Source organism: Arvicanthis niloticus, chromosome 15 (genome assembly GCF_011762505.2).
Source record: "Arvicanthis niloticus isolate mArvNil1 chromosome 15, mArvNil1.pat.X, whole genome shotgun sequence".
In the NCBI taxonomy this organism is placed as follows: Eukaryota; Metazoa; Chordata; class Mammalia; order Rodentia; family Muridae; genus Arvicanthis; species Arvicanthis niloticus.
In genome coordinates, this window is record NC_047672.1 from 47,538,864 (window position 1) to 47,610,952 (window position 72,089).

The 72,089-nt window shown below is 37.9% G+C and overlaps 2 protein-coding genes across 6 annotated transcripts; both read left to right on the forward strand.

Moving 5' to 3' along the window:
• Nucleotides 1–28,167: 28,167 nt before the first annotated feature.
• On the forward strand, nt 28,168–30,033 carry Smim30 (small integral membrane protein 30). Its single transcript, XM_034518769.2, has 3 exons — nt 28,168–28,261; nt 28,558–28,663; nt 29,093–30,033. The coding sequence occupies exon 3, from the start codon at nt 29,122–29,124 to the stop codon at nt 29,299–29,301; it is 180 nt and encodes a 59-aa protein (XP_034374660.1). The 5' UTR covers nt 28,168–28,261; nt 28,558–28,663; nt 29,093–29,121; the 3' UTR covers nt 29,302–30,033.
• Nucleotides 30,034–49,653: 19,620 nt separating this feature from the next.
• Nucleotides 49,654–57,639, forward strand: Gpr85 (G protein-coupled receptor 85). Of its 5 annotated transcripts, none has more exons than XM_034519688.2 (4): nt 49,654–49,953; nt 50,393–51,005; nt 51,461–51,584; nt 52,534–57,639. In XM_034519688.2, the coding sequence occupies exon 4, from the start codon at nt 52,704–52,706 to the stop codon at nt 53,814–53,816; it is 1,113 nt and encodes a 370-aa protein (XP_034375579.1). In that variant the 5' UTR covers nt 49,654–49,953; nt 50,393–51,005; nt 51,461–51,584; nt 52,534–52,703; the 3' UTR covers nt 53,817–57,639. The 5 variants fall into 5 exon arrangements, with proteins under 5 accessions (XP_034375579.1, XP_076769803.1, XP_076769804.1 ...); XM_076913688.1 differs by having other exon boundaries at nt 49,689–49,982; XM_076913689.1 differs by lacking the exon at nt 51,461–51,584 and having other exon boundaries at nt 49,689–49,953.
• The last annotated feature ends 14,450 nt before the right edge of the window (nt 57,640–72,089 follow it).

Genomic DNA, 72,089 nt, shown 5'->3' on the forward strand with positions numbered 1-72,089 from the left:
AGTGCCTGAAGAACAAAACACGTTCTTTCACATTTAGTGATAGCTCCTGATTGACCCTTCTATCTGCCAACCCTAGTCTCTTCCTTAAATGGCTGCATTAATAATCTTCGAGTGTGCCTTAATCTATCAGATTTTGTCTTAATAAGAAAAGGTTATTTATAAAGCTTCAGCTAACATAGAACTCTTCCAGTTTGGGGGGTCATATTTGAAACTTACATCTCCATTTCCATATGCCCTGGTCATCCTAACATATGGGAAAATATTACCCAGATCTCTTTGCCCTTCCTTGCAATTGTCACCTCGGTAGGTAAGGTCTCCCGGTTCACAAAGACATTGAAGGGTCAGGAAGATTGCTCAGAGAGTAAAGGTATTTTCTTCCAAGTCTGACAATTAAAGTTTGATCTTCATGATACACGTGATGTGGAAAGAGAACTGACACCCACAAGCTATCCTCTGACTTCCACATACATGGAATGGCATAGTAGCCCATGAACACATGCATTTGTGCACATGAACACACATACACACACACACACACGCACACACACACGCATGTGCATTTTAACTTCTACACCACTGAATTCCTTGTTAAATGGCATCCTAATATTATCTTTGAAGTTTCCTATAGAGTTTAGATACAGTATTGCTTTCATATGGAAAGATGATAGGAATTTTGCTGTTTAATGTTCAGAGTTTCAGTTTCATAAAATGAAGAAGGGTCAAGCCTCTGCTAGGAAACAATATGAATGTTGAAAGTACTTGTGAGCATTGAATTGAGTCAAAGTGGTTAAGATAAATAGTTTATGTTTTGTGTTTTCTGCCTAAATAAAACCCAGTGTTTTATTTCAAGAGTGAAAGTCACCACAGGCATGCGCATGGATAAACATACAGAGCATGTGCTTTGCTTATCACAACGGCTGACACATCATAGGCCTTCAAACATCTATGCAGTTCTGTTTTTGTCACACGTGTGTTTTGCATCAATTTCCCCACCTCAAGCTTACTTGTGAGAATTTCTAGTGCCTCTTCCTCGGAACACAGTGGGTACTTAATCATATTCTGTCCATTTCTGCTCCTTGGCAGTTCTGCGTGGGTGTGCTTATCTTGCCAAATAGATTGTCAGTGCCTGTTGAGAAGGAGCCAAATCTTGTATTTCTTTTTGTTCCCCTTCATGCTTAGTGCAATTTTGTCATTGCCTGCTGCTGGGATTCTACATCAAATGAGATGGGTCCTCTCGAAACCAGCGCATTCCAGTTGCTATTGTCTGCTCTTGGGTACTGGCTGCTATCAACCAACACTGTGTATTAATCTCTTCCTTCATCTAGGAGGGTATATTTGGAAGAAAAACAATGGATGGGAAAGATAAACAAAAAGCAAAAGGATAAATAATACATGATTATTCTCAAAGTGTATATGATTGTACAGACAAGGCAGGCACAAAGAAGTTGATAAAACTATAAGGAAAAATGGTGCTATGTTCCGTGTGTGTTACAGACAAAATATGATTTTAGGAATCCATAGGTAATATAATAAAAATTTAACAGGAGATTAACTTTAGAAAAACAGAAGTACTGTAGGATATTTTCTTTAGAGTTAATTTTTTTTTCACAAGGAAAATGGTGCTTGTTTATTAATGCTTAAGGTTTATTAAATAATATGTAGTTTTCAAGATAATAATAACCATATCTCAAGCACTGCAATCAATTCTAGATCAAAGGGGAAATAGTTCTATTTATGGGTACATAAATAGCCTCAGAGAAATTAATTGCCTGTGAATATAAAATTAGCAAACATTCAATCTAAATGTACCTTTCTTTTTACAAAGCATAGATCCTTCCCACTATGTCAGTTATTGATTCTTCAGAGATGTATTGAATATACTATGAGAAGTGTTGTGAAGGAGATATAAAAGTAAATACAGCATCATTTTTCCTTCATGGGACTCTTATTCCCTTGAAAAGGCAGTTCGACACTGTAATGGCTATTCCTGGTTGTCAACTTGACTATATCTGTAATGAACTATAATCCAGAATTGGAGGGCTTACCTGTGATCCAGTTCTTGAGGCTGGAAGACACAAGTTTTTGACCTGGATCTAGGCATGGAGATCTTGAGGCTTAGTGACCATGAAAAGTTTATGCCCAGGCAAGGTAGTACATGCTTTTAATCCCAGGAGACTGAGGCAAGGAGATCTCTGAGTTCAAGGTCAGCCCAGGACAAAACAAAACCCAGATCCAAGTGTGGTGGTACACACCTTTATTCTGGGCAACCTCTCCTGCTGGAGGCTTACATAAGGACATTAGAAGAGCTTGACTCTTCTTTGCCTGCTTGCACTTACAGCCAGCACTTCTGTTAGAATCCACTTCTACAGAAGACCAGCTGAAATAACTAGCCTCCTGGGACTGAGGAACTACTAGATTCTTGGATTTCCCATTCATAGCTGACCATTGTTGGGGTAGTTGGACTACAGATTGTAAGTTATCACAATAAATTCCCTCAATGTAGACATTCCATAATTTCTGTGACTCTTATAGAACCTTGACTAATACATACACAAATATAAATTCTACAAAATGCAGTGAACCTAAGAATCAAGTCTGCAATAAAAATAATGAAACATGTAATAAGGAAACTTTACTGACCTGAAAAAAAAATCTGACAAGTATCTTTATAAAATCTTAAAGAATAAAATAATCAATAGCACTTTCTATATGCATAATTTCTAGGCAGATATGCTGTGCATAGCCTTGTGAACATAGAGGCCAAACTTATACAGTTTGTAAGTGGGAGAGCACAGCTATGAACATGTTTTCCCTCCATGGTATGCTGCATAGGTGTAGAAACTCACCATGAAATGAGACAATTTTGCCATTGGACCATTCAGAGCAAGGCACAAAATGAGAAATTACTCCACACGAGACTGTACAAGCCAAGCACTCCTGGAGCAGGAAATAGTAGATAATAAAATGGGACAATTGGGAACCATATTATTAAAATTCCACACCATGCTAAGGACCTTGGAATTTATCCTTCATAGACTAGGTAGGAGCATTTTTATTTGCATCCTAACAGATAATTACATGAGCTATCTGGAGGGGAAGGGATTTCATCTGAAGAGCTGTGACAAACTTCACAGAGAGCTATGGAGAGGTTGGGAATAACAGGTATCTAGATGAAAAAGTAGGTAGAACTCTGTGATAAATTGAATCTGACTACCTCTGCCCATCAAGATTTCCTGTTTCAAATAACTTGTTCAGGAAAAAAAAGCGAAAGCATAAATATGATAAATATGTGAACTTGTCATTTTGGAAGTGACTGGGCATGATGCCAGGCAGAGGGGCATTAAAGATAAATAAATCAGGCACTAGAAAGATGGCTCAGCAGTTAAAAGCACTTGTTGCTCTTTTCAGTACGGAAGCCCAATTCCCAGTACCCACATAGAGTGGCTCACAAACACCTCTTACTCCTTCTTCAAGGGATTTAATGTCCTCTTCTGTTCTAGGGCACCCACATATGCATGTTCATATACACAGAGATCCATACATAAATGATTAAATAAAAATGGAATTAAAACCTTTGAAAAGAATATGTTTTAAAGGGCAGTGGGTGTGACTCAGTTAAGAGAGTGCCTGCCTAGCATGCACAAAGTCCTGAGTTCAACACCCAGCATCACACAAACCAGGGATGGTGACACCTACTTGTAATCTCCAGCACTGGAAAGGTGAAAGTAGAAGGATCAGAAATCCAAGTCCGTTCTGGAATACATAAGACCCTGTCCTAGTTAGCTTGACCCATTCAAGTCATCTGAAAGAAAAATCTCAATTAAGGGACTGTACAGATTAAAATGGCCTTGTAGACAGATATGTAAAAAAAAAATCTCTTCAACCCTAATTGATGTGTCTTCACCTGGCCCACTGTGCGTGGCATCGTTTCCTGGAAGGGTAATGATGGGCTACATAAGTAGCAAGCTAACTGAGCATGCGCCCATGAGGAAGTCAGAGTCTAAAAGCAACATTTCTCCATAGACTTTCTGCTTGAGCTCCTGTCCTGGCTTCCCAAAATGATAAACTGTAACCTGTAAAATGAAATAAACCACTTATTCTGAAGACCCCCAAACTCGGGAGACCCTTCCTCAAGTCTCAGGAAATCACGACCACCCAAAGATCACAAGAAACCATACCTGGATGCAATCAGCCGAGGTTTATTGGGGAGTTGGCTAACCAAGGTCAAAACTGCTTGTCCACGCAGGAATTTTGACAAAAGGACAGCAAGCTGAGGGGTTTCTTTTATAGGGAAAGGGAGGAATTTTCACGAGGTTACACATGATTGGTTGTATTTTTGTGTGGTTACATATGATTGGTTGCTTTACAAAGTTTGAACACCAACAGGTTGTAACACTGGAAAGGCCAAGGTGTGTGTGTGGGGGGGGGGGGTGGGTGGTAACCCAGAACAGTGGAACATTTCAGAGGAACCTACCCTAAACGATCATTACCAACTATTTCAGGTAAACTATTTTTCACTTCTTCCGGATATAGCCCCACCTAGATGGCTTGCATCTTTCTCTGTGGTCAGGAGTATCTTTCTGCTTTGGGCTTTTCCCACCCACAGGTGGGCCTATTGCCTGAGGCTTGAGGAATGTAATCCAGCAAGTATCCTCTGATTCAGGGATAATGTCCTCTACCCGGAATGTGCCCCAGGGCAGTGAAGGTTCTGGAACCTGCACTTTTTCTGCTCAGGTCTAAGGCAAAAAAGATCTACACATATTTCATAAAATGGTCTTTATAATTTTTCACTCTACAATTCCTCTAAGTTGCTTTTGGCCATAAGATTTGTCAGAGCAACAGAGAATGACACTAAAACAGCCTGTCTCAAAAAAATTTTTTTTAATAAATAAAACTCAGTTTCTATTCTAGAAGGTTCTCCAGTCCGGATTGATCTTGGCAAGTAGAACAAGAGACTCTGTGATTACAAAAGATCCAGATAAGCAAGGACCAGAAGTCCAAGTCCAGTTTTCACTAACCAAGGAGACCATAGGTAAGTTTAAGAGGGAGAGCTTCCATGCTAACCGTGAAGACAAAAGCAGGCCATCTCCGGAGGATCCTCCATTACTTGGTCTGAGGGTCAATGCAGACTGGCAGGGATAAAGCAAAACAGATAGCTTTGATGTGTTATACAGTGTAGGAGGAGGATCAAAAAATATATGGGGTATTTGTTAAATGCTAGTTTCCCTACTAAAGTCCCTAGTCAATGAGGAAAATTTAGGTCAGAGAAGTATGACAATGTGAGGTAAGATTGTGATCTACAACCAAACTACCAACCAAGCTACAGATTAACATGCTGTGTGGCCATGGCTTCTTATGTCATCTACCCCTACTCAGGGCACAGAGTTGGTGTTCAGTATGCCTGTAGAAGCAAACAACCCTATTTGCTCCACCCCCAAGTTCCAGAGTATTTCTTAAAATTGTAGGATGTCACCCTAAGACCAACAGTTAGGGTCTGTTCATCAGCAGTTTCTACTGCCTTGCTAAGGACTTTTAAATTACCTTACAGTGCTTACGCTTAGAGGAGGCCTGCATCAGTCACAAATACTGGTCTTTGTGAATAAAAATTGCCATTATTATAAATGTTTATGGAGGTATTTTTTTCTAATATCAATTTCTGGTTGGTAAAACCAACGCCAAAAGTGCAATATTGCTTAAGTATGAAGCCTCATTCCTAATAAAATAACCCCATTGTTTAGCCATTTAAAAAAAAAAAATTGAGATTTTTATGTACCAGTACTATTTTTACATAATTGCCATGCTTTCCTCTCTTCCCATGACCTCCCCGTTCTCTCAAGTCTATGACCATTTCTCCTGCTCACAGTTGCCTGTAGTTCTTCGTGTAGGGTTGGGGCCTTGTGGGCTTTTTTTCTCACGTTTAGGTGGGTATGTCTACTGGTATCATCCTCACTTAGCTCACATTTAGGCACATTAGAGACTTTATTAATTGCATAAGCTTATAAAATAATGTTACCCTATAATTTTCCAAACATTCTTGGTGTCATTTATCTCCTCTTCCTCCTCTCTCTCTGCATTAACCTCTATCATCCTTTCCCAGATAAAGTCTTACCCATTTTCCCATCCCCCTTCATAGCACCTGTGTCTAACTAGTCTCCTCTCTAGAGTTCCCTCACCCCCACCACAGGTGCTTTCTACTTTCCTGACCCCGGCTACAGTTACTTCAAACCCAAAAATTTAGAATTGGGATCCACAAATTGTCTTTCTAGTCTGAAGTACATAACGAATATTGTATTTTCCAGTTTCATTTGTTCATCTGCAAATTAAATGATTTTATTTTTTCTTTACAGCTGAATAGAATTCCAGTGTGTAAACAAACTCCATTTTCTATAGCTGCCAGCAGCTATGGGTAACAGGGTTCACCTGAGAGGAAGGCTGGGAATGAAAGGGGACTGGAGGGCGAGAGAAGCATGGGGCCAAGACAACGTATTCTGATCATGGCCCGAAGTATAATATTTTGCTTTCACATATAAAGGGGAAGCCCCACCCCCCAGAGTCTCTTCGTTTCAATCCAGTGGCTGGGTGAGGGGATAGCAGCCCGAAGGTGTCAAGGCAAGCTCAGCAGGCGGTCCATTCTTCTTAGCTCCTGTAGCAGACACCAAGCAGGGCACCAAGGCTGGCAATGCAATGCCTCCTAGGTCCTATTGTTGTTTGGTCTATTGTGGTAAACAGATTGCAGGCCTGCTCAAGGCTGTGGGGGAAGGGCACAATTTTCATTATCTGTTCATTAGTTGAAGATTATCCAGGTTGCTGCCATTTCCTAACTACTATATATAGATCTGCAGTAAACATGGCCGAACAAGTGTCTCTAATAAGAGTGCAAGTCCTGACAATTACAAAGGAGTGGTGTAGCTGGTCATATGGTAGATTTTCTTTTAACTTTTTGAGATATATAGCACCTAGACAATTTCCAAATCCCAAGCATCTTCCTGGAAATGGTTCTTCTGCTTCTCAATTCAAATTTATTCCGTTATATCAAACAACCAAATTTAAAAAGTGGAAATATGTCACAGAAATAGATAAAAGTATACTACATTGTTGGGTGATTGATTCTATCATCCATAACAGCAATACAAAATATGCAACCAGATATTTTATTTTGAATAATTTCAATATTCTTTATAAAATAGCTTAACGCATTTTCTACTATGCATTCAAATTCTCAAGTAAAATAAAATTAAGTAACACTTCAGAAAAAATTACTTTACTTAAAGGGAAAATATTTAGAAATTTTCCCAAATTGTACTATGTTTTAATAGGCTGACAATAAACGACCTGGCATTCAACTCCCCAAAGTCTAGTCTAGGTTGATGAAGTCTATCTGAACCAAGGTTTTATTTTCGTCCCTTCAAGGACCACTGTATGGATACCTGCATGGTATCCTCAACACCCACAGCACTTGCCTGGACGCAGCAGCTTTCCTTAGCCAATGGGAGAAGAGCCACTCTTTTGTATATTGTAAGGACTTGTTTTCCTGATTTCCTTGACTCTAAGGCTAGAACTACTTGGGTGAAGCTGCCTAACTGGGCTGCTTGCTGGCCTGGAATTGGGCCCTCTGGTTCATTTCCATTTGCATCACCTTCCCATTGTTGATAGTTTCCTTCACTACTTAAACTTCTTTTATTCCCTTTTACAAGTTAGAACTTTAGCTGGGTGGGGTCTTACCCTGAGGTTACCACTCCCTTTATTCCATTTAGTGCCAAGATTTTCTTTATACTTTAATCTTCTAGAAGCACTAGACTTAGCTTCACTGCACTTTCTAGTGCTTTCTTTTCTCCTCAGTCTATACATTTGGTATTTCTTTGTGTCCAGCTTTCTCTTTTCCATTACTGACCCAAATAAGAGTGATTACTAATAAACTCATGATACAATCAATTCTAAGCTGTCTCCAAATCTCCTTTACCATCGTTATTCATCAAAAACTCAGGCAGGTTTTCAGGGCAAAGGGAAAAGCAGCCACATTCTTTGCCAAAATATGTCAATAACGGCCGTTAGGTTACTTTGTATTATTCCTCCCCCTGAAAATTTCTATGATTGTCCTGAAGACCCCCATACTCGGGAGACCCTTCCTCAAGCCTCCGGAATGGCGACCACCCAAAAATCACAAGAAACCATACCTGGATGCAATCAGCAGAGGTTTATTAGGGGAGGAGCCGGCGGTCAAAAACGACAAGCTCTTTAGCTCCAAGAGCAGGGTTTTTGGCCACGTGTGGTGGGATAAAGGGTCTTTTATAGCATGGGGTGGGGGGAGGAAGGCATTTTCGCGCGCTTACACATGATTGGTTGTTTTACAAATTTTGAACATAGCACTGGGAAGACCAAGGGAGGGGTAACCAAGAACAGTGGAACATTTCAGAGAATCTAGCCCAAACGATCTAGAGTCACTTTTTCCTTCCGGCTATAGGGCTATGGCCCCACCTAGGTGATAACATCTTTATCTGTAGTCAGGAATGCCTTCCTGCCTTGGGTGAGGCTCGGGGAATGTAATCCAGCAAGTGTCCTTCACCTGGAATGTGAAGGCCTGAAATCTTATTTTCAGTTCTGAGTTCTGTAAGGCGGAAAAATCTACACATATTTCATAAAATGGCCTTTATAATTTTTCACTCTACATCCCCACCTCTTCCAATTTGGTTATGTTTTTAATCATAAAAACTCAATTATTAATAAGTCTATTCTCACCCCACTTTTTCCGATTAGGATCTTTAGAAAAGTTTAAACTCCAGTGTCATCATAATTACCATTTTCTTGACCCAAAGTCTTATATTGGTGGCACAACACAAAAAGCTGAACAGCATTTATCCTTTCTCTAACAAAAGTTACTAATCTATTTTAAATGTAGGGGCCTATGGTTAAGAGCAAAAGTAAAATCACAAGGGGTCCAGCAAGGGAGGATTGAACCAACTCTCGAATCAAAGTTGCTGTGCATCTCTATCTTGTCTCTGGTCTAACTTTTTTTTCTGAATTTACTCTCTGGTCACTCTTGAATGGTCTACATAATAGTAACATTTTTTCTTAGAGCAGCACACAGACTTTCTCCTTTAAGAAACAGCAAGTCTAGTAACAACTTAACTTTGTTACTGACTGTTCTAGGGCTCTCAAATCCACATCAGTGGCAGCTCTCAGCTGATGAAAATAATGAGGTGTCTGTATCAATGTAGTTACACCTGTCTCTATACCTATGGCCACTCCTAGTCACAATGTAACAGCTAGAGTCAAGGAAAATAGGCTCTCTGCAGAATCATCTAGGGTGTATCTCAAACTCAGTTCAAGAGTACCTGCGGGATCTAGCTGGACAAGTACACAATAATCTTTGTTTTCATCAAAGATAGCAGTGGAAACACATGGTGTTAACCCGGAGCTGTAAGTCTACCATTTATCAATTTTAGGCAATAGGTATCTGTTAGCAGGGGTTCTTGGGCTCTATTCTATTGACTAGGGGTTTCAAAACATTTTCTTTTCTTTGTAGCACACTTTCAAAGTTGTCTTCTGACTTTTCCACATTTTGTGGCACATAGCTGTCTACATATACATAAAATCACATATATAATAAAGAGAAATTGTAAAAGGAACAAATCTATATAACTCTAGATTCACATTTCAACTTCAATCTTGTAATCACAAGCTGTCATTTAACCTTGGGTGTACGCACACTAAGTCCCACCCTCCAAGGCAGCATTTTCCCTGTGCCTCTGGGGTGGTCTCAGGAGTCAAAGCCTGCTGCTTCTTTAGCCTTGTAGAATAGCAGAAGACCTGGAGCCAAAGAGTAGGGGGTTGTTCAGGCATCTGGATCTTCTCCAGTTGGCATTAGTCACAGGTGGTGATGGTGAACTTCAAGGAGGTCGGATGGTCCATAGCACCAGGAACAGTCTTTTAGTAGCCTGAAAAATCATTTCTCACACAAAATGGGCATTCTGGGTATGGAGCAAGAACAAGGGACACTCTAGCCAGCGCCAGTTCCCAAGGGTAGTTTAATTTTAGGGTCCTGTATATTCATTCTCTCTACCTGTCCTGAGCTTCGGAGACAATGTAAACAGTGGATCTTCAATTCCTGACTTACCTTAAAACTGCTCTCTGATCTAATTACCTAGGACACTTGAAACCTCGGGAAGGTCCCTATTCTAGGCTGTTTTCTCCTAGGTATTTCTTATCTACTCTAAGTCTTATTATTTCTCTGGCTTAGAACCTAAGGTCCCTTATACGCTTTAAGTCTCTTAGCTGCTTGGTTGCACTCATATCTTAAGAGTCCATCTGTGTATTTAGCCTGGTAAATCTTTTGCTTTCTGGGGAGTATAGTTCTCCCTTCTTGTGTGCGCCATTTTCTCTTTTTCTCTAGATAGTATCTGGCAGGATGGCTAGCAATCTGAGTTCTTTCTCTTAGTCTGTGCTTTAAGTGAGGCCATCTCTTAGGCCCACAACTGGAACAGGCTGCTGTATCAAGACACTTGATCTGTCCGGTTATTGCCTCAGGCCACTGAGTCTCCTCCCTTTTGGTGTCCTGGGCAACGAGTACTCACAGTTGCTGGCTTCATCAGGGTTTCCTCTCTTGGTATGTCGTTCTGCGGACATGGGCTGTGGCAAAAGCATACCTGTTGTCCATGCAGATGTTGGTCTTCTTGTCAGCCCCAAGTTCCAAGGTTGTTCTCTGCACCGATGATCTCAGGGGTAGGGAGTCAGTCCAGATGACATTTGTCCACCACAGTAGTGCTGGCTTGCCTCTGACCAGCATGGAGAAAACTGCTCCCGTCTGTACCTCGGCTCCCGGCTGGAGTCAGTAGGAGGAGCCTTTCCTCTACCTGTGAGTTCTTGTCAGTTAGTTGCAGCCTGTCTGGGCCCCAATCCTGGGGAGTAAGTCTCAACCCGACAGAGGGTAGGAACAGTCTAGGATGACCATAAATGAATGGGATACCCAGCCCATCTCTTAGTCCACCATTTTCGGGTAGTCCATGAATACCTTTTGACCCATTGGCCTGGAGGAAGCCCCTGTGTCTATCAAAAGTTGGGTGGCTCCAAGCTGCCCCATCTATCTCAATAGCCGTCTTCACACAGAGCTGTTATCTTCGACACTTGGGGTGTTTTTCGAGGCCTGGGATTTTCTGGCCCTGGCTCCTATTTGTTAGGGCCCTCTTGGACCCTGAAGCTGGCTCCTTTACTTGCAATGCGCACACTGGTCTTTTTCAAAGAGTTTTATCTCTCTTTGATTGGAATCCCTTTTTTCTGCTTTCTGTAAATTCTTTCCTGTCACCTTTCTCTTTCTTCACCTCTCTCTAGTCTCCTCTATTCCTCTCTATTCCTCTGGACTCACAGCAACTGGTCTCTATTCTTCTTCTCTACTCTTTTCTTCTAGACTTACACTAAACCTTCTCTATTCCTCTTCTCTATTTCTTTCTTTTAAATCTTCTCTCACTTGCTATTACCATCAATCATTTTAATATGTAGTATACTTTCTAAATCTTTCAATGACTTATCTTGTAGTCTCTGTAGCCTCTGGAGCCTTGTCTACACTGACAGAATGTCTCTATGAGCTAGTCTAGAAAGGCTGTGGGTAACTTATCTGATCTCTGCTTAACCTCATGTGTCCCGATCAAACTTAGTGGGGTCTCATATAACCCTCTCTCTCAAGATCTATCAGCGGAATCTGGCGTGGGCCTTTGGGTGTCCCTTATCTTCTGTCACATGGAGGTCTCAGTCACATCTGCTGACCACGGCCTGATCAATTGATGGGGTCTCCAATCTGAAGACCAGAACCTGCAAAGGTCTTGTGAAAGCAAGGCTTTTACCTTATTTATTGCTTTGAACTCTGTGTAGACTGATGCATTTGTGAGGCTGCATGACTGCTGTTCACATCACACTAGAGACCATAACCTAATTCAGTCTGTAAACAGTACCTTGTCCACAGGTGTAATGTGAGCTCACCTCTGAAGCTCTAAGAAAGAAATCAAATCAGAATGAATAGCCTTATCTATAGCATTTCACAGCAAGGATTATTATAATGTTAAAGGTTTACACAGTATTAACAATTTTTAAAAGGCAACTTGAGTTACATTTGACACTTATTTGAATTTAACTTTTAACAAAATAGAAACTTTGGTAGAAGTGATATACAACAAGAACAACAAAGTAGCACAAGTCTCTACCACTTCTTTAATTTTATCTTGTCAGAACTCTCATCTTTGAACCAAATCTTAATGAAAATCTCATATAAATAATGAAATTGACTCAAACAGTAATGGCTAGAAAATTTATCAAAACTGAAGGATATATATATATATATATTTCTGACTCATATATATATATTTCTGACTCAGGGCAGCCTATAACTTTTAAGCTGTAATTTTAGAAAAAAGCACTCCTTTACGTATTAAACTGGAAAAATCATTATCAACTTCCTTATTACAGAAGCTAAAAAACTGCTGGCCCCCCCCCCACCTTTTTTTTTTTCTGCTTTCTGCTGGTGCCTTTCTCCTAGCCACAGAGCAGGGCAAATTATCAGTTTTTCTTGTGTAAATCAAGACTGCCTCACAAGTAAGTTTTAAACTAAATTAAGTAACTCTCAGGTGAACAATCTTGCTGCGGCTGTTTTCTTTTTTATCACCTGGGTTCTCATCTATCTTCATAGGCGGCAGGTGGAAAACCGCCATTTGTTGCACTAGTGACCTCAAGGTACCCAATACAGCCAGGAATACCAAACTAGGTAGCCGTTACACGCTGTTGCTGTGCGGGGTAACCACGAGTTGTCGCCCGCCAAGTGCGGGGCTGGGTGAGCGGGCTGGGTGAGGGCACCCTCCATGTGCTGTTACCTGAAGCATACCCTACATGAGGTAGGCGGGCTGTAGGAACAGGAACCGCGAGCACGAACCGAGGTAGCTGCCCCTTATTAAAGGACCTGCCCGCCTTTCTGCAGTTGTATTCTTGTACCGGCGGCTTCATTTCTCTCTCTGCCGGCAATCATGTTACCTATTTTTAACTCAAGATGTTTAAGAAAGTAGATTAACAGCTAACACACAGATGATTTGCCAAGAAAAGACACACACATATAAAAAAAACAACACAAATAGCTCACCCCTCTCACAGGTGGTACATAAAACACAGATAGCTCACCCCTGCCACGGGTGGCACAAATAACACTTAACCACATTTGGTTACGACCCCAGGTGGAGAAGGATTCCGCGTCTTCTCCCCAAGTAGGAGCGCTCAGGCTCTTGAAACCTGACGGTCAGATTCCCTGACCCTCTGGAAGGCCTCTCGCCTTCCAAGTAAGACTCCAATAACCAGACAACGCGGTCAGTCTTCACAGATTCAGATTTAACAGATTCAGACAGCTTGGTCAGCCTATGCTGGACCAAGTCTACCAGATTTCTAACACGCCAGCAATGAACAAACCAAAAATAGACACACTGCCATGAGAGCATAACAACCATGGTGGCCATTTCTGACCATTTCTCTCTAGTTTCATTGTTAACACACAAAAAGACTAACAAAAAACCCGTCCCAATCGCCAGTGCCAGTCAAGAGGGATTCCACGTCCTCTCCGGCACCTAGATGCAAACCTGTGCCAGCCAAGAGGGATTCCACGTCCTCTCCGGCACCTAGATGAACCCCCAAACGTCTCTGGGGGTGCAGCAGCTAGTGACTCTCCAGCACGTCTGCTAATCACTCATTTGTCCCCTCTCGAAACGAATGGTTTACTGCCCCTCACGAGACAGAAACAGCTGCCAGTCCAAACCGAAGTGCACTTTTCAGAAACCAAATAATTCAGATAGACGGGCACAAACAACTTAGAAACCAAATAACTTAAACAAACCTAGACAAAACAGCACACGATTTAGGCAACCCTAGCACACGAGAAATCAGACGATTTAGACAAAAGGTCACACAACAACTAGACAGAAAAAACCGCGGTGTCCCTTTACCTCCCAGCGTGGTTCTTGGATTAAGGTGGTCGCATATCCCGGACGAGCCCCCAAATGAAGACCCCCATACTCGGGAGACCCTTCCTCAAGCCTCCGGAATGGCGACCACCCAAAAATCACAAGAAACCATACCTGGATGCAATCAGCAGAGGTTTATTAGGGGAGGAGCCGGCGGTCAAAAACGACAAGCTCTTTAGCTCCAAGAGCAGGGTTTTTGGCCACGTGTGGTGGGATAAAGGGTCTTTTATAGCATGGGGTGGGGGGAGGAAGGCATTTTCGCGCGCTTACACATGATTGGTTGTTTTACAAATTTTGAACATAGCACTGGGAAGACCAAGGGAGGGGTAACCAAGAACAGTGGAACATTTCAGAGAATCTAGCCCAAACGATCTAGAGTCACTTTTTCCTTCCGGCTATAGGGCTATGGCCCCACCTAGGTGATAACATCTTTATCTGTAGTCAGGAATGCCTTCCTGCCTTGGGTGAGGCTCGGGGAATGTAATCCAGCAAGTGTCCTTCACCTGGAATGTGAAGGCCTGAAATCTTATTTTCAGTTCTGAGTTCTGTAAGGCGGAAAAATCTACACATATTTCATAAAATGGCCTTTATAATTTTTCACTCTACAGTCCATTTGTCCCACTTGTCCACATTGTCTCAATATCAGTGTCCTTGATCCTCCTAGAATAGCCCATAAAGCCCCCACTTAAATCTTTCAGCCATTTTTTCTAGTCCAAAGTCCACATTCCATCAATATACAGCATGGTTGGTCATGCCTGTCACAGCAATACTCCAGTTCCTGGTATCAACTTCTGTCTTCATCACTATTTTATTGCTGTGAAGAGACACCATAGCCAAAGCAATTCTTATTTAAAAAAAAAAAAAAAAAAAAAAAAAAGCATATAATTGGTGGATTGTTTACAACTTCAGAGGTGAGTCCATTGTCATCAAGATGTGAACATGACAACAGGCACCTGAGCTCATGTAGACTTAGTGCTGGAGAAGTAGCTGAGAGCTACACCCTACTCAGCAGACAGAAACACGAAAACTGCTGTTAGCTTTTTGATACCACTAAGCTCACCTCTGTACCAGGCATAGAGTTCTTTGTGCTCACAGATAACCAGTAGGAGAACCAGAAGGGATGCATAACCTGTTATTCACCCAGAAGATTGAGAGCAGGCATGACCACGATACTGTATAGCCAAGAGCACACCAGACCCTGATCAAGAACCTGTTTTTCTGGTCAATCTATTCTATAAAACCAGCTAATTACTCAGACTGAACAGTAAGGTCTTCTTGCCTCTCATGAATCATTCATTACTCTGCTGGCTGCTGAGGTCACAAAGACCTCCTCTCCCCCTCTGTACACTTGTACACTTCAAGTGACATACTTCCTCCAACAAGGCCACACCTCCCAGTCTTTCTAATCCTTCTCAAATAGAGCCACTCTCCCGTGACTAAGTATTCATATGAGTGACAGTATGAAGTCCACTCTTATTCAGACCACAGAGTTGTGTTGAGAATCATCTTTTCCTTCTGGCCAAACTGCCTTTGCTCATTTCCTTAAATAACAATTATAGAGAGCTTTTCAAAAAAAAAAAAAGAAAGAAATATAAAAATAAATAGATTTTAAAAACCTCTTTTTACAAACGCTTCATCTCAGAGTTCTATTTCTAATCTAAAGCTCACTGTGAGAATTATTATAGTAGTTTTCCTGACCTCCTTAGTACTAATCCCATATAGCTTTCAATCTTACCTCAGAGATATGAAACTATTTAGTGAGGGTAACACAGTATAATCCATCTCTAACTAACTCCAACTCCATTTAGCTGTAACAAATTTTAAGAATTAATACATTAGAATTAAGTTATATTTAATCTCTATAATTCATCCTGATTAACTTTGAATGCTTAGCCAGAAAAAAGAAAAAGAAAAAAATGTTAGATGCATTTTAATCACCCATTATAAGAGGAGTAATTAGAATTTCTAAATAAAATTCTATTTCAAAAAGCATAAAAGTAAAAGGATAATAAAAGCAGTTTGTCTACAATAGGTCACCATGACTCAGAGATATGGGAAATGTATTTTGTTTTACTTGTAAAGATCTAGTAAAGCCTTTTCTGTCAAAAGAAAAGCATGAATACAATAGCATCTGTGTTTCATATTCTTAAACTTTTAAAAAGCTCCTATGAAGGTTATTGAGAGGTTGCCATGGACTTACCACGTTAAGTATACTCTCTTTGTCTTCTAAATTTTGTATACATTTTGATCTTTCCTATCAACTGGTAATGGGTTTTTCCTTTACAAAATAACAAGTATTTTACAAACTTCAACACTTGTCATATAGTCTTCAACTTTGTGCTCCTTCGGATTTTGATTCCTGGAGTACCTAAGCAAGCCCTGGATTGCATGAAAAGCACTACAAGTATTTTTGATACTCCCGTGTTCAAAAGACAAACATACTTTAAGGTAGAAGGAATCTAAATATTTGGAAAATAAATCAAAGTACCTCACTTTCTAGAAACGCACAATGTGAAATTTAGAATACAGAAAAACATGAAAATCAACAATGGCCTATCTATCTAGAAATAACTTCACTATCTAGAAATAACTAGACATACAAGTCTGTTTTAATTATTTTTTTTGTTTGTTGTACACAAAATATAGGTATTTATAAGAAACCCATTTGTAGGGCCTAGAGGTTTGAATCAACACCTAAAAGAACATGTTTTTTTGTGTAGAAAAAAAAAAAAAAACACTTGTGTTAGATTCTCAGCACCCACCTAACAGCTCACAATCATCTGTAACTGCAGTTACTGTATATTAGAAACCTCCTTCTAACTTAAGAGTTCCTTCACAGCAACTGGTACACATATACACACTCAGAACCCACCCACACATACATATATACATAAAATAAATATTTTCTAAAATCAATTCATAGGACTTTCCATATTCCAAAGCATAATCAAGCTTATATTTTGTTCCTTAGATTATAAGATATTCAACAGTCTAAACAAAGCACACAAGATTTATTTATTCACCTATTCATCTTAGTCTCCATGCTAATTTATGAAAGAAATGCAATCATATAGGCTTCTGATAAAATATGAATGGTATTAAAAATATATGCTTACATACATAAAAATATTTTTAAAATTTCTTTTCAAAAACAGAAAAAAATATTTTTTTCCTCATAATTTGAAATAAAGAAAGAACCTGCTGAGGGTGGTTCAGTGGTATAACTAAAGGGTATAGTAAGGGTAAAACTTAGCAAGTTCAAGGCCTTGGGTTCCACCCTCAACTTTAGAGAAATAAATTTTTCCTGCCCTAGCCTCTCCACTTCTGGAATAATAAACATGCATCACCATACCAAACAGAAACAAGTTTTTGTAATAAACATCAGACAACTAACTCAGGAATTGAGGATGGTTGAGAGGATGTGATAAGAGAATTGGGCAACATCTGGTTTAGAGGAATCTGATAGGCTTTTTCTCTCCATTGGTGATGCAGATATAGGCTAGATTAGACCAGATAAAAAGCAGATAAAGTCAGGTTTATTAGGAGGCAGCTCTCAGGTGGGTCCACCAACCTCACAGATGGAGCTCAGTGAAGTCCTGTATCCAGGCTAAAAGCAAAGGGGTTTTCTAGAGCATAGGTGAGGAGTGATGATGTATGTGCCAGCTAGGAGCTGGGATTATATCCATATATGGTCAAACACTGAGCTCCTAGGCCAACACTGTTGGGTGGGCTGAAAAAAAGCACAGAGTCAAGGGGTGATGACATGTTATCCCTGAGTTTTCTCCAAGAGGGAGAGGGAGTTTTCTCTGTATAGGCAGGATTGGGGGAAGGAGGGCAAATGGGGTTTTCCAGTTTGTGCAGGTAATGAACAGCCTAGCAGTCAACAAGAACATGTATTTCAAATATCGTTTTAAGGTCTGAATCTCTTCACATCTCAGCCACATGCTCATCAATCCAAACTTCTGACTGATCAATTCACTGTGACCCATCATGACCAACAAGTCTATCTTAGACTGTTAAAATTATTTCTCTTTATGGGAAATTAAAACACACATATTATTTTTACTAGTGAGTAAAAGTAATCTAAAACAAATCCAATTCTTCTCCTTTGGAATCACTGTTCCTGTGGATAGAGACACAAAAAAATCTCACTGAGTTTTCTTATTTTTTTCTAGTAGTTTTTCCAATAATGCTTGAACTAAGTCTTTGATAAATGTTTGTCTTAACATGGAGAACTCATAAAAGTGCCATACTAGTGGGCATGGTCCAGTCTATGAAGAACAATCCAAATATTCTTTTCTGTTCTATTCTTTCACATCTACTTATAAAGTCACAAATATGCTCACTGCTTAAAGGCTATATTACCCATGTTAATTCAAACTGAGCTTTATAGTGTCTAAAATTTTAATGTCTTAGAACTTAAAATTATTCAACAACTATTTTGTAAGCATGTATGGGCCCAAGCACTTCTTTGTCTGCCACTAGTCATGTGACAAGAACACTTGTTAGAGCTACTTGATTTTCATAATAGGATAACTATCTTACTACTTGCTGATCTCAGTTTCAAAGCATATGGATGGGCCTTCAGCCAGTAGTTTAGAATGCCAACACTCCAGGTTATCCAGATCTTTCCAAAATCCTACTTAGAGGGAAATGTTGACAGAAGCTAGGCCCAAGGCCTTCTAAATTCAGACTTTGGTTAAAACTCTCACAAAAAAGACGTTTATTTGGATGCCACAACATGACACCTCTCAATTACCTCTACGGAGTGGTAGTTAATGCACCCTAATCTAATAATGTTATGAGAAATAACCATACAAAACTTAAAACAATACTGTTACTTTGATTTTATCTTTTTTTTGTGAGACAAGATCTTACTATGTTGCCCAAACTGATCTTAGTTTCCTAAGTGCTAGGTTTATAGCCATGAGCTACCTCATCTAGAAAACCACTGTTATTTCTGACAGCTGAAGATGTTGCCCATTTGTTCAGAGTCCATTTCAGTGTTAAGGTTTTGGTTTCCCTGAAGAATCAGCTGTTGCTACATCTTTAATGATGGGAAAAGCATCAGAATGGCTTCAGACTTTTCAAACGCAAACATTACAGAGAAAGGTGGAATAATAAAAAAAGAATAGGAAAACACCATTTGATACCTATACAAATAGTGTGACACACTTGTATTTACTACTTTATGATTAAAGTCTACTTTGGCCTTATCAAAAATTTATAGTTAATTAAGCTATTCAACATTATTCAGTTGTTTCTAGATATCTACTTCTTAAATAATCTTCCTGGGGTAAATTGGTTTTCTGCAATGATAAAAGTTCAAATATCAAATAAATGTAAAAACTCCTTGGAGAATTTGTGATAAAGTTCTACATCTAGAATAATAATGATGATAATAAGCTCCACTTATAAGTAGGATGCAAATGAACTCAGAACATAGCAATTGTGGATAACATTTGTTATACTTCAATAGACTCTGTTGTCCTTCCGTGTCCATCCTATCTTTATTACATTTATTTGATGTCTGGTAATAAAGACAGAATATCTTACCAACCACCTGAATAAGTAGGTAAAAATGCAAACCATAACAAAACATAAAACCTAGTCCCTGTTCTTACCAAGCACACAACATTCTCTTTACACTCTAATGTCAACAGGTAGAAAGAATCACAAAGGAAGACTGTTAGAGGGAAGGCAACTACTTATTTAATCCCTCCTGAGAAGTTAAAATTCAAAATGCTTTAAAATGAGTCAAAATTACCAACAAATGAAACTGAAGAGTGCTGCACAATGCTGTCACCTCATGAGGATCAGCTGCCATCATTTTTATAGACATTACCTAGTCCACCTTTAAAATATAGAAATTTGAGAGGGTAATTGTCAGTGGTGATGGCACACACTTTAAATCCCAGCATTCTCGGGAGGCAGAGGCAGGCAGATCTCTGAGTTTGAGGCTAGCCTGGTCTACAGAGTGAGTTCCAGTACAGTCAAGGTTACACCAAGAAACCCTGTCACACACCAAAAAAAAAGAAAGAAAAAAAAAGAAAAAAATACCCTAAGAAGAAAAGGAGGAGGAGGAAAAGGAGGAAGAATCAGGTTTTCCAGAAAGTATGACTTTTTAATCGTAACTGTTACTACTCATGAACATTTTAAATTCACATAACCTGACCTTAGCACATCTACAGTTAATTATGATAATGCATTCCATCATATTTAAATTGGGTCCAGATAAAACATCTATCAAGTGAGTAATATGAGATAGATAACCAATGTAATCTTACCCACAAAATGGCCACTCAGAAATTTTACATATCTTGGAAACTATGGAAACGAAGCTAAGACCATTTGGCCATGATTCACTCTCCTGTGCTATCTGCACTTTCTATCTTGTGTGTTTTAATTTTGCAAATTTCATGCTGTCTGTCCCCATGGTAACCAGCCCTTACTGATAATGAGCACCTGGTCTCTACTGAAGAATGAATACTTCTTTATGAACTACATATACTAAATTTCTCACACCCTCCCTATTTTTGCAGATACTGTAGCTCCAGGCCTCCAGTAAATCTTTCCAAAGGGTCTTTATGACTTTATGAATTCTGGGTAATACATAAATGTGGCAAATTTTATGATAGTTAAACATTGGAAACATATCAGAATCAATGCTTTATTGTATGTTTTCATATCCAATTTAGACATATTTGATTTTTTAAGTATTTTAGGCATATTTATTGAATTTTACTCAAAATAAATTAGGTGAATACTAATATTGACTCACTCACCAAACTGGATGTTACTTCAATGAGTCATTTCCTATGATCTAGCTTCCAAAAGACACTTAGAAGATTTTATTTCAAAGAAAGTTAAAATGTTGCTTGATTCTATGAACATTTTTTTCAAGTAGTAGCATGTAGACAATGAATGTATAAAGAAGAGAACATGAGGAGGGGCCACGAAAACTAAGGACTACTTGAGCCGTTGTATGGAAGCCTACTACAATAGACATTTCTTTTAAAAGGTGTGTGTGTGTGTGTGTGTGTGTGTGTGTGTGTGTGTGTGTGTGATTATGTAGAGGAATTTTATTTATACAATTATGTATACACACATACACACACAAATATATATATATATATATATATATATATATATATTTCGTAAAGTCATAAAGACCCTTTGGAAAGAATATATATATATATTCTTTACAAATTATATATATATATATAATATAATATTTATATATATATATAATTTTAATCCAGCAGTATCAGAGTAAGGATAAGCCCAACTCTCACAATAACAGCAGATGTTAAATATCTGGGCTACCCAAAACAGGATTATCTCACAAGCCTGGAAATACTTAGCAGCAATTGGAAGCTAGTTCTTGATTACAATGGCTCAAGGAACTAAAAGACCCAGAAATATGGCAGGGAGATAGCTCAATAAATTGGCTGAAAAAAAGAATAGAAGCGAACCTGGGGTGGCGCAGCAGCTAAGGCGGCCGCCTACAGAGGGCGCAGGCCCTCTTCTTTCTCTCTCTCTCTCTCTCTCTCTCTCTCTCTCTCTCTCTCTCTCTCTCTCTCTCTCTCTCCCTCCCTCCCTCCCTCCCTCCCTCCCTCCCTCCTCTGCGCGTTTGAATCCCGCTCTGTCCCGGGTGGAGTCTCATGGGGAAAAAAAAAGTTTGTTTGGCCGGGCGGTGGTGGCGCACGCCTTTAATCCCAGCACTTGGGCGGCAGAGACAGGCGGATTTCTGAGTTCGAGGCCAGTCTGGTCTACAGAGTGAGTTCCAGGACAGCCAGGACTACACAGAGAAATCCTGTCTTGAAAAACCAAGAAAGAAAGAAAGAAAGAAAGAAAGAAAGAAAGAAAGAAAGAAAGAAAGAAAGAAAGAAAGAAAGAAAGAAAGAAAGAAAGAAAGAAAGAAAGAAAGAAAGTCATCAGACTGGCAGACTGTAAAACCTTGATGCTGAAGTGGACAACTGGTGAAGGGCAGATGATCAGAACAAGCAGTTATGAAGGACCACAGCATCAACAGATCTTCATAAGGACATTCAGACACTTATGTTTGGGACTGATAATTGTTTCTATTATAAAAAGCTATACTGTGTACATTTTCAGCTTAAATGGAAAGAGAAAAGATGTAGAGAAATTTTAATCCATCAATATGGCTGCTCTGGCAAGAGATTATATCCGAAGACATTCTAGGCCCACGTGATCTAGATGAAATACAGACACACCTTTAGTCCCACGATACTGAGGAAAACAGATCTCTGAGTTCAAGGCCAGTCTGATATAGAGAAATTTTTATGTAAAGAAAAGCTCAGCTCCAATCATAGTGTTACACATTAGTCACTGTTTTAAACGTTTCTTAAGGATAAATGTCAAACAATCTTATGGCATGCTACAGTTTAAATATAGTTTATGACTATAAAGGAACTATTTTAAATAGAGAGTTGTGTCTAGATTGTGCTCTTGTGGTGCTTGAACTTTTGGGAGGCAAAAACCTATAAAGATTTTTTTGGGGGGGCGGGGGCGGGGGGGAAGGTCAACGGGGATAAATCTTTGGAAGATGTTTTAGTTAGGGTTACTATTGCTGTGATGAAATTCCATAACCAAAAGAAACGTGAGGAGGGAAGGATTTATTTCACTCACAGTTCTACTATACAGTTCATCGTCAAAAGCAGTGAGGGTAGGTACTCACACAGGAACCGGAAGGCAGGAGCTGATGCAGAAACCATGGAGGAGTGCTCATTAATGGCTTGCTCCCCATGACTTGCTCAGGACTACCCAGCCCAAAGATAGCACCTTCCACAATAAAACACCCTGTAGGCTTGCCTACAGCCAGGTCTTACGGAGGCTTCTTCTCAATTGAGGCTTTCCTCTTTGATGACTTTAGCTTGTATCAAGCTGACATAAATGTATCCAGCACAATGCAAGGAATGTGGGGCTCCAGTCTGTTTCTCTGACTTCCCATTGAGTAATACAAGCTCAGCCACAGCTGTTCTCTTCTGTCATCATCAAGAGAGACGGCCCTCATCAGAACGGAGAAAATTCCAGAAAATGGAGAGAATTCTATGTCCTTAAAGTTTAAGGTTATAAGTTGTAGGATTAACCCTACAAAACTGTGACTCAAACAAACCTTTCTTTTTATAAAGTTACTTGTCTTAAGTATTTCATTATAGCAACTAAAAGCTGATGGACATATCCTATAGAATATGAAGCTATTCTATTAAGAAAACCTCTAATGTTATTATTGTTGTTGATAATAATACTTTATAATTGATTATACTCAGTCGTTTTGTATACCACCTCATTTAAGTTGCATTGGCATTCCCATGAAGACTAGTTATATCCTTGTTATCAATAAGAAAGTTCAATCTTGAAGCAGTTAGTTTTGTATCACTGCTATTGGAATAGTTATCAAGAAGACCATAAAATGAAAATGTTTGTGAGGAAGTCAAAAGGAGAGCTCCTAGCCTCTGTTAATGAAGTGCATTAGTATAGCCATTATAGAAAACAGTATGGAGGCACTTCAAAATTTGAAAATAGATCTACCATGTAACTCAGCAATCCTACTAATGAGTTTATAGTCAAAAAAATGAAAGCACTATCATGCATATATATACATACATACATCATATATACACTACACAAGCATACATACATGCACACATACACTCTAATGTTTATTGCAGTTCTACTCACAACATCTGAGATGTGGAATAAACTAAGTTTCCCATTGATAAAGAACAAAGAAAACGAGGCATTTATATATTATGAAATACTACATCCCCATAAAAAGAGCATCCTATCGTATGTGCTAAATAGATAAGCTAGAAGACATCACATTAGTCAAACAAATTCAGCACAATAAAAACAAATGCCACATGTTTTTGTTCATTTATGGAAGCTAGAAATGTTGATACCATCGAAGTAGAAACAGTGTTTATGAAAAGCTACAAAGTGGGGAAAAGGGGGAGATAAAGAAATACTGGATAGTGGACAGAAATGTACATATATATTCCATGAATATGTTCCAATGTTGTGTTCAACAGTAGGGCAACTGGAGTCTACAACAATTTATTACTGAAAACTGCAAAATATCTCAATAAGAATAATCTGAAATGTCTCAACATACAGAAATTATCAATGTCCAAGAGAGAAAATTAACTATAATTATTTAGTTAGTACTATATATACACATATGTATACATAATGTACCCTCATTAGTTATATATAAATATGTATTGATTAAAAATTCAAATCATAATAAGAAACTAAATAATTTATATTTCTAGATAAGTAACAGAGGCAAATTTAGTGATAAGTAGTAATGGTCTCCAAAATCTATTGGTTCACTATTGTAGATAAAATGCTAGATAATATCTCGCTTCAAGAAAGTGTTTCTCACATAGGCATTCTGAATTAGGAACCCATGAATTTAAATAAAATTTAAGTCTGCCATGGTTGTTGGTAAAGATGCCCCCTCTTCCTTGACAACATAAGGTTATAAATGTACCTATATCCTCCCTTCACTTCCTGTTGCTATGATAAAATACTCAGCATTCTCAAAAGACAACTTGAGATAAAAGGAGTTTATTTCAGCTCACAATTCCAGATTATGGTTCATTGTTGCCTGGAAATCAAGCTAGTAAGAACATTAAGCAGCTAATCAAATTCACATTCAAGAGGAGGGACAGAGCTTGAATGGATGGATGCTTGCCAGTATTAAACTTGCTTTTTCCTTACCATTAACTCCAGAGCCCATACCATGAATTAGTGGCCACACACTGGGCAAGTATTCTCATCTCTTACCCAGTTAAGAATATCTCTCAGAGGCATGCCCATAGACAACCTAATTTATATGACCCCTCACTGAGAATCCCTTGCCAGGAGAATGTTGATTGCATCATGTTGCCAAGTTGATTCTCACCTTACCAAACTTTATTGATGAGATAGGACCACATCCTCCATAAATCTAGATGATACCTGGATCTACATACAAAATGACACTCTTAGGATTTTACTGCTGTGAACAAACACTATGACCAAGGCAACGCTTACAAGGACAACATTAAATTGAGGCTGGGTTACACCTTCAAACATGCAGTCAATTATCATCAAGGCAGGAACATGGCGACATCCAGGCAGGCATAGTGCAGGAGGAGCTGAGAGTTCAACATCAATGACTACTTAGCTTTCATATCCTCTATAATCTAATATTACAAGAAGAATTTAGAGTCAGCAGGTACTGGAGTGTGTTCCTTACATTTTGTTTTGTTTTGACAAACTGCATAGTTTTAGAAAATGTAACATCCTACCTGGTTACTCTAATGAATAATTATTCTAACACAATGTTCTCACTGACAAATATCCATTATTGATGAGAAATACTGACTAGCTCTGGATTAGTCCTTTTTAATTGTTAACGAAGGCATTTCCACTCACTTGGTTTGGCTCAACTGCTAATGAGGAAGTCTGAGTTTTATGAATTCCCTCCCTGACACCCACGATTCACTGCAAAATTCTCATGTAGGCACATTCTGCCTCCACTGATGGGTCCCAGAGGTGCCTTCCCTTCAGGTCCTAATGGTGACTCATTTCTATGGTTATAAAATGAACACAAAACCACTTCTTCTTTCTTCTTTAATATTGTTTCTTAGTAATGGCTGATTGGAAAATTTACTTTCAACTTCTGAGATAAGTTGCTCCCACAGTATTCTTTGTCCCTATCACTGGCTAACAGTGATCGTTATTTTAGTAGAAATGGTATTAACTTGGATTTCTAAACTGAAAGACTAAATTCTGGGTTCTGTCACTCTAAATGTTTAATGTAGTCATCTAGGTGGCCTCAATGAATATATTTTAGAAATGTGGGCAGAGAAAGTAAGTATTGAGCATTATATTTAGTATCTTGCTTAGATTCCATTCCCTCTTATACTCTCCCAGAAGTCTTGTTATTAATAAGGCTATATTGGAAAGATATATGATAATTAACTTGAATGAAGATTCAAAATAACATCATATTAAACATCTTCATAAATGAGTCCAAAAGCAATCTTCTCACTTGTAAGATACTTTCTACTATGAACAGAAAAGATGACTAGCCAGTCATAGCATCCTATATTGTACTGTCCTTGTTTATTCATTCACAAGATACCTCCTTAAGTATCTAGCACACAGGATGTTTTTCTACTAGCTGAAAATCAATCACAAACAAGATGAAAGTATTTCTACCTCTCAATGAATTTTTACTTGAATGTATTCGTTTACCTACCTAACATAAAGGAAGAGTTTGTTTGAGTTTGTGTTTTGTTTTAAGTAAAATACACCGAGATGGAAAGTGAAGCTTGAACAAAGCTCTGATCTCTGGATGATGTTAAGAATAACTATGACAAATCTGTCGGAAAGAATTACTGGCAGAGAAAACAGCAAGGGGCAAAATGTTGATAGAGGAAAGCAAATTAGCTTTTATATAAAACAGTGGAGCATTAAATGTGAATGGAATGGAAAGAGTCCATGAGTGGTAGAATCGCATCAGAAAGGAGTAGAGTAGTTCTGAGATTTGTGTCTTGACAAGTAACTTGAACATTTGTCTAATATGGTGGAACTGGAGATTTTAAGCAAATGAGTAAATTACCAATAAAAGAAAAACAGACTAGTTAAAATAAAAAGAGAAAAAAATAAAATTATACTGGCCTCTAACCTAAAAGTAATGTACTAAATGCATTGCCTTAGATTTCCAGCAAAAAGAGGACCTAATTAGGAAAATGTAAACAATTTCAGTTTAAAATTATATTTGAGCCCAAAATATCCCTACACAAATTTGCACCATGCTTTTACAGACAGACCAAGTCATTGGTTAATTTCTAACTACAATAATTTAAAAATATTGTACATCTTTACCATGAACAGACCCTGCAAAATTAACATTAATCAAGAAACTTTTGTGACTCAGGAACAGAACAAGTGTGGACAAGCACTAACTTTAGTCTGCAGACTTCCATTAGCAGAAACAAAATACATAATGAAAACCAAAACCTCCCCAATGGAAACACTGGGATGTAGGAGGATATTTTGGAAGCCATAAAAGCAAGAGGTCCTATTCCAAAACTAATCGATAGGAAAAATACAGAGCCAAAAGCAGCATAAGACAAACGCAATTAGAATGAATTTGTTAAAATAATCAACTTTAGAAAAACAACAGTCCATCTATCAGACACACCTTGCTTTACTGTGTTTGCTACATCTGGATCTCCTGTAAAATCTTGGCACACTTCATCAAATTATTGTTACTAACTAATGTTGCTAAGGTTCCTGCCAAATGTCCTTTGGGAACCAGAAGTATAAATCTTTGCTGTCAGAGAGATAGGATTGTGTTTAAAAGGAGAATCAACAACACAAGAATACGCGGTGGTTATCGACACCGAACTGAATGTGCCAACAGTATCCGCATGATTTTTATCAGGACAAGTTCAGTCACCTCTAACTCAGCACCTTGAGTAACTTATGAGAAGATGACAAGTTGTCAGTAAGTATGAAAATGCTCAGGCCATAAGGAACATTTAGCATGGATATCCCAGAAAACAAGACCTCAAAAACGTCATAATAAATGCAAGTGAATAATTCTTGTAATGGTTTAGAGTACTAATTTGACATCTTAAAATATTGGGAGGCTGTGGAGAGTGAGCATTCTGAGAAAGAATTTGAATCAAAAAAGATCTGGTTATAGGATTGAAACCATATTTTCTAAACCTGCTTTGTACCACAAATGATTCAATATTTTCCAAACTTTTTGATCAAATGTGCTTATTTTCCCCATTGGTTTTAAAAAATTAGCAAATGTCACTAGACACACTTGGAATATGATAACGGGGATTTTTCTGCTGCAGAAATGTTGGAAAGCCCCAGGTTTGAAACCATCCCAAACAGATGGCTCCACTCAGCTACCCTCTCCTAGTTACTTCCTCATTACAGAGTACTAACAAGACATATTTATGCGTTTAGAAATCCTTTACAGCACAGAAAACATGTGTTGTTGTTTCGTTAGTCCTACCACGAACTCACTAAACCTTTTCTTGGACACACAACCTCTCTTTAACAGTAGAACCAGAGGGCAAACTTGAGAAGCCCTGACAGCTAGCAGCCTGTCTATCCCTTAGGCTGTGATCCGAGAGTGCGCTGTGCATGACGGGAATAGGCGGCGGGAATTATGGGAAATGTAGTCTGGCGACACCGCCCTGCTCTCCATTCCTGTAATGGCCGCTTTCGGTTAGGTAAGGTACAAACTCCGCTCCCCGGGATTCCAGGATTGATTCTCCGGGTGTACTTAGTTGCACAACGCAACAAATTTGCACCCTCCAAGGGCGAAGGAATTCCAGATCTATATGTCAGATCTTGGAATGAATTTGCTTCTCGGCTTGGTTTCGTTTAGCAATCTCTGTGTGAGAACTAACTTTAAATCTAGTAGTCTCTTTTTAAACGAACTGTTAGGGAGTGTTTTCTGTACTCGTTACCAATTTCTGTCCTTGCTGTTCGTTCCTCACTGACTCTAGCTTCCTCTTTAAAATAGGCTGTGTCACGAGTAACCTCTTAGCCTCAGCATCCGGAAGTTCCAAAGAGAATATTTCACGTTGGATAGAATTTGGATAGAATTTTACATATACCATTGTTTCTCGGTAAGCCTTATTTAAATTCCTTACAACTTCACAGAGTCACGTGTTGTGTCGTTTGACTTTTGCCAGATTTACCTGCATTTTCTAGATAGGAGACATGCTAAGAAAATGTAACTTTTACTTGTCAGGGTATTTTGAGTTTGCAAGTATCTTGTGCATTTCCCCCCTCTCTTTTCTAATGATGTACAGCTAGCCAGTTTCAGTTTGGTCAATGCCTATACTGTTGGAATTTCTATTGAAACTGCCGATGCGAGGGTGTTGTCATGAGATTAACCTGAAATGATTGTCTTTAGTTTTGTCATCTTAAACTGACATCTGAAATGATTCTCAAACTCCAGTCTTTAGAAAAGAATGCTGTGTATATATATTGTCATTTTTAAAAGCAAGGCTTTTATTTTTAACAGTTTCTTTTGTTCCGTGTTTCATTTCTAGGCAGGTTCAGCCGTCCAGATCCTAACATCATGAATTCAGTTTCAACACAATTGATCTTAGTCCTCACTTCGCTGCTTTTGATCCTGCCTGTTGTTGAAGCAGTCGAAGCTGGAGATGCAATCGCACTCTTATTAGGTGTGGTTCTCAGTATTACAGGCATCTGTGCTTGCTTGGGGATATACGCAAGAAAGCGAAACGGACAGATATGACTTTGAAGGACTCTTCTGAATTAGACTTCACCCTGACCATTGTGCTGAAAACCATTGTGCTGTTGAGGCCGAACCCAAGATTTGATCTCTCCCCTTCACAGCCAGAGGGTTACAGTTAGCTGAGAGTTAACACCCTCAGTTAAGACGATGCTTTCCTGTTCTGACTTGTTTCTCCTCTGATGGGAGCAGATGTGGGTGAAGGGAGGCTCTTAACAAAGAGTATGCTAGTAATGTGGCCCATAATTTGTATTTGCTGCTTGGGAAGGGGCCAAAGTGAGAGGGCTTAAGTTTGCATAAGTATTATTTCATACTTTCAAATTGTCAAAGCACATGAAATAGGAAGATGGGAGTGTTTGCCCAGAATCTAGTAAATCTACGTTATAATCACTGCCTCTTGCATTCTGGGGGAATATCTCTCTCTCTCTCTCTCTCTCTCTCTCTCTCTCTCTCTCTCTCTCTCTGTTGGTGGGTTGGGTTGGGTTTTGGATTTAGGTTTTTGTTGTTACTGAGTTTTTTTTAATGCTTCTGTTTTTTTTATCTCCTTAGCTGATATTGTACTTAGATGTTAATAGCCAAAAACTTTTATCTCTGAGAAACAAGTTTAATAAAAATGTACTAAACATATCAAAATAGAGGAAATATTTGTTAAAGAAATAACTTTACACTAATTGAGTATTTTCCTCTTTGTGAGATGTATTGTATCAAATACATAGCCATTATGCCATCAGTTCACCTATTGTTTTGGTCTGCTTATATCTACATGTGAACTAATTATTCATAATCTGAGTGAAGAGGGACTGGTTATGTTACCTTAAAGGATCACAATGGGCAAGAAATGGGCATCTGTAAGATAGAAGAGGCCTCTGATAGAAAATCCACGAATAGGAAAGGAAGTATATTTGATGTGTACACCAGTTAAAAAGGCATTCCCTCTTCGCCCTAGTAATTCCAAGAGTCTCAAAACCAATAGATTACAGAGATTTTTAATTCACATTGTTGGGCCCGGGACAAATATTTTGGTTAGAATTTGTATTTTGAATGTTACTAGTTTCAAGAAAAACTACTCAAACAGTTAGTATACAAGAATCACTTCGGGTCCTTATGTTCCAGAAAAAAAACCTTTAATTCCTAAGTTTCTGTTTGTATTGCATAGTAGTAGAGAAAGTGGGACCTGAGGAGTCATGCTTGGCAAGGATTTTCAGACCTTTATATGATTCTGAAGATTTGGCCAGAATGAAATAGTATGGGTAAGTCAAACTCATCTATGTTTTCAATGAAAGTAGATAATCAAATTGTTCCCCAAAATGCATTCTCTAACCTCTCACTCTCCAGATAACCTTAAAAGCCTTGACTTTTGTCAGGAAGCAGGCTATGGCCGATAAAATTCAGTATGTAGACCCTTTTCCCAAGTGAAGTGATGTGGCCTTCCCGAGAGTTCTGGCTAATATTAAAAACTAGTAACAAATGCTTACATTATAAAGCTGTGGAAAGCAAATGGGTTTATTGGTTTTTGAAGGTATTTCATCTTTTCACCAGAGAAGACACTAACAGTCTTTGTTTGGGTAAATTGGCATTTAATAAAACGTGTCCATGCATGCTAAGGAAGGAAGACACAGGTGGCCTGACAGCTGTCATCTTTTGTCCTCCAGCTCGTTGGAGCAGATTTAGAGAGGCTGTCTTCTCTTCCTTGCCAGTCCCAACTTTTCCTCTGGGATGGGAGAAATCTAATGTAAAGCACATTGTAAGTCACAATCACCTCCAGGTACTATTTTCAGAATATTCAAAATAATACTACAGGAAAACAGTCTTTACTGACAGTGTGTTTCCACAAGTGCTCCAAAGAATGTTTTCGAAAACTGCCATTTTAGATCTTATCCGTAAAAGCAGAAGTAGAGAGAGGGATATGCTTTCTAAAAATAGCTTCACTGGGCCAAGGAGATGACTCAGTGGATAAAGATGCTTCCATTCATTGATGACCTACCTGGGCTGGAACCTCAGTGTCCACACCATGGAAGGAAAGAACCAACTCCCACAGCCGAAAACACCATGACCACCATATGTGTTCCCAACCTCTGACATATACACTAAGTAGTCAGTACTTAATATAATTAAAAGCATCGGGCAGGGGGAGCTTCATTTTTTACTTAGACTATAAGATTTTGCTTAAACACAGAAACATGGGCTGCGGAGATGGCTCCATTGATAACAATGCTTCCTGTACAAGCATGAATATAAAAACCCATATAAAAACCTGGGCAGTAGGACATGGGTAAAATCTCTACCTCAGGGATAAAGACAGGTATGTTCCTGGGACTTCCTGCCCAGCCTTTAGCCACTGCATTGAGCTCCAGACTCAAAGAGAGGCCCTGCTCTCAAAAAAAGAGTCTGACTGAAGAAAAGGTTCAGTGTTCTGTCCTCCATATACACACACTCATATATATATATATATATATATATATATATATATGTCTCATACACACACAAAGTCATGTGGCAGATCTTAACTATCAGCTCCTTTGAGAATCTGATAAGTGTTTTTGATTTTTTTTCCTAACTAAATACACATGCTCACATTTTCAGATTAGTTTCACAAAATTTGCCGAGCTAAAGCCCATCTAGGAATCGACAATTACAATTTTCTGGTTTGCTTGTTCATTTGTTCTCAAGTTCAAATTCTTTCCAATTGCACAGTTCATCCCATTGCTAGGAGAGAGAACACCTCTAGAATTGACAGGTGTCCCTCGGGTGCCTGGCACAGTGTCTGATGTATGATAAATGTTTTGCTAGTTAGAAGAGTTTAGTTTTTAAAAGCAGAAAAAATAAATGAATTTAAGGTCTGTGTCAATATTTTTTTATTTCTGCCTCACAACTTTCAGGGCTTTAATTTTACTCTTCAGAAGGTGGGATGTAACCTGTCTTGGCCTGGCAATCTTAAGCTTATTCTAGATAGGATTTTCTGAGCTTTTAAATTTGGAAGTTTACATTTTCCCCAAAATTTAGGAAACATTTTTCCATTATTTCTTCAAATACTTTCTCAGCCTGACCATTTCTGCTTTTATGTTAGGACTCCAGTGACCGAAAAGTAGATGGTTTGCTGTAAACCTAACAATTAATTAGCCTATTTTTTCTCTTAATCAGATTGTAATTTCTAGTGTTCTAGCCCCAGATTCACTAATTTTACTGTTGTATTTTTTTCACTTAAAAAGTTATCATTCCTTTTTTTTTTTTTTTTTTTTTTTTTTTTTTTTTTTTTTTTTTTTTTTTATCTTCTGTTCAATTGCTAAGAGACAATACATTTGTTTCAAGCATGTCATTGAGTGGTCACTGAAGTACCTTCTTAGTGACTGCTTTGGTATCCATGCCCCATGACACTAACATTTCTGTTATGTGAATAAGTATTTAATGTGCTTAACAGTAACATGACAAATGCTTTAGAAGTAATCACTTAGACCATTTAAGATGAGACATAGAATTTGTTTTGGCCTGGTCAGAACAGTCTAGTTCATGGTCCACCAGGAAAAATGCTTGATTCTCAAATCATTGAAAACCATAAAGACATAAGCAAACTGGGGATGGAGACAGGGTTCACCAACTAAGAGCACTTAACTGTTCTTCAGAGAACCTAGGTTCAAATCCTAGCACCCACATCATGACTCATAGCCATCTGTAATTCTAGTTCCAGGGAGTCCAGTGTCTTCATCCAGCCTCTAAGGTATTATACATGCGTGAGGTACATAGACATTCACACTGGCAAAATACCTGAACACATATTTCTTTTTAAAGAAATATTAAGCAAACTAAAAGTAAATGTCTGTTTCCCATGATGATGAGTAGAATAGAATCTTCTAGTTTGATTGACTACATTTAACATGATTTGCACACCCCAGAGCTCCCAGGAACTAAACCACCAACCAACGAGTACACATGGAGAGACCCATGGCTCCAACTATGTATGTAGCAAAGGATTGCCTTATCTGACATCAATGGGAGGGGAGCCCTTAGTCCTGTGGAGGCTCAATGCCCCAGCATAGGGGAATGCTAGGGCAGTGAGGTGGGAGTTGGGGGGAAGCACCTTCATAGAAACAGGGGGTAGGGGGATGGGATGGGGGGTTCCAGAGGGGAAACCAGAAAGAGGGATAATATTTGAAATGTAAATAAATAAAATAACCAATAAAAATTATACTTTTTTAAAAAAAAATTAAAGATAAATAAAAAAGAAAACAGAATCAAACCTATAAATATTTACAGGATAGTACGTTTAGGTTTTCTAATTTTTAACAATTTCATTTATCTAAATATTTTCTGCAAAAAAAAAAAAGCGTAATTGCTATAAAAATGAGCTACAAATGGCATTCACTTTCTCACTATAAGCTCCAGTGCTCATTTTTGCGGGTATTATTTATGAATGATTGAAAATATTAGTTGGTTCTTCACAATCTGAAAAAGTGTAAAATGTTATAGACAAGAAGGTTAAGCATTTGTAAAGGGCTAATCAGGAAGCACTTTGTTAAACACTGGGATTATAAATACTCTCTTTCACAATGTTAGTCAAGATAATTATGTTCTAGTTAAATGTGCATAAATCATTTAGCAAAAGAACTTAGCATATTCACCAAGAATGGAAACTATATCATACTTTATTTCACGCAATTTCACTCCAGAGCATTTGACACCAATGTCAAACAATTTTATGAGTCTTGGTATAGTATGTGCTCCACTTCTTTGCATAATACTTTAGCAGACACCACTTCTCAAGCCTCAACAGTGAGGTCTTTAGTTTGTTTGTTTGTTTGGTTGGTTGGTTTGGTTTGGTTGGTTGCTTGCCTAAATTACGTCAGAAGTCTCTACAAAGCTTCCTTGTAGCAGGATTTGTGGCTTCATAGTATTTATCTGTAAATACAGTAAGGAATGCTAATGTGCTGGCAGTATTGCAATGACCCATTTTTTGTCAGAAGCAATGAGGATTGGATTCCATCTTCCAACTCCTCATTAACAATAGCAGTTTAGGCTCCATTCTCCCAGGTTCTCACCACCAACTAGGGTGATAAACACTGAAAGATTCTTTATTTCTGAATGTTGCTAGGCCTACGTTAGTTAGTCACTTTGGGGGCTGTTGGCTTTGAGTGGGAGTGTCTGAGCAATGGCTTGTTTTCATTCTTGTCTCTTGAGATAATCCCTAATAAAGTTCATTCAGATCAGAAAAGGAGCTGCCTGACACTACTGAACTGAAGCCAAAAATCTACCAAAGGACTAAACTGCCATTGTGGTATGTGTCAAACTTGGCTAAAACATCTTCCCAGTGGCTAAGACAGACAGTTGATGGGATGAGACACACTTTTGCTCCCTTATTCTAAACACCGTCTATCACTAAATGCTATGCACACACCTTCAAATTTTCCCTAGTATCTGTCCATTTCTATCCCAGTGGTTCTACCCAGTTCAGTTAAGAGCATTATAATGATGTGGATGAGATCAATTGCACCTCCTAGCTGGTCTTCTGACTTCCCATCTTACTCCTCTGCAATGTTGTCCAAGCTCAACTTTAATGAACTTTTCAGAAATGGAGTCTCCATTGCAATGACCATTTGCCAGTGAAGATGTGTGGACAGGGGTATGCCTGTGCTGTGGAACACACTGACACACTACAGCTTCCATGACAAGATGTTTTCTATGCTTTGTTTTGGTTTTTTGTTTTGTTTGGGGCTTTGTTATTGTTTGCTTGTTTGTGTGTGTGTTCTTTTTTTCTTTTGGAGGAGCTTGCAAGGGTGGAGGGTAAATATGAGGGGACTGAGGGATGAGTATAACTGGGGTACATGATGGGAAACTCACAAAGAATCAATCCAGATTAAAAGAAAAAGAAAGAAAAAAAAAAAGACATGGATTCATGGTGTGGGTGCCACACCATGAGATGACAGCAAACACATTCATAGTATTTCTTCCCTCCACAATTAAACCTCACTACAAACATGCCTCACAAACACTCCTATTGATGTTATCTTCTAGATTCTAATCAACAATGAAGATTAGCCATAACACTACATTATGCAATGATTCTTTTGAAACTAATAAATTTATGCTAGTAATATTAAATAACGATATAGTATAACAAAATGGCTGAGACATGGAGATGTACACTTACTATTTCAGAATGTAGGAGACCAAGACAGAAGAATCACAAATTCAAAGCCAAGCTGCCTACCAGGTTGCAAAGTAAATTCTAAGTCATGTGGGGCTAAAGAGGTACCCTCTCTTTAAACACAAACAAAAGAAACCTGTATCTTACCAGCACCCCCGAGAAACAACCATTTTGCACACCAAATTTCATATATATAAGTTAACTAAACCACATTAGAACACACGCATTAGTTTTTCTATGTTTTTTTTTTTTTTTTCACATGAGTCATGGGTAGTTTAACTCAGGCACTATTCCAGGCCATACATTTCCATGCGCCATTGCTTCTTCAAATGCTATTTCTTTAACCATGTTAGTGATTTCTATCATCTTTCTGTCTTGTGTGGGTGTTTCACTAAAACACATATTACTATGTGGCTTACGGTTGGCTCTGCTTAAAACAGAGTAAACTTCTAGTTTATTGTCCATTAAGTCAATTGTGTCTGCCTAGAAGCAGTGACGAGGATATCTAGCTATTGGTTTATGGACATACTCAAGAAAGCCAGTCTGGAATCTCACATATGAGCCTAGCCCTGAACTCTGATGCTCAGCCCTCCACTTCAAGTCAGCAATAGCTTTGAAGGCAGAACGCTCTGTTTACTTCTTCTTTGCAGAGAAGAAAATTAAAAAAAACTTTATTCTCCTTGCTGCCCACATTAGAAGTACTTATTGATTATTTGATATAAGAAATTTGCTTAGTCAATCATTTTTAAATTCCACTTAATATTTTTATTTTATTTTTAATATGTTTTTACTAAAATAAAATTATATACCTTTCCCTCTCCCTTTCTTTTTCCAGGCCTTCCCAAATACTCTCCCTCAAACCCCTCTACTCTCCCTTTCTTCCTTTGATTATTATTACACACATACATACACACACACACATACACACATATAATATGTGTGTGTGTGTTTGTGAGTGTACTAATATATATGCACAATATGCTAAATCCACTGAATACATGATTTCAAGGATGACCTACCTACATAAGACAATCTGTAAATGGGCTCGTCTTCTACACATCTTGGCTGGCATCCTTGTGGTCCCACCCCAGCAATCTGAGCTTTATTCATATCCTTGATGCTTGCTCTGGACAGTTTTCTCCCAAACTGATAGACTGTGGGAGGAGATTAGGTCATGAGGATGTAGATCTTATGAATTTAATTAGTGAACTTATGAGGAGAGGAGATATAGTGTAGCATTCATTTCTTTCCAGTTCCTCTCTATTTCTTCCCTTTTCTTCTCTCCTTACCCTGCCCCCACTTCTCTTCTCTCTGCCATGTAAGAATATACACAAGAAGGCCTCTCCAAACCAGGAAGAGAGTTCTCAAGAGACACCAAATTGGCAGGCATCTTGACCAATTTCTAGTCTAGAGAACTGTAAGAAATAAACTTCTGTTGTTTAAGACAGTCTATAATATTCTGTATAAGCAGCCTAAACTGAATAATATATTTCTATCTCCTATCATTGAGAAGTTCCACCTATCCACCTGTCCTGCCTGCACCATAGCAATACATATAGACCCACGTATACACATGCATACCTTTTTCAATTTGTGTGACAATAACCATACCTAACATTTATTGAGCACTTACCATCTCCAACATTGTATTGCATATTTTATAAATATAATTATCTCTTGCAGTTTCATTATAAACTCATTGCTTACTTACTACTTTACTGCCATAATACCCATATATAAAACTCAAAAAGAGCATCTAATTTTCCCAATACCACATAGCTAGTAAACAGTAGAGAAAAGAGTCAAAGCCAGACTGCTTCCACATCCTATGAATTCTTCTCACAAGATTCAGCCTAAAGAAAGGGAGGAAATCTGTGGTGCTCCCACCACCTAGTTGAGCCTTGTTTTCAAAACTCTTTCCTTGGTCGGGTCCAGACCCACTGTTTACATGCCCACTGCTCAGCCCTCTCTCCTGGGATCTGCTCATTCTGCTGTACATTAATTTAGCTGTTATAGAACTGATGGTAGAAAGACTCTGATTTGAAAAGCATCAAAACTCAAGCTTTCAGGCACTTACTGCATGGAAATTGGCAAAGAAAGCCATACCTAGTACAAAGCATGAGACATTTTATGCCACACAAGGTACTTGAGCACATCTTTGGAAGTATTGATTAGCAAATGATTAACACTGAATAAAATCCAAACAGTTTCTTTCTTTCTCTGTCACAAGGAACAAGCAGCCTAAATGTCGTTCAGATTTCTTTTCTCTAAGTAATGTCTGTATGGGCTTTCTTCTGTAGTTTACTCTGTTGATTACCTTCTTAGAACATTACCTTCCTTTTTCGGCTTTTGACAACTGCATTTACTTTTTATTTATATAACATATCTACTAAGAAACTATGCAGTTTCAGATAACCATACACTTGGGTAAGACTGATGTTATTAAGCAAACAAATATTAGTGCATATTAGTGATGTTAATCAAACATTGTAACTCAGTAGACTGGAGAGATGGCTCAGTGGGTAAGAGAACTGACTGCCCTTCCAAAGATCCTGAGTTCAATTCCCAGCAACCACATAGTGGCTCACAACCATCTATAATGGTATCTGGTGGCTGCTTCTAGGGTGTTTGAAGAGAGCAACAGTGTACTCACATACATAAAATAAATAAACAAATCTTTTTTTTTTAAAAGCATTTTAACTAAAAGAAAGTAATTGATGGTGCTTTACAGAGAAAAGCCAGGGAGGGTATCTGATCAGGGGATACATAAGCAGACATCTAAAGAAAAGAGAAAAATCTGAATTATGTGGCCTACTGAAGGATGGTCACACACAAGCACCTTAATCTCCTCTTCTTACATTGTCTCCCTTGTAGAATTTCTCAATGCTGTCTCGCTGATAGAATGGCCCTAAGGATACACTATGAGCAGACAACATGTAGCCAGCTCTGCCTCACCAAATTTAAATTTTATACTCGCCGCTACTTATAGATGATCCCATGAGAGTGGATGATTGTTAATTCATGCTCAGTTGCTAAAATTAAACTCATCTGTCAACACTGAACGTCTTGTCTGATTTCCTTGTGTGGGTGTGTATGATCATCAATCTCCTAGCTAACCAACCTCAGCTTATTCTAATCCCATATCCAGGCTGATTCTAACCTACACTGGTCCTTTCTCTCTGTAGTTCTTTCCCTTGGTCATTTGTCCTATCATTGTAGTAGTGCTCATGCCTGGACAACTGTTCCCAAGTACAAACATTTTAAAATTATAAAAATCTCTGGCTTTCATCCAGCCAGGACGATAGGGCAGTGCAGGTGGTGGAGGGTGTGTGTGTGTGAATATTGTCATTACATCTTGAATGTGTTATTCTATACCTCAGCTTTATGGATGCCTTCTGAGATGCCAGATCAAACAAAAGAAGATCAACAGAGATGGGTGTCGCCTCCCTCCCCCCCCAGCTCCAGTCCCAATTCCCTCAAAGCAGCTCAGCTCCCCCTCATTTTACATTGGATTTCAGTGTGATCGGTGTAAATGACAAATGTGCCACCACCTCAAAAAAGCTCAGACAGAGACAGAGAGTGAAGCCTGCCAGGTCCTTCTTCTTTGTAAAGTTAAAACCCCGTGAACTCAAGAATATGGCAGTACTACTAGAGAAATTGGCCACTTTAGACTTCTACTTATATGCATCTTTGGTAAATCCTGGAGTTTTGTTACGAATTTGACATAACAATGCAAGAGTTCATTTCCCAGGAGGTAACAGAAATCTGGAAGAGTCCAGGACATCTGTCAGGAAGTCAAATTTTTCTCTAAAACATTACTTCTTCAAGTTATAGGTCTTAGCCTTTTCCTCAAACTAAAGCCAGATGTCAATGAGCCTGCCACATAGCAGCTAATCCAGGAATAGTGGGAGTTTCTAGGCTATGTATCCCCTGAGATTTTTTGTTTGTTTTATCCAATTTTTCAATAGTAAATAAGTAAATACTGTTTAGCACGAATTTACCTGAAGTATGAAAACAGCCAACATGGGTTTCATGGTGCAAAATGTGGACTACACCACGATGAGCTGTAGTTACGAAGGTCTATGTATTAGCTGCTGAGAGAGTGACTTAGGAGGACAGTCTCGGGGCCAGCAGGCTGGCTGGAACCTCTCACCTATGGCTCAGGTCTGATTTTTTTTTTTTAAACTCTGTTCATCTTCTTGACTTGGATGCATCTATATTAAATCTGAAGCAATAGAAATTTGCTTCTTGAAGTCTTCTTATCCTCATACATGCATTAGATGGTGTAGAACTGGCTTAAACATTGGGACTATTGATATGATCTTTGTGAGTTGGAACTGACAACCTGGATTAAGCCAATGAACAGTTTGTATGTTTTCTAACTGATGGCCAGACCAAAAATGTCTTGGTGTTAAAGATCTGAGGTATGGAATTTTAAAAGGCAAAAGTCACAAAGGCTATAATTTACATCAAAGTTAGATGAGGTAGGAATAAAATTGAAATGTTCTTTCTTAGTAGTGTTTAATAATTATTTTGGGCATAGCCTGGCAATTATTTTTTACTTATATATTTCCTATTTGTTTTAGTTTACTTTAACTATTTTGGTTAAAAAATCTGGATCATAGTCAAGGCCATGGATATGTCCAATGTGTTGCCAAGGCAGACATGCTCACTTCAGGGAGAGAAGGCCAAGAACTGTATAAGCAACATGAAATGGAATCAGAACAGAATGACATACTGTCATAATTTCAATACTAATTAAGGAGAATTGTAAATGTTGTAAAAATCCATGCTAAATTTTGAAAACTAAATGAGAAAAGTATCTTTGGTATTTTTGTATTAGTTATATGTTAACATAATAACTTGTTGAATATACTCATTTAAATAAGTATATATTTAAAATTGGTTTTACCTGTTTCTTCTAACATTTTTTTTTACTTGTGCCTTCAGAAAAATTTAAATTACACATATGTTTCATGTCTATGGACATTACTGGTTCATTATGGCATACTTACAGTACACAGATTTAGTGAAAAATAAAACTTGGATCAAGTTTAGGCTGTTAACCACTTCTTTAGGTAAGTAATTTCGCACAATGGGAAGTTTGTACTGCTCTTGTCAACTTCTGTGTGCATATGGTAAAGTGGATTTTCTTATAATTAAATGGAATTATGAAATCAACTTTACAAGGTTTGTGAAAATCAAATAACTTAATAAATGAAAGAACAAAGCCTGTTACTTTATAAGCAACGTATCACTGCAGAAGCTCCTAAACACTAACATGCCTACTATAATTTGAAAATGTTATGAAGACAAAAGTACATACAGCTGACCTAACAATATCAACACATTCCATTTGTTGAGTGTTGATTCTTTGCTCTCACGCTCCCATAAGTGACTTGAGCTACATCTCACTGGTGCTGCCTGGTGAGTCAAGGGAGATATGCAAGAAAAGATCACAAGTCAAAGTATGACTTCTAGTTCACACACAGCACTTTCACACCATTGGCAAAAGATTTACAAATTAAACTTCAAAAATCAGAAACTCTTAAAAACTACTCATCTCTCTCACTTATAGTGAATGAAGAATGATAAGATAAAGTTAGAATATGATGAAATGATGCATTTAAAATTAATTTATGTCACAAAATTAGACAAATATTAGCAAATGTAAATATCAATGTTCTAGCCCTGCCAGAAAAAAAGCATATGTTCATTTGTCCCACCTCTCAGTCTTGAACATGAGTAGGCATGTCTGTTGATATATGTTTCTTTTCCTCCCATTGTAGATTATGTTCAAAGTGAAGGTTTAGAAAAGTGTCATTGTAACTCATATTAATGCCAACTTCAGCCTCAAACTATGTCTATTCACTTACTAAGTATTTAGCTTGGATTCTCAACAAGTTGGACACTGCATAGTTCTAATGTTAACTTAGAGTACTTTACAATATACTTTAGAAATATTTGTACATACTATGAGAATAGATTTTAGCCATAATATCTAGTACAAGTACTGATTAAAACCAAGCCTTTTTTTTTATTTAAAAGTTGGTTTTGTTTTAAAAATAGTTGAAGATTGGCTATGGAAATGGGTGGGAAAGAAAGCCATATAATTCAGAAATTTGCTGAATTTTTTAGAAATGGAAACACTGATTTATTTATGGAACTAAAAGTTTCTTAGTGCTTATCTACTATATGACAGATGTTATTTTAGGTACCAAGAAAAATAAAGACAATCAATATAAAGACCTTATTATTGAGCCTTCATGTATCACACTGTATCACAAATTTTAAAAAAGAATTTAAACGCCCAATATCTGTATAGATGCATACACTTGAGGTTGAGCTTGAGATGCATCCCTTCAGGTTGATTTTTCATAAAACAGTTTGAATATATCTTTGTAATAAAATATTCAGTCTATTCATCAAATGTCAATTTATGCGTGTTCTTCTGCAGTACAGTAATAAGACTCTTCATGAAATCCCAGCAAGCACCTCTCACCTATGTGGTGCCAGATGGCACGAAAACCAAACCATTTATAGAGTGGATTATAATCAGGCTACATACAAAAGTGCTGTCTCTGCAGGATTCCTGGTCTCTCAAGCAAGTGCCAAGAATTTATGCTCTTAATTCCCATTAGAATTTACAGGAATTAACAGTGCATGAATGAGAACAGACACATCCTTAACCGGAAAGGAAAGTCTTGTGCTCCAAGACTTTCATATGCATTTTACAGATATTTTTCATAAGAGTGGTTTAAAATTAAATTTGTGAATTGTTTAAATTGCAAGCATGGGGTAGTGGATTGGACTATTTGATAGCTTGGTTTAAAGGCAAATAAGCGTTATAAAAGGTCAACAGACAAATGCTTCCTGGGCTAAGCTGATAAGTCAACTCATTTAGTTCCTAAACCAACTAGCCAGCATTTTAGGTGCAAAAGAAGTCCACACGTGTAAAAGGGCTTTGTGTAATGCTAAGCAGTGCATACATCCACACACGATGCAGTGCTTACTTCAACTAGTGAACGCCTAGTTGAGAGGGAATGTTATATGCTGGGGTTGGTTTTTTTTTTTTTTTTTTTTTTTTTCAATGATCTATTACCTCCTATACATAAAATGCCAAGAGCCTGATGTTCCCTCAAAAGTAATTTGCTAGTAGCAACTTGGTGCTTACAAAGATTCATGTCTATATACCAGACAAAATAACAGCAGTTCTGGATATGTACGAAACTGGAGAAAAATACCACACTAACTAAAACACCCAGAAAGTCCACATTCAGAATTCTCACAGGAGTACAAACTGTTTACCTGGATCTAGTCCCTTAGCTGCCCCAGATAACTGTTCAGACATCTAACTATGAACTAGTTCAGAAATTGAGACAAGAAGAGCTCTGTTCTACTGTCTTAATTCACATTGACGTATACGAAATCGATAATCAAAAATATATACATGCAGATATACATATATATCATATACACATATATATCATATACATATATACATATATACATACATGTACATATACATACACACATACACATATATATCATATACACATGCAGATATACATATATATCATACACACACACATATATATGTTTTCTCATATATATATATATATATATATATATATATATATATATATATATAAGTTTTCTCTTCAAAGGACCATCCTAAATTTCCATCTTCTACTTTTCCCCCTTTATTGAAAATAGATTCATTTCTCCCCTAATATATCCTGTTTACAGGTTCCCCTTCCTCTCCTCCTCCCTCCCCTCCTATTCAGATTAACCCCCCTCCTCTCTCTCATTAGAAAAGAATAGGGTTCTAAGAGATAACAACAAAATACAACAAAATAAACTTTAATAAAATAAAACAAAACCACAATGAATTTGGACAAGGTGAACCCAAGGAAGAAAAAGACCCCAAAGGAAGGCACTATAATGAGAGTTGCACTCGTTCACACACTCAAAACTTTCACAACTGAAAGCTTTATAACATATACAGATGATCCACCCACCTCCCTCTATAAGCCTGGTGCAGTAAGCCACTCCTCTTCAGCATGGACATCAAAGAGACAATGACTAACTGAGAGAAGCTCAGATTCTAGAGAGCTCATGGACATAACATATTTTGTATTTCAAATCTACACACAAAGCACACTTTTTCCCATAGTTTTCATGTATGCAACAAAATTCCTAATACCCAGTGAGAATGATTAACTTTTAGCTATGCCAGAAAACAGACATTGTAAATCATAGACCCACTGCTGATACAGGATGCTGTGATTCTAGGTCAGGTAAAGAAAAAGACAATCCTAAACAATATTATGCAGCGAAATCTATGCACACACTTTTAGTCATGGGGCCTTTCAAACTGGCCTGCTGCCCTGTTTTCAGATGGAAATACTACTCCAAGCTCCCTTGTTACAAAGATTATAAACCCTATCCTTGGCTCTGGCCTTTGTTCAAACTAAGACAACTTAAAGAGTGATTTGGCTGGCAGATTTTTAATACTATATTTAATTAATAAAATGAATCAGCACTGTTTTATATAAGAGCTTTATGTTTGGCTCAAACTTATGCCTAGTAAAGAAAGGAGATACTTTCCAAAAGAAAAGCAAAACACAAGAAAATATCCTGCCGTTTACCTAAGAGTCATATGATGCTTACAAAGTCTGTATCCAAGTAGCTAATTAAGCAATTTCTGTTTTAACCTCTTTTCCTTCTTGTCCTGTGGATAACTATGAGAAATTAAGAAACAAAAATAGAATAGAAGTTATGATTAAGAGAAAGCCATTACAAAGTTAGCCAAATTTGTCTGCACAGAGGAAAAAAAAAAAACAAATCTCTAACTGGGCAGAGCTCAGAAGGACTGGGGGTCTCAGTGAAATCTACACTAGGTATGTTAAATTTATTTATTTATAGGTAGAAAAAAAGTGTTCTGAGCCAATATTTGATTGGCTCTGGCTCTGGCATTTGCATGGGGGAATTTACCTGTTTGAATGTGGGCTGAGCAGTTGGAAGCTTGTGATTGGCTGAAGCTCATCTTCTGTCATTAGTTGAGACCTGGCATCTAGTTATAATACTAGAGGCTTAGATATCCTTACATATTAAGTAGAGTTGCAGTACACTGTGATACAGAGACAGTATTAGGTCACATTTTCTTAAACAGTCATGATCATTGAAATGTTTTATATTATTGACCTTTTCCTTTCTGTGATGATTTAGTAGACTGCTTTTTTTGTTTTTTAATGTGTTTCTGTTCATTTCCTTACTTTTTAAAAATTCACTGTTGGCCACTAAAAGATTAATAATCATATATAGAAACTCAGGGATAACTATAAATATTTTTTTCTTGTATTCAAACACCAGTTTAGAAACAAAATAGCCAGTCTTATAATCTACACAAGAGACATTGGAAAATGGTATGAAAAATCACTGAATACTAGCAAACAAGAAATCATACAGATGCTTATGTAATAATGTTAAAAAGCAAACTAAACTCTACACTCAGAGTGAACCGTTAACCAAAATAATTTTATATCCAAAATAAATATCTCAATTTTACTCAATTAAGAGAAACATGGAGTCTCTTTGGAGCCTCTGGTGCTGTCCCTTTCATACCCCACAGGGCCCAAAGAATACCCGCTGTGTAATAGGTCAGAAGCATCCATTCAACAGGTATGTACCACTCACTGGGCCAGGTTATTTGGGGGCATAAGGGAAGAAAAATGCCAATACATCTGAGTCGATATCTAGTGAAGTCTTGGCTATTTGTTGATTGAATGAAATTGTGTGCCTCAGAGACTTAGTCTCAACAAAGTCACTTTTGATGCAAAGTGAAGTAGATGAGAGCATAATTTCCCTTTTAACCAATGTTAACAAAACTAAATAGACTCCATATTTATAACGTTTATGAATGGTACTCATACATTTTCAACCAGAGACAAGACTGTCTTGGTGTTATGAAGTTATAACTCTGTAAAGAGAAAATATAAAGTTTAGAAAGTTAAGAGAAATATAAAAGAAAGACTAATCACAAAATCCGAATGCAGGCCTAAGCAATGCCTATGGCGTTCTGAGATCTACAAGCATTGTTCTTTACTTTCAGCACGTTTTAATTATGCCATTTGTCAAAAAACTAAACACCACAGAAGCTCAGGTAATCATAATCTGCTTACATTATCACAGCACTGGTACTTGTAATAACATCCTTAATGAACTGCAAGATTAAAGTAACCTCTAAATAAACAAATGAAAAAGTCTTTATACTTCTAGAGATCTTAAAACTACCTTGCATTTTTATTCCTTGAGAATTTATAATCCATGTAAGATATGTATGACTTTCCATTAACTTGACTATTAAGTTAGCTTTGAATTCCTTAGTCATTTTACCAACATGTGGATTCTCCTTCCAACCAATCCACCATTCCTCTAGACACATGCCCTGTTTATTTTGTTTTTCTTAGCTAAGATTAATTGCCTCAAAAAAGTGGGGTGGAAAAGTACAAACCAATGAGACAACTTTGAGTATAATAATAGAACAAGGGTTTGCTGTAAGCTCTGAAATCGTACCAGGCATTGATAGGGAACCTACATTTGTTCTCTTCATCACAGGACATAAATTAAATAATGTACAATTTAAAGGTTTTCTGGCCTTCTTGAAGAAGATATGCTGTATTTATTTAAATTAGTACTATTTTGTTCATGTATCAACAGAATTCACTAAAACCTCTGTCACTGAGACAGTGCTGTGGTTAACAGAGCAATCATTTTAATCTAACCAATTAAGCTTGTGTCTTTGCTTCTTAATCCACACAGATTTATCTTTCAAAAGTTGCTAACCTTACCACCAGACCAAGGGTATCTTCTCATTCACCCTGGAGTCTAAAGTTCTGAGTCACAGTTTGCATGGATGATAACCACTCTTCATCAACAGATTTTTATCCCAGGCACCCATAACATTAAAGATGCTCATATCCTTCCATTTCTCTAACATACTTAATGTCTCCACCCCCTTTAAGTGCAATGGGAATAAGAGACTCTCTTGACATCTTCCCAGCTGGCAATGCCACCCATCAGTTTAAATTGCCCTACCATCACACCCTCGGTACTTCTTGAATTGGGCTTCACTTTTGGCTGCATAGAAGACAGCAGCATTTGAAATTACTGTCCCCTCCCCCCAAGCATGTCACAATCTATATACTTAAAATAACATATTGCTTTCATTATAGAAACAGTTCCTTCTCTTCATTTTTTACCTCTGCCACCCTCCTTTTTTAACAGTTCTTCTGCCTCACAGTTATTCACTATGAGATTCATCACTGGTTCCTCAGATCAGCCTCCCCACCCCTTCCCTTCTGCTCACTGCGCCTCCTCTGCTTTTCCTTAGAGTAGTGCCATTGCCGGGAATCTGACATTGGCCAAGGACAAAGAAGTGGGCTTCAGGCAGGAAGCTGACATTAGGCTAGAACAAAGAAATAATTTCAGGCAGGAATCTAAATCTTAGGCTAGAACAAAGAAGTAGGCTTCAGACATGAAAATGACTTTGGGCTAGGATAGGGAAGTAGGTTCAGATATTTTAGTCATCCTGATAAGCCCTTAGAGACAGTGTTCACAGGAGTGTTCATGGAATTTTGTTTATTGTCTTGCTTGTTCTTTAACTATTTGCATCTATTGTATTGTTAGTCCCTCAACCTAGAACTGACCTTAATACTTGCATGTAATTAAAATGGTATAAAAGCAAAAAGGAGGAGAGAGGATGGGATAGGAGGTTCTAGGGAAGGGGAAATGGGGAAAGCGGATGACATCTGAAAATAAATAAATAAAATATCCAATAAAAAAACAAACAAATGAGTAGTGCCCTTGCCTGTAAACTAGTCCCTTCACCTGAGTATTCATTTTCTTCAAGATCTACCCTGTGTCTCACAGAGAATCAGCCTGACAAACATAAAGGGGAAAAGTCTTAAAGTTTTTAGAGAAGAGAAATTTTTACATAAAGGTCACAGAAAGTAAATTGCTGAGCTTTCAAAAGCCTGTATCTTAAATTGAAAAGAAAGATGCTAGCTTTAAAATTAAAAATGAATTATAATAGCACTTTGGACCCTGTTGTGTGGCAGAACAGAAAGAAAAAAAAAATCTGACAAATGAACCTCTTAGTGATTTGGAAAGAAATATGCCAGATTCTTAATCTTTTAAAAAACCCATTAAAATTCTGAAGAAATCTCATTCATTGAGATGTTCACAGTTATGGTTATTTCATTCACCTGAGGCACAACTTTAAAATCAGAAGATCATATTTTAGGTGTAGAGTCCACTATTCAACTCTTTAAATATATAAGTACAATGCCCTGGAAACCTTTAACTACTTACATCATTGTGAAAAAGCTTGATTATTTGTATCCACTGGATTTTGGAAAACATTATTGAAATACAAATGTATAATTTCTCTGTTAGTTACTTATGCCAGATAAGCTCTTACTTCTCAGTAGTCTATCAGAAAATGTTACTATGCAAAAGGGCCCAGTGGCAAACTTTCTTTCAATAAAGCTTTCAGAAACCACTAGTACAGGACTCCAAATTTACATGTTTTTTTTTAAAGCCTTAATGACTATAAAACCTAAAAGCAGGAAAAGTGGTGTTTTCAATGAACAACTAGATATGATTTTTAGGATATTTTATTGCAGCTTATTGCTCTATGAATTCAAATGCTGATCGATATGTCTGCACATGAGAAACCCATGGAGTAAAACCACCTTGTCCCTAATGACGGTGAGCATCATTGAACAAAACTCTGAAAGAGATGAACTCCAAAAGGAAGATAGTTTCTTTTTAAAATAAAATTATTTCTATTAATTATAAAGACCAAATTGATCAAATTACCTCATTCATCCTAACCACAAATTAGTTGGATAACTTAAAAAAAAATTAAGCCCAAAGATTAAGGTATAAAATGATTTATTGCATTTGCTTTATACCTTTATTCTTAACTCAAAAACAAACAAACAAACAAACAAACAAACAATTTTTCTAGGTTTGGTGATATAAGGAATCAAAAAGAAAATAGCTGAGATCAGTAAACCTTCAATGTGAGGATAAATCTGCAGTGATCATCAATATATTTTTGAGAACTTGTTGATAATATGAAACTTTGTTCACCTACTAAATATATCTTTAAGACTCCTGTTGTTGAAAGATGCAAAATCTGGCCTTTTCTCCTGTAGCATTAACGACCTAAATTAAAAATTATCTCATTAGTTTTTGAGCCCCTTGCAAAACAAGAAAATGACATTTTCATCTAACAACTGGGGGCAGGGGAGCCTGAAATGGATGTAACTGTACTCAATTGCAAAGAAAAAATAGCTCTAATAACCTGGAAGTTGGTACAGAAGACTTTTTCATATACATATCCCTTTCTATTATCCTGAAGGAATCAATATATGCTTCTTAAAGTATAAGGCTAGTTCACCCATTGGATCTTAGCCCTGTACTTTTTGCCAGAATAAATTATTACTTTGTGGTCTGGTAATATATTTCCACTCTTACATTTACTTTTAAGGGCTTTCTTAATCTGGAAAACCTAACATCTGGTCAATGGTAGATATTTAGTAAACTTACTTGAATCACTTTTTCTATATAGGTTTTTTTTTTTAATCTTAAAAGTTCAGCAAATAATCATTCTTTGCAAAATGCATTAAGATATAATTTAAGAAGTATAAAATTAATCTGTAGTTTCATAAAAACAAATTTGAGATTTTACTTAAAAGTTGTACCAATCATATGGCTTTGAGTTCTTCTGAATAGTGTTTTACAAAAACCAGAATGTCTTACTTGGGTGGAAATATTTTCAAGTTAATTCCAGTATTGTTGCAGGATTGACTCTCCTATAAAAATGCCTAAAGCAAGTGCCTTATGGATATCCAAAGGAACACACACACACACACACACACACACACACACACCGCAGCTAATCATTATTTTTTTAATTGGCTAAAAAATATCTCCAATCAAATCAGGGTAATTTAACATTGTTTCAGCATTACTAACGTTGGTCTTTGTGTAACGACTGTGACATCATGACAGTGAAGTATTCATTTTTAAGCTTTAAACATTTTACCTCTATGTATCCAATAGAAATACAATATGTAAATTAACCTATATTATCTGTATGCTGATTGGCTTGACTTCCCCTGAATGTCACAATCTCACCACCCAGCGATGAGGTATTTTACTGCTGTCTCGAGATCAAATTATTACTGTAGAGATATTTTTTTTCTATTTCATTAACAGATTATTATAAAGCAATAAGCTTGCAGGAAGACAAGCAGACGTTTTACCTTGGGAATTAATGAAAGCATGACTGCTAGCTTTTAAGGGGTGAAGAGTGGGTAGTTGTTTAAAATCTTACCCCACCCTCGCAAAAACTCTTTGGAAATGGGAGAATCGAGACGTGGATGATTCTTGAGGCGTTCCTAATCACCAGGTGTCAGACTATGTGGTGTTTGTGGACTGGTGTAAGTTTCCGGCATTCATCATATTCCTGGTATTTTTTTTTTTCATGTCTAATAACAAAGGAAGGGAAAGGGGAAACTCATATACACCACCGCTTTGACATCAGCAACCCATTGGTCATCCCAGCTTGGAAGAGAAAGGAGAGTCTTGTTGCTTTGGGGTGGGATGTGAGGAACAGCCATGTAAAATCTCTGTACTCCTGATCCGTTAGTCACGTTCCAGAAGGTAGAATGAGTGTAGATCGGTTTTGCACTTGTCGTCTGAACTTAGCCTCTCCTTCCTTAAAGGCAGATCTGCGTGCCTTCGAGAACAGATGACCACTGACAAAGACAAGGCAACCCCAACCCTCTTTCCTTCTTCCCCTACTGGCAAGATTTTTGACTGTGTTGACATTTTTTTCTTTCTTTTATTCTTTTTCATTCTTTCTTTTTCTCTCCCCAGCTAACGTGCCAAATCAAAGATCAGCAGGGAAAAATCATTTGAGAAGAATTCTACAAGGCGCATCCAATGCTTAGCAGGACCACCCTGACAGAGAAAGGAAGACGATGTTTCGGGAAGGCGAGGGTTCGGGGCAGCTGGGGCGGAGGCGGCCGTCCGCGGCACGGTGGCTTCGTGCGCTGCCCTAGGGGAAGAGGATGGGCCTGAGGTCCGGGAAGAGCCTTCCCGTGCCCCCCACTGCCAATGCGGGGAGGGAAAAGTTCCGAAGCTGCCTCGAGGGAACAAAAGCCTGATTTGGGGCCGGCTCAACTGGACAGGACATTGAAGCAAGCCAGCCTGCTCCGGAGACAGACAGGGGCTCCTGCTGGCTCGGCGGAGGCCGGAGCAACCCTCGCCGCCGCCCTCGCCACCGCGCCGCCGCCGCCGCGGCCCCTGCGTTACTGGGGGAGACGGTGCCGCTGCGACAGGGGAGGACGCGGCTGGAGCTGAAGGAGGCTCCAACGCGCAGGCGCCGCCGAGCCCTGCCTGGATGCTCAGTCAAGGCACTCAGGAAAAAAAAATCAGCAATTTATAGAAAGAAGAAGCTATAGTCTGTCGGGATATCCAACACCAACAGGTAGGAGGATATACTCTCGGTTAAGTTTGGGGGAGGGGGTTGCACCGTGCTAATGAAACTGCAGGTTCATCAGGATACAGCCCTCCCTGAGGGTTTTTTTTTTTTTTTTTTTTTTTTTTTTTTTGACAATAAACTGCATAATGGAAGTACATTCAGACAATGCATCTCCTGCAAAAGCTTATTGAGAATTCGGTTTCTGGAAACCTTTGCAAAACTGAGGAATATGAGACTGCGAATCACCGAGAACCCTTCCCTTGCAGCACAGAAGCAATCTCTTCCCATCTTCGAGTATGTAATGCATCTCTCTCTCTCTCTCTCTCTCTCTCTCTCTCTCTCTCTCTCTCTCTCTCTCTCTCTCTCTTTCTCCCTCCCTCCCTCCCTCCCTCCTTTCCTCTTTCTCTCCCTCCCTTCTTCAACCTCCCTTCCCCCTCCCCCCATCTCTGTTATAAATCCAGGGGTGGTGGATTTCAGGTTTCGTAATGTTGCATGATGCGATCGGTATTTACCCGGGGATGTACCAGTTGGAAAATTAACATCATCGGATGCAGTTCTGCCTGGGCTTCCATCAGCATATTCCAGGCAAGTGAGAAGTGGCAAAGGAAACACGCTTCGTGGGAATAACAGAGGAAACTGATTTCCCTGGTGTGGCTCACAGGCACCTAGGAGACAGTGTGCATTTTGTTTGAAAATAAAGCCACTTGTGATTTGCAACGGAGATTATCAGTGTAAATGAGAAGGGCTTAATTGCCTAAGAAATACCGTTTCATGCTAGATTCATTTGAATCCAGGCAGCCAAGGTTTACAACTGGAAGTGCATTATCCCTCTGGGTGTGTTTCCCTGGCCAATATTTACATTTACCATTTTTAATAATCATGTAGCTTTAAAAGAGACAGGATTTGCCCAAAAGAGGGGGAGGGGGTGGGGTGGGGTAGGGAGAGAAAGACAAAAGATTAAATCACATCGAATCTCCAGACAGGTTTCTATTCATTTTGAAGTCTGGTGTTAAAATTATGCTTCAGGATTAATCAACAAATACTTTTATGCAGCATGAGCAGTGGGCACTTGACTTAAAAGACATATTTGCAGAGGTTCTCTGCATGCATATGAGCTGAGACGATTCCTTTAAAATACTGATGGTATTAAAGGAGCTCAAATAACTGTGGGTAGCCTCCTGTCTGCCTCCTTTCAACAATCTTGCAGATTCCATTGCAAAGCTAATGATTAATTCTTGGGGCTGGCAGATTTTACAACTGTGGAACAATTTATTCCCTTCCTTCCTGAAGACATCTAAATCTAACTATATGGTGTCTAGAATAAGGACATTGTTAAGTTCACCTAGCTCAGAATGTTAAAACCGCCAGTAAGTACTCTGACATCTCAAATTGCTGCTGAAGCAAACAGGACTGTTTAAAATCGAAACTTTCCTTGCTTCCTCATAAAGGAAGAGCTTTAGGGTAACACTGACATCATTACTTATCCACTGAAGAACTGAGAGTTCTCTCTTTCTTGTCTCTTTTTCTTCTTCAGATATTCTGATGGCAAATCAAATGGAAGGAAAGAGGAAGCATGACCACAGACTGGATCTGATCTCTTTGTGGATTACATTTTCAGTAAAATGTATGGATCTATCTTTTCCTTGTTCTTATATCTAGATCATGAGACTTGACTGAGACTGTCTCCTTATCCTCCATCCATCTATGGCGAACTATAGCCATGCAGCTGACAACATTTTGCAAAATCTCTCGCCTCTAACAGCCTTTCTGAAACTGACTTCCTTGGGTTTCATAATAGGAGTCAGTGTGGTGGGCAACCTTCTGATCTCCATTTTGCTAGTGAAAGATAAGACCTTGCATAGGGCTCCTTACTACTTCCTGCTGGATCTGTGCTGCTCAGACATCCTCAGATCTGCAATTTGTTTTCCATTTGTATTCAACTCTGTCAAAAATGGCTCTACCTGGACTTACGGGACTCTGACTTGCAAAGTGATTGCCTTTCTGGGGGTTTTGTCCTGTTTCCACACTGCCTTCATGCTCTTCTGCATCAGCGTCACCAGATACTTAGCCATCGCCCATCACCGCTTCTATACCAAGAGGCTGACCTTTTGGACGTGTTTGGCTGTGATCTGCATGGTGTGGACTCTGTCTGTGGCCATGGCATTCCCCCCAGTTTTAGATGTAGGCACCTACTCATTCATTAGAGAGGAGAATCAGTGCACCTTCCAACACCGCTCCTTCAGGGCTAACGATTCCCTAGGATTTATGCTGCTCCTCGCTCTGATCCTCCTAGCCACACAGCTTGTCTACCTCAAGCTGATATTTTTTGTCCACGATCGAAGGAAAATGAAGCCAGTCCAGTTTGTAGCAGCAGTGAGTCAGAACTGGACCTTTCATGGCCCTGGAGCTAGTGGCCAGGCAGCTGCCAATTGGCTAGCAGGATTTGGAAGGGGTCCCACGCCACCTACCTTGCTGGGCATCAGGCAAAATGCGAATACCACAGGCAGAAGACGGCTATTGGTCTTGGATGAGTTCAAAATGGAGAAAAGAATCAGCAGAATGTTCTATATAATGACTTTCCTCTTCCTAACCTTGTGGGGTCCCTACCTGGTGGCCTGTTATTGGAGAGTTTTTGCAAGAGGGCCTGTAGTACCAGGGGGATTTCTAACAGCCGCTGTCTGGATGAGTTTCGCCCAAGCAGGAATCAATCCCTTTGTCTGCATTTTCTCCAACAGGGAGCTGAGGCGCTCTTTCAGCACAACCCTTCTTTACTGCAGAAAATCCAGGTTACCAAGGGAACCTTACTGTGTTATATGAGGGAGCATCTGTAAATCTTTAGCCTTGTGAAACACTAACCCTCTCTGCTAAGCAATTGTGGCCTGTAGCCATGTCTTGAGAAGAAAATCAAGAATGGGATCAGCAGTTCTAAGGATTTGGGCAACATTCTGCAGTCTTTGCAATAGTTCACCTATAATCCTATTTTAAAATCTCAGAGTGATCCTGCTGACTGCTGGCGAAGGTTTGTAATTAAGAAAGGACAGAACCACTGCCCTAAGTTTCTTTCTGTGGGTGAACACTAGATAATGAAAGTAGCAGGTGCTAAGTATCAGTGCTAAATGCTGTGTATATCATTACATATGAAAAAAACTTAAAAAAACAATTAGCATTGGACATTTTAATAAATTAAGTTGACATGAGGTTAATGTGTTGATAAAAGCTAATTTTAGAAGTTTGAAGACTTTAAAACATTTCATACTATTTTTGTTTTGCAAAGACTACACTTTCTGGGGGACTTAACAGTACTGTAATTCTTAAAAGATGTGCCATGAATTATTGGGGGGTACAACACTTTAAACACGCCTTGTAAGTTTGGGGGAGCATTCCAAAGCAGTATATTGGTTCCAATTAGAGTTTACCTTTTTTGTATTAATATATTGCTATTTCTAAATGCCACTTTCCTTCCCTACCAGTGAAATTGCTAGCATTGAACTGTATTATGTGTTTTTTGTTGATTCAGTAAAAAAAAAAAAAAAAAAAATAAGAGTTTCCAGTTTGTTTCTATTTTACAAATGCTAGATGTCTGTCTGGGAGGCAACATGAATGGAATCAACTAAGCAGAGATGAGCAGTTCTAAAAATGCAGAATAAACACGTGTTGCCTTAAAGGGTTAGCTAGTATCCTTCATCTTCTTTAGCAGTGGAGCAAATAGTCAAGAGGCATTGGATCAGTAACCGGCCCTGGCTATTCATTGGAAGTGCATGGAAGAGCATTGAATACTTCCTCCTCTTCCCTCACGTGGTTTGGAAATTAAGGTGCACACCATTAAGATAATGAGATTTTCTTCTGAGGTGTGCTACCCCTTCTAGTGTGTTCTAAGAAGCAGACAGTTGATATGTGTTTATATTGTAAGTCAGCTGTCAGGGGATCCCACAGCCTTAGTATGACATCTGGCACAATTTGTGAAGCATTTATTGTATGGAAGGCACAGTCTTCTTTATACTTTCTGCACATTCAGTGTATTGTTCCTTTAAATTCTTTCAGTTTTTACTTGTGAAAGCTTATAATATGATTTCTGGTATTTTAGAAATACATTAGATTCTGTGAGTCTCATTCTTTAAGATACAGATGTGTGAACTTCAATATAAAGTTGCATTTGCCAAAATTTATCTGTGTAGCCTGTTAATTTTCGTGGAATAAATTTTACATTTTTGGCATATAATTTTTATTTAATCTAGCATACAAGCACAAACCAGATAAATTTGCTTTATAATCAATTTTATTTTTGTAGCTACTATATTCTGAAACTAGAAATATATGAATGACAGCAGAAAGCTGACTTAATAGTTAAAATCATTATTGAGTAGCTTTTCAAATCCATACTTTTATTTATTATTATATGCAAGTAGTATTTACAAATGAGCACATGTCTAATGGTTTGGTTTGGAATTTTAATATAATTATTGCATTTTAGCATACAGTCAAAATTTTGAGTTCTAAATCTGTTACTTGTAAGAATGGCTTGTAGGCTCAGTATTACAAAGCCAGAGTTAAGTTGCCATAACTTCTGTTGGCTTTCCATAGTTTTTGGAGGGATGTTTATTTGTTTGTTTTGCTTTTGTATATGAAAAAATAAGGTTAAGAACCTAATGAAACAGGATTTCTCATTGATATGGTACTTCTATAAACAGGATTTTAATATAAATAGAAAAAAACAACTGAAAAATTTCAATGTCTATGCAACTATTGAGTTTTTGCTCAAGCCATTACTAGTGAGCAGTCTAACCTCATGTCTACACCAAAGCTGATTTGATCTGGGACAAAATTTAATGCACAGCAGTGAGGTGGATCTAGCAATAAAAGCTCCTTGTTGGTACTAAAACCACTACCAAAAACAAAATAAAAACAATAGTACCAAAACATGGTCTGCTAACATGTTTCCATCTCAGAATTTGCAGGAAAGACATATGACATTGATTATTTTCAGGGAGAACTTTGCTTAAAGTTTCAAAAATCAGTCAGAAATTTCAGCAATGACCTTGAGGCCAGCAAAGTTGGGCCTCACCAAGCCTTACTTCCATTATTTAGATCACTGAATAGGTGTGGATTCTGGAGTTTGGGGATAAGACAGAAGAGAAAGGCAAGTGATTTTGCCTGACTCCACCTAGCTACTTAGACTACAATTCAGTTTGTGTAAGTGACTGGTCCCAGGGGGATTAGTGAACACAGCTAACTCTAGTGACTGTGTCTCTTGAACAACTTGGAATTTTCAGGTGAAGGCTGCATCAGTGGATCAGACACAGCCTCAGCTACCAATCAAGCTTTTAAGTCAGTAAGTAATCGTAGTAATCATAAAAAAAATAAACAATTTTCCCAGTGTCTTTATGACAAAAAACACATGAGCTATTTTGGCAACCATTTCAATAGTCAAGAAAAACAGTTGGTAATTAATTCAACTTGAAAAGGTTACTAATCCTCAATCCATAAAAATACATTCTCACTGGGGAGTCCAACTTTTCATTGAGAAAGACTCCTCATCAATAAATAATGGGTTCTTCTTGGACTAATTACACTTCAGAGCTGAACAGTCTTCATGTTGTTTTTCTGTCAGAGTGGTAATGTTTTTCACTGGATATGCCTGTGCTCTGCCATCTGGTTCACTTTGTACACAGTAGATTTTTATGTTCGTGGCTATGGAATCCCATGCAGATATTAACTAAGGCAGATGGAGGTGAGTAGCTAGTCTGGTTTTCTACATAGGCATGAATCAAATAACAAAATGGATTATAATTGAAAAACATTGACTGTAAATAGGAAAGTCAATTGACTATCTTCTTTACATGCTAGCTAATTGAATTTCAACATCATTCTCTATAGAATTAACTGATTTGTCATTGTTAACACATGGAAATAGCCACATTTGTATGGATATTTATCTGAATAATCTCCTCATTTACTTAGTAAATCTGTCCTAGGCTCTGAGCTTCATGTTGTGAGTATTGTAGAAAACATGACAGAATGATCTATCCTTGAGCTTAGACACCTGGGAAAGAATCAACAGTAACAGTCAGTTGTGGGTGCTAAAATAATAAATACTAGTAGACTAATGACAGAAATAATGAGCACAAATTAAGTGTTTCCACCTTCTCTCAAATGCCTTATCTCCTGGTTTGCCTTGGAATGTTTTATATGTCATACTCCCTCAACTCTGGGAAACCATTTGCTCTTACTAAGGAAAGTGTCAGGATCCTGTCACTCAAGCTTAAATGTATCACTGATGCTGTGTTTTGGAAATAGCTCCCATGTTGTTCACAGTTTGTATAAAAGTCACAGAGAAACATAAATGTAAAGCCTTTCCCCACCCCGCTGTGTCCTAATTGTTTACTTCCACAGGACAGAATTCAATTCCTTCAAGAGCCGTGGAGAGGAGTCTTTTCTGCTATAGTCATAGTTCTCTCAAATTACCATGAAAATGTGTCAGTAAAGTGCAGTCAAATGACAAAACTTGTTCCTTTGCATCTTAGTGACTAGCATCACGGGGCTGGGGGAGGGGGAGTTTTCCCTGGTGCCAACCAAAGATGGAAACAATATGTGAAATGAGGTGCATTTTTATTATTAAAATATTCTGCCCCTTTAAGATTTCTACTGCTCCTTATTGGGGATGAAAATACAACTCCTGAGTGCCCTGTAGCTGGAAAGTTGGTTTGGACTCCAACAGTTATTTCCATTGCAAGCACAATGAAATGGGTATACTTATGGAGACATGTACTTTTCACATAAGTCATTTAACTGCTGAACTGGGCTGTATCTGTGATTACTGCTGGGAAGAGGTACCTTGAACCCAAACTCTTCACTTTTCTGTATTCACCATTAGACAAATTTGGGTTTTTATTCTATCTTATTCCATGGGTAGCATAGAGTATAACTTGTTTACACACAAAATTTCACTTTGTATCAATTCCATACTAAAAAGAAAAAAAAAAGAGCTAAGATAATATCTCATGCTTTCAAACACTGGCTAATGACACTAAAATCAAAGTAAAGTCTGTGAGTCTGACTTTTTTTCCATGAAAAAAAAAAAAACCAAATATATTACTTCTGTATTTGATAATAATACATGTTTATCAATATTTTGAATGGAAAGTACAAATTCTATTATCTGTTCATTAATGGAAATTTTATTGTCCTTCTCAATTATGGACATGCCATTGATTCTGTGACTTTCCTAGACCTTCAGAACCTTTATTTATCTCATATTAAAATGATAAAATTGCTCAAAGCTAAGGTGTGACTCCAAAGCCCTCACTGTGCTTAAAATTAAGGAACCATTTGTAAATGGCCAGTTTAGTTTTGCCATAAGTCAAGTAAATTAAGAATATCCTTTTAAAAAAAAAAATAAAGGAGCAGTGTAGGGAGATAGGGAGATTTGGGGTGAACCAGACTAACAAAACTTTTGCCTTGTGGTGCAATGTAACAGATTCAAAAAAAAAAAAAAAAAAGTAAAGTAAAACCAAAGCCTTTAACTTAAAAAAAAAAAAAGCTACATAAATAAGGCCTTGTTTTTAAACAAGGAAAGGAGCTTTTGCATCATCTGCTTTTGCCAATGGATGTTGTCCAATAGCTGGTAAACCCTTTGAGTTCAAAGGCCAGTATCCTCTCACCAAGTCAGGAAGTTGATAAAACACCAGATTCTCTAAGTCTCCTAGAGGAAACCCAGGAGAATGTGCTTCCCTAGAAGTGGCTGTGCAAATAGAGCTCCAGGAAGCCACAGGTCAGTTGGAGGTTCACACCTGACCTTTACAGCCAGTTCCCATCTCCTTTTGCTGCCTTGGGACACATGTGGAAAGTAATAAAGTCTTGACACAAGGAGTAATGCCGATATTATAATTCAGGACAAGTTTTATGAGGTTTCGATAGATGTAAGGTACTGAAGCATTTAACTTATTTGGTACCCACTATTGATCATAGGATGCGGAAGGAAGGTATCTATTATTCCACAGGCAAGGGATTATAATACCAAAAAAAAAAAAAAAAAAAAGTTAAAGTTGGATTGAGAACTGAGCTTGAAGTAGGCAAATCTAATCAGTTACTTCTTTTTATAGACTTAGGGAAAAGAAAAAAAACAATTAAATAAATGAAGCAGAATGTGTTCTTTTGTCTTTCATCAAAAACCATTGACTTTAATGTTGTTTTTTTCCCCATGAAAATGAATTTCCTACCCTTTTTGCTAAAGCATTTGTTTATTGAAAGTATTTGTTTAATTGTTTCTGGAAACACATTTTCATGATTGTGATAATCATTCATTATGCCCCTATTTTAGATCGACTTTTTGGTCAAGTGACTTTTCTGACTTATCAATAGAAATGGGATTGCAATAGTTTGTGAATTCTGGAGCTGTTGAGAAGATTCAGCAAGAGAATCCCTGTGAGGCCCTTGGCAGAGTCTAACATTTTAAATAAACTTTACTTTATGCTGCAAAGGAGCCTCAGCATCTCGCACTGAGGACATCAACAGAGTCTGAGACAATGTGCTAAGTGCTGTGACGGAGACAGGTGAGATAAGTGTTAAAGAAACACAGACAAGCAATTAACTCTGTGAAGGTGGGGGAAGGGAGGGAAGGGAGGAAAAGTGGCACCTGAACAGGGCTTTGCAGGGTAATCTTAACTTCATTGGCTTGACAAATAGAGCTGTTCAAATAGAGGAACAACAGGATGGGCAAGCCAAAAAGACATGTGCAAAACCCCTGATGTGTTCAACAGAAAACTAATCAAAAAATTTTATGTGATTTAGCTGGAGCTGAGGGAGAGCCAGCATGGTGGAGTAGCTAAACAGCGAAACACTTGAAGGTTGAAGCCCTTATTCTGTCTCTTACTAGTTAATAATATTTTTTTTGAGTTCCAATATGCTTATCTGTAAATAGTGGAGGAAAAGATCGACGACTAGTTTTAAAATTATGCCTTGAAAAGTATATGAAATAACAACAATTTGTTACTTTACCACATGCCCCAAGAATATCCTAAACATGTTTCTGCTATTGACTTAGACTATCAAAAGTAGATGTTATTAATATTTATAGTTTGTAAATTTCGAGGCTGCAACAGAGAGTTAAGTACTGGCACAAGTTAGAAAAGATAAGGGCAACTGTTAATTATCTTTATTCAGCCAAGCTAAACCTTCATTCACGCAATACCCAGGAACTGGATGTTCCTTAATGGTGGCTGCGGCTGTAGTTTCTGCTGCTGCTGCTGTGTATGTTAAGAAAATCATTGTTGAAAGTTAGAAACGACAGGGAACAGAAGAAGCACAGAGAGAGCTCCAGGGCCTTTGGAACTCAGTTCCACTTTGCTTGCCTGCTTTCCTTTCCCACAGAGGCTCTGAAAGAAACAAGACTACTGGGTTACTAAAACCCATCTCTGCTTTCATGTAAGATTTTGCTACAGTAGAAAGGAGAATCCATCACGGGTTGGTTTGTTGTTTTTTTTCTTTCTTTCTTTCTTTCTTTCTTTTTTTCTCAGAAGGACACTGCTCAGATTTTAAAAGTGGGTTACACAGCTCACACCAGGTGGACAGTTTTACCTAGATCTGACTATTATTCTGTACTATTTAAGTTTGGTCACATTCTCAAAAGGGAAGATGTTAGCATAGTGGATTGTTGTAGGCTACACAAAATCTTTTCATTCAGGCTATCCAGTCTCTCTTAAAGGTCTACCTTCTGGTATCACCATTACTAGTCCCCGTGCCATCTAGGGATATTTATTTTCCTGCCCTTAGATTGTCTACAGCTTCGATGACAATGCCTAGACCTATATTTACTAAGGAGATAATTCATAGAGAGTGTGATAGAATTACCTTGTAAGTACTGTTTATATGGTATTCATGCAGCCCGGTAATTATCATACAGTTTCATATACTGACTTATGGACAGCTGCTCACACATCCAGCCTATTGTCTCTGCCTCTTTTAATCTGTTGATTTGCCCATTTTCTCTGTTCCCGTAACAGCTGTGCTTCATTCTTTCGGTTTGATCTCTTCAGTAGTAATTGTCAAGGCAAGTCCATCTTCTAACGTGAGAGGTGCTGTTTTCTCCTTGCTCCCATACCGTGGTCTCTGTGGTCTTAAGAAACATTGCAATTATTTCATCATCCAGTGTATAAGAATGGAAGGGTCAGATGAAGTATTAGGAGCTGGTCTGCTGGTCAGCTAGAAGCTATGATCAATTCTCTGGACCTCTTAGTTCTCCCACTGTATAATAAAATTCCTCTGGCTTGGAAAAATCTATAGTTGATCTATCTGGGTCACGGATGTTTCCAGGACATTAATGTCATGGTTATTCCTGTCCAACAGAGCTTCCCACAACTGGCAGAGGTCCCACTGAGAGCTGCCTCTCTTGTGCAATATTTTAACTAACTAGGTCCCTACCTAAGCAGCTGAAGGCCCAAGCTGATCCCAGTGTATTGATATCAACACTGGCTAATATCTATATTTAGCACATTAAAACACTCACTAGGCTTTTGCTTTATTCATGTGCTAAGTTCATAACAGCACTTTTAATTTCAATCAGACAGATCCGATGCTCTGCTTCCATTGCAATGACCAAATTATGGATATTTGTGCCCTGTTATTCCTTTTTATGGTCTGTCCTCAATTATAAATAATTCATGGATTTCTTTTACAGGGAGCCAAACCTGTTTCAATTTCTATTCCAATACATGAGGCATAAAATCTAGGAAGATATTTTAATACTTCCACAGTTTGTGATTTCAGAACCACCCACCTTTGAACAGATACTTCATTAGCACCTACTGTGTACTGAAAGTTGTACAAAGTGCTTAATAAATCCTTTCATTAAATCTGGCTTGGGTTTTAGTCTTCAGCTTTGTAAAAATGAACAAAGATAGATTTGATTTTTGTATCTGTGCTTGCTGTGTTCAATTTGCATGAAGACCTTGCCTTTCAGATGCAACTAAGTGCAAAGATGTTTTACAATGAGTCTTCGTCGACTTCAAGGATTAGACCAAATGTCTAGAAATGATGGTGAATTTTTAAATTTACACTTCTTACTTGGGGCAACAAAATGATTTAATTATTATAAAACACTGTTTTATGTTGCTGAGTCTTATGAGTTTTTCTCATTTTAAGGGGATAAAGTAGAAAAGGTTCTTAGTTGTATCATGGTAGTGATTTTAGTTACTGACATGAATTTGGGAGGTTGAATGCGAAAATACTCATGCACCCAAGGATTCATAATTCAAGAGAATAAATGTTCCTATTTTTACATGGTCCTCATACACTTCAGTGCATTGAAAACTGCACAATTATGCACCAATGCCTCCAGACATGATGCAATTCAAGTTCTCGATGCAGGAAGAAGCTGTGTTCTTCTCTTTGGTGCTGTTATTTGTTATGCCTGGGAGGCCTGGAGCATTTTTTTTTTTTTTTTTTTTTTTTTTTTTTGCAGTGGGTGAATTTGAATGCTTTGTATTTCCATTGTGAGCATGAAAATCTGTCATTTTCAGAAAGTACAAAAAAATGAGATGTTTTCTGTTTATCTTGTCTTGCTAAGGAAAAATTTCTGTGTGTTATCATCAGTTTAGAAACTGGAGAGATGGCTTAGTGTGTAAGGCTGCTGACTATGCAATCATAGGGACCTGAAATCAGATCCCAGCAACCATATAAGCAGTTGGGCATCACTGCACAGGGATCTGTAATTCTAGCAAAGTTTCAGGGAAACAAGAGTTTATCACTTGGGCTTGCAAAATGCCAGTCTCATTCCAGGCTTAGTAACAGACACTGTATCAAAGGAATATAGTGGAAAGTGATAAATCATTGATATCTTCCTGTGTCACCTATATATGGAGGTGCAAATATACCACACATACATACACACACAGATACACACAAACACACCACCACCACAAGAACAAAACCCTTAAAAGATCAGTTTAAATTATATTTACATAACAAAATAGATTCTCAAATAGTCAACCAAGAATGATTCTCCTTTGAACCAACAAAAACTGTATTTCCATTGATAACAATGATCAATTCTAGTGGGCTTATGATAAGGTAAATTAGGTATCCAATTTGATGTTTTAGATATGTATCCATGGCAGAAAATAAGAAATAACCACTGTTATTTTCACAAATCAAACCAAGAAAGACACAGAAAAAAAAAATGAGGAAAAAAAAAATGGCGGGGTTGTTCCAGTGGTGGTATCTAATAATGCCATGAAGAAAATAAAAATATTCACTAGCAGGAAAGTCTGAAACAATTTTGTAAGTGGTTTCGAATGTGACTAATGTTTGAAAGGATGTCCTTCTGTTTCTGTCTGTGCATGGGATCAAATCCAAAGCTCATTTCTTAAGAACTTTTGTGCGATAGGTACCTTCTCATCTATGCAAATTCTTTGTTCCTTTGTTATTTTTCCATTCTGTACCATGCCCCTTCCTTCCTGTAGCATACAGTCATCTCCTTTCCCACTGAGCTCTCTAGCTCAGGCCACAGACCCACTCTGATTTTAGTTGGCATCATTGTGACCCACATATATTTCTCAGTTTTCCGAACACCTAGGCTGTATGTCATCTGTTTACATAACCTGATGGTGTTCCTCAACTCATTCAGATTTCCAGAGAAGTGAAATTTAAATTCGTTTCTAGAAGATGAAAATTGAGAAAAATTGTAAGCTCATTCACTTTATCTTAAGCTTAAGAACCATCTCACAAAAATTTTAGTTTAATACTAGGCAATAAATAAATTAACAAGCAGAAATACTGTTTGCATATTAGGACAGAAAAGCAAATGTATATTTCAGAAATTGTGTCTACCTGTAATTCTCTTAAGGACACATTTTATTTTTAATTGTGTGTGTGCTAGATTTGTACAGGTGAGTACAGGTGTCCACCAAGGCTAGAAATTAGCACAAGACCACATGGAGCTGCATTTCCAGATGTTTGTGGGCTGTTTAACACAGATAGTAGAAATGGAACCAGAAGCCTCTGGAAAGGCAGCATATACTCTTGACTCTTCCTGAGTCAACTCTTTGTTTCTGAAAACTGAGCACCCACTTTGGCTTTTCTCAAAATTGAGATGGTAACTCAAATATTATCTGCAAAACAAATAGGCTGTGCATGTGTGACCGTGTGTGTGTGTGTGTGTGTGTGTGTGTGTGTGTTATGAAGATGTGTAAACACATGTGTGCACGTCTGTTTATCTAGATGGGCTGACAGGAAGGCCAAAGAAAACATTCAGGTGTTTTCCTCTATCTCTCTCCAATATATTTTTGAGACAGTCTAGCACTGGACCTGAGTTTGTCATTTTGGAGATAAACTGGTTGACCAATGAGTCCTCAGGACCTTCCTCTCTCTACCTCCAGGTAAACACTGGTCTACAGAAGCATGCTGCCATGCCCTGCCTTGAGCATGGGTTCTCAGGATTCAACTCAAATCCACATGCTTTCACTGTAAACTCTTCACCCACTGAGTCATCTCCCCGCAGTCTTCAGCTGAAAGTTGAAAGGTGGTGGCATTTGAACTATCCACACCTAATTTTCTTCCTTGTGGTTTTGACAAATGACCTGGATGCTCAGAAAGGCTGTGTGATGATTTACAATAATCACAATTTTTATATAGTCATCAATACAGCATTTCAGTATATTTTGTTTTAGTATATTTACATGGGACAACATTCATATATGGGCATGTTATATTAATCAAGGATATTTCTTTATGCTTTAGTAAGGACTTATATTACACATTATGTTTTAATCAGTACCTTGTCATGTGTTCAAATGTTTAAAACCAGTTAAACTATAGTCAACATTTTTGGAAATTCACAGTCAATTATTATATTTTTAAGAACAAGTCCAAAATATGAGTTGAACTAAATACAAATAAATAATGCCTATGTATCAGTGTATTTTCCACAATGACTAAAGTATTATTAAATCAGACCTACCATGGCCAGATATTACACAGAGTAAGAAACCTTGCAATACTTATCTTTAAATGGTATGTCTCCATAAGATCTCACCCCTCAGGTCTCAGGGAACTCCACAGAAGAGGAGGAAGAAAGGTGAGAGGCAGAGTGGATGCAGGACACCAAATACCCAAGGCCTGCTAAATCAACATGATCAAAAGCTTATATGAACTCACAGAGACTGAAACAACACAGGGCCTGCACCGGTCTGTACCAGTTCCTCTGTGCATATACTGTATCTTTCTAGTTTAGTGTTTTTATGAGATTCCTAACTGGCTAATGACTGAGTCTCTGATTCTTATGCCTTCTTTTGGACTCTTTTTCTTCTGTTGCTTTGTCTTGCCCAACCTGGATGTGATAGTTTTTGTTTTATATTATTATAATGCAGTTGTTATATTTTTCTAAAAAGTGAATAAATGTATGATTGAATGAATGAATGAATGAATGAAAACCTAGCCACTAGGTCAAAAGTTAACAACTGACCTGTCACTTATACCTGATGAAAGAAGGAAACCCAGTTTTCTCTAATAGATGGGCACTAAGTATATCAACCACTGCAGGACAGGTCTCATGTTCAGGAGTAGTTGAGGAACATATAATAGACTCCACAGTTTGCATGTGTATGTGTGTGTGTATGTGTGTGTGTGTGTGTTTGTGTGCACACATGCACATGCGTGCACATGTGCACACACATGCACCTACATTTTTTATTTGGTTACAGTTGGTGGGGTTTTGTTGTTATTAATGTTGTTTTCTTTTATGGATATGATTTTAGTTTGAATTCTTAATTTTGAGTTTTCTTGTAGTGAGTTTCATTTTTGAGAAAAAAGGAAAGTTGAGTGGGTAAGAAAAGGATGTGGAGGGACTTGAGGAGAGGACAAGATAATTAAAATATATTGAAATTTGAAAATTGTTTTTAAAGAATAAAAAATATAATATTTTCTAAAAAATAAAAGTGGGTCATGGGTATAGTTATTACACATCTAATTAATGGACAGAATTGGAGTGTCAGTTGAAGAGGCATGATAAAGACTTAAACTGAATTTCACAAAAAAGTGAGTACTCTTTATTGGTAATAAATAAAATTGGATGGTGGGATCTCTTAATTTTATAATTATTTTCAAAATGGAAAATTTAGAATTGTGGAGGTGTAAGCCTAATATTACAGCTCAAAGTTATTTTTACACAAAGTCCAGGGATTTCTTGAGACAAATAATTTTAAGCATCAAGGACAACCTACTGATATTTAAACTTTTATTAATGTATTAATATGGAAATATTATCTTATTCAACCAGCTAAAGTTAGCTGGGGTTTGTTCCTGACAGAGAGACCATCATTTTTTTTTAAAAATCTATTTGTAAGTTTGTGTGTGTCTATCTGTAGATATGTCTGTGCATGTGTGTATCTATACCTGTCTGTCTATCTGTCCCTCTCTCACACCCCCTCCCTCCTTCCCTCTTCCTCTTTCCCTCCCCTTGCCTCTCTGTGTGTCTGTGTGTGTATTTGCCTGTGGGTGAGTATATACATACTGATGTGTGTATCAGCAGAGGCTAGAAGAGGGCATTGGACCCTCTGGAGCAGAAATTACAAGTGGTTGTGAGTATCACATGTGTGTGCAGAGGATTGTACAAAGGTTCTCTGCAAGAACAATACATCCTCCTAACAATTTCTCTAGCCCCAAGGAGATTGTTTAATGTAAATCTTTTCCTACATATTCATTCATACAAAATTTAAGTAAAACTGACATATACGCAACAGATAGCAATGTTTCATTATGTTCAGCACAAATGATAGTGCATAAAACATAATATCTGAGTCATGTAGAGCTTTTTTTATGAGTATGGAAGTGCTTTGATATATAGTTGAATCTGGAAAGTTGAATATCTCAACTCAAAAGAGAAATCTTGTTATTTAAAAAGCACTGCTATTATTAAGGTCCTCACCAACACTTTTAGATTTTAGCAATCAAAAAATTTACAAGGAAATCATCAAATAGACACATACCTGAAACGGTTGCTTCCTAAGTCAAGAAAGCAGATGCTCCATCCTACAGAAAACAACAACAACAACAACAACAACAACAACAACAACAACAACAACAAAAAACCATTTAAAAAAAACATTTTTTTTTTTGGCACCTTAACTTTAGTAGATCAAGTGGGTCGTGAAACTTCATTCCCATGTAACAGGCATATCTAGAGGGAGAATAACACTCATTCATAGGTTGCAGTAAATAGTTTCTGACAGACAGGATGAGTATGTAGGCTTCTGCAGTGATTCAGTGAAGAGGCTCTCCTGGACAGCTCCCCAGATGTGCTTATGAAAGTCGAGCTGGAAGAGCATATTCCCGTGTTAAAGCTGCATGAGTTGGCTTATTCTTTATGAGTAGGGAGCAACTAAATTGTTGCTGACATAGTTGACAATGGTTTTCAAATTGCAATGAAAGGTGCCTAGAACTGAAGTCTGGCATGAGGTTTCTTTGTAACTTAGAAATATCTGTCCTGAAGCCCCCTTTTCCATGGATACAGGCAATGTTGGACAAGCAAGGGAGAGGGACAGATGTGCAACTGGGGTAGATTGTTGGGCAAGTTCCTAAACTCTGTTTCTTGGCATCAAATTATGGAACTGGAAAGACTGGCAGAGATATCACTGAGTTGCTCTTAGTTAATCTCCAGGTTAGTTTTAATTTTTGAAAGATAACTAAACAAGACTGACATGGCAGTAAAATAAAGCAGAAGCTGTGTGCAGACACATGTTTGTTTTCTGTGCTTAGCCTTTAGTCTCCATCCTACAACTTTCTCACCATCTTTTCATAAAAATGGCTAAAGGCTGTTTTGCCTGGCCCCATCTGGCTAATGCTAAATGTATCAAAAATGCTGGAACTTTCTTTTGGATCAGGAGATAAAATATTTTGAATGACCATGGCAAACACAAGCATTTCTACACCAATTTTCTTTCCAAGAAGCTCCTATTTTGCCAAAAATTTACACTTTGAACTTCTACTGGTGCCTTGGAATTTTTAATGCTCATTCAGTTTTAAAGTTCAGATCCAATCATATTAATTTTCAAAGGAGACCAAAGAAAGTGCAGCTTCTTCTTCCACATTCCTCCTCATCACAGAGACATAAATCTGCTTGGTACTTCTTACGTGTAAGGGGCACACCCTAAAATCATATTTCAAGACTAATTCTTTCAATAAGGTCTTGTTATTCAACCCTGGCTATTCTGATAACCAGTGCATAGTTCACGTTGGTCTTGAATTTGAGGCAATTCTCCTGCTTTATCCTCCTGATTACTGGGATTACAGGCTTGTTCATCTCAGTTGGCTATGCTATGTTCTTGTAAGGAATTTAACTAGATCCACAGATCATAGATGCCTGCAAAGGAAAGATCATGGTCACAAACCAAAGTTATTTACTCACACTGCCACAAGAGCTCAATAACAAGGTCTCATAGCACCCAAAGTAATGTGAGAAAAAAATTAAAACACAGAACATGATGCCTGTGGATACAAAGAATGGATGAATAAAGTAAACAGCTGTTTTAAGTCTGTAGAACTAAAAAGGCCTTTCTAGGGGACAAAGCCATACCATGGATGAGTTCATAGGAAAGGACAGTGTGAAAAGCTCTGAAGAGAATAGACCTAATAGTGAGTCTGATGAATATTCCTACGCAATAATATCAGAGCAGATTGAATTCTTATTATAGCATATCACATTGTTTCAGGAAAATAAAAGAACTGCAAAGTCATTGGTTAGAGTGAAACATGAAGGGAGTAAGAAAGACTCCTCCAGAAATATTTGTGTCACCAATCCTCAGACATTACCAATGGATACAAGTCTCTTCAGTTTGCTTAGAGGAAAGTTCAAGAAGAATTTAGTCTACCAACAGGCATTGTAATATCCAGCACATGTTCGTTTTTTATGTTTTCACTTTTAAATAGGTTATAATGACATTCTTTAAAAAGATGTCTTTTTATATATCATAGTATTTTAATTGTGATGCTGCTAACCTTAAGTGAGCCAGCAAATGATGGCTCACTTTTAATATTAAAGCAAAGGTCTCCAAAAATTTCATAATAGACTGATACACCTTTCATTTAAAACTCTCTTTTGTTTCTTTGTCTTGTCTTTCTTTGATTCTTATATTTTTCAGAATCTTGCTATAATTCAGACTGGCCATGCAATCACAATCCTCCTGCCTCAACATTCTAAGTGATTATAGATACAAGTATGTGAGACAAGAGTTTCAATTTGCATTTTTTAATCTAGGACTATGAAGTAGAAATTGTCACATCTATTTATAACTATTTCTTTTAACTATACTAAAGAAAGATGAGCCCATAATCAAAATACACTCTGCTTTCATAAGTGGTACCCAATGGCCTGAAAGTCATGATGGAGAGTTTGGATGCATATAAGGAATCTACCTTCCACAGCAAGTCCTCAGTTTGTGGAAAGAAACTTGTAACAAAGGTTAAAACACAGAGACACATATGCATATGTCCTAAATCATGCATGCAGTCATTTTACATTTTTGATGTGGAAAGAAAGACTGTGAATTCTATCATGTAGCTATTTTTAAGACGATGGAGAGTGACTGAAGCAGCTCATTAGAGTTCATAAAACAGTGATGTATCTGGATTCTGTCCTTGTGGTAAGATGTACAAAGGAAGCCACTTACTATTTTACTTATGCTAAAACAACAATGGTAGAATCCAATAATGTACACAAAATATCAACAAAATTCTACAAACTACTTAAAGCTCACAATCCCATATCTGAATTACAGCATAGCACTCTCAGTGAACAGTCCAGCTCATCAGACAGCACCGTTACAATGAAGGAGCCAGCTTACAAGGGACAAGAGTTAGCTATGGCTCAACTGACAAAGAGTAGAGGACCACTTAAATGCTTGAGAGGCTGCCAAATTCTTCCCAAGTATATTTTATCTCCTCTTAATGAGGCTGAAATTTCTGCTCCACCAGAGGGGTCACCATTGGAATAAACAGTTAAATTGTGAGTTTGCTATATTAGAATTTTAATGCTGAAAAAAGTGATTTAAGATATATAAAAAGTTGTTTCAGATTTGGTTCTTTTTCTCTATGCCATTGTTTAGGTCCCCAAATTTTTACTATACTTCAAAAACATAAATCTACTGCCCTTTCTAAAATATGAATTTCAGTACAGATCACAAACAATGATAATACTAATATATCTAAAACCCGGATGTCTTTTGTAAAACTTACCCAAGTCTTATAAGCTTTAGGAAGTCAACTTGAATCCACCTGTGACAGGTCAAATGGACTCCTACTAACAGTCTAAATTTTCCTACCTGTTTAATCTTTATGCTGGGATTTTTTTTTCCCCCTTTGCTTGGTTTTTTTTTTTTTTTTCCTCCCCTTTTCCCTGTTTTTCTTCTCCTTCTCCTGATCTTGGGACTATCCGCTCCCCCAAATACCTAGATCATGGGACTTAAGTTTCAAATGCAGACCCAAGATAAAAGCTTCCCCCCATCATCTCCTTACCCTTACCTACTGTCCGTAGCCTCTCTGTCCCAGCAGATTTCAAATCAACTACAGACCATTCTAACAACTCACCAACTCCAGATGTTTCCTTGGAATCTGCATCCTAGACAGCTCCAAAATGGCTAGCCCCACACAATCCAGCTTCACACAAACTACTCTGATGCTCCCTGACCCAAATGGTGCCACAGACCCTAGGCATTGACTGACACAGCCTGCTCTTTCCAGGCTTCATGAGCATTCCAGTCTTTCAACCTAGGCAATCTCCATTCAGAGTACAGAAGTATTGTTAACGCAGCCCTTTTCACTAAGGAATTCTTGCTTGACATCTTTTAGGATAACATGTCTAACCTTTATACATCTAAGTTCAACACTTTCCCAACCTTGCTTATCTTCCCAAGTTGTCTAGATCCTGCACCATTACATCTTTCTGTTCCCATCTCATCTAGCCTCCTGTTCACAGTCGAGAGGCAAGACAAGGAAGGACACGTCCCACTGAGTGTAATGAAGCACTGTGACCCAAGCACTTTTCACTTGTTCTGTTGCTCCTTTTTCCATATTGTGAGAGTTTGAGGCACACAATAAATGTTGAGTAAAGAATTCTCCTCTGAATTTGCCTTTTATGTATTTCACTTACCTTTCAGTTGAACTCTCCATGTTATCATCAATTTCCTGTCCTGAGAAATCTTAGTAAATTTTGAACATTACCTTCAAATAGAATCTCCCACTAGGAGCTAGAACGGTCCTTTTCTGATTAAAATTTAAGCTCCAACACCTAGTACAATGCCTGGCACAGCATCAATATGTATTTATTGCACGAATTCATAAAGTGATCCGTGCAAGTCATTGCCGACTTCCTCCATGTTTCTGGCTAGAGACGTCTCAGTGTTTGCCCGAATCACTGCAAAATCCTTCTAACTGGATGGACTGTGTCCAGTATTGCCCTCCTTCCTCATCATTGTTTGTGCTTCTGCCAAAACAGCTTATAAAACCAAACTTGACAATGTTTCTGCCCTATTTAAAACCCTTTAGTGGCTACCTAATAGTCTTTGGATAAAATCACGTCCCAGTTATAGCTTACAAAGCCGCTTGTAGCCAGGGCTCTATGGACCCTAACACCTGATCTCTTCTCACTTGGTGTTTCCTCTCCAACTACACACAATGTTGCCTGATGCCATAGTCAATTATGCCCACTCCCACTGGTGTTCACACTTCCTTTCAACTGGGATACTGATTTTTCATCTAGGCCTCCTCTCTTGGTTAAGATATTGTTCATGAATTGATCAGGTATTGATCAGATACACAGTCTGCATTTTTTCTCTGTCAAAGACATTATCACCACATAACATTTTAATTGTCCATTTATTTTACTCTCCTCCATTCTAGACTTTATGATTTACTCAGACAGATTACTTTTACTGATTCACTAATGACATCCATGAAGCCTACTGCAATGCCCAACACCTACCTAATAAGATCTTGTAAGATACAAGAAGTGTGAATAATATCCATTTTTTTCATATCTTTTCAGAATAATTTCCCAAAGTAGTTCATTTTTTTTTAATTGAATAGCACAAGAACCTAGACCTGAAA

Bases quoted from the DNA above. Each gene is read 5' to 3' on its own strand.
- Gpr85 (XM_034519688.2), top strand. From the start codon at position 52,704: ATGGCGAACTATAGCCATGCAGCTGACAACATTTTGCAAAATCTCTCG.
- Smim30 (XM_034518769.2), top strand. From the start codon at position 29,122: ATGAATTCAGTTTCAACACAATTGATCTTAGTCCTCACTTCGCTGCTT.